General features: G+C 33.2%; 5 protein-coding genes and 1 non-coding gene across 14 annotated transcripts in view; 3 read left to right on the forward strand and 3 right to left on the reverse strand.

Moving 5' to 3' along the window:
* The first annotated feature begins 13741 nt into the window (after nucleotides 1-13741).
* Nucleotides 13742-15217, forward strand: LOC112709129 (uncharacterized). Of its 2 annotated transcripts, none has more exons than XM_025761035.3 (2): nucleotides 13742-13968; nucleotides 14543-15217. In XM_025761035.3, exons 1-2 carry the CDS (start codon nucleotides 13964-13966, stop codon nucleotides 15021-15023), a joined length of 486 nt encoding a protein of 161 aa, XP_025616820.1. In that variant the 5' UTR covers nucleotides 13742-13963; the 3' UTR covers nucleotides 15024-15217. The 2 variants fall into 2 exon arrangements, with proteins under 2 accessions (XP_025616820.1, XP_025616813.1); XM_025761028.3 differs by lacking the exon at nucleotides 13742-13968 and adding an exon at nucleotides 14007-14266.
* A 9175-nt stretch (nucleotides 15218-24392) lies between these two features.
* Nucleotides 24393-30491, forward strand: LOC112709143 (serine protease SPPA, chloroplastic). Of its 2 annotated transcripts, none has more exons than XR_011865417.1 (13): nucleotides 24393-24797; nucleotides 24881-25064; nucleotides 25216-25353; nucleotides 25441-25608; nucleotides 25694-25797; nucleotides 26110-26177; nucleotides 27001-27167; nucleotides 28177-28246; nucleotides 28598-28752; nucleotides 29419-29524; nucleotides 29626-29713; nucleotides 29786-29943; nucleotides 30038-30491. XR_011865417.1 is itself a non-coding variant. In XM_025761041.3 (13 exons), exons 1-13 carry the CDS (start codon nucleotides 24468-24470, stop codon nucleotides 30221-30223), a joined length of 1908 nt encoding a protein of 635 aa, XP_025616826.1. In that variant the 5' UTR covers nucleotides 24393-24467; the 3' UTR covers nucleotides 30224-30491. The 2 variants fall into 2 exon arrangements, 1 of the variants encoding a protein (XP_025616826.1); XM_025761041.3 differs by having other exon boundaries at nucleotides 29800-29943.
* LOC112771612 (uncharacterized) lies at nucleotides 30361-31684 on the reverse strand. The gene is made up of 2 exons (XR_011865423.1): nucleotides 30819-31684; nucleotides 30361-30732 (listed from the first exon to the last, which is right to left on the reverse strand). It is a non-coding gene; the product is annotated as an uncharacterized protein (transcript).
* Nucleotides 31685-33419: 1735 nt separating this feature from the next.
* Nucleotides 33420-35226, reverse strand: LOC112709154 (uncharacterized). Its single transcript, XM_025761051.3, has one exon. It carries the CDS (start codon nucleotides 34991-34993, stop codon nucleotides 33689-33691), a length of 1305 nt encoding a protein of 434 aa, XP_025616836.1. The 5' UTR covers nucleotides 34994-35226; the 3' UTR covers nucleotides 33420-33688.
* A 3582-nt stretch (nucleotides 35227-38808) lies between these two features.
* Nucleotides 38809-40471, forward strand: LOC112771693 (uncharacterized). The gene is made up of 2 exons (XM_025816531.1): nucleotides 38809-38924; nucleotides 38980-40471. Exons 1-2 carry the CDS (start codon nucleotides 38809-38811, stop codon nucleotides 40469-40471), a joined length of 1608 nt encoding a protein of 535 aa, XP_025672316.1.
* A 28783-nt stretch (nucleotides 40472-69254) lies between these two features.
* LOC112709172 (probable UDP-3-O-acylglucosamine N-acyltransferase 1, mitochondrial) overlaps nucleotides 69255-72089 on the reverse strand; it is a 3466-nt gene continuing 631 nt past the window's right edge. For 2 of the 7 annotated variants that reach the window (XM_025761081.3, XM_072202610.1), the window contains exons 2-11: nucleotides 71838-72019; nucleotides 71559-71751; nucleotides 71210-71286; nucleotides 70936-70985; nucleotides 70735-70799; nucleotides 70545-70596; nucleotides 70399-70453; nucleotides 70181-70281; nucleotides 69675-69746; nucleotides 69255-69557 (exon numbers count right to left, since the gene is read on the reverse strand). In XM_025761081.3, coding sequence (XP_025616866.1) covers nucleotides 69504-69557; nucleotides 69675-69746; nucleotides 70181-70281; nucleotides 70399-70453; nucleotides 70545-70596; nucleotides 70735-70799; nucleotides 70936-70985; nucleotides 71210-71286; nucleotides 71559-71751; nucleotides 71838-71913 — 795 coding nt within the window. In that variant the 5' untranslated portion in view covers nucleotides 71914-72019 and the 3' untranslated portion in view covers nucleotides 69255-69503. Of the gene's footprint in view, nucleotides 69558-69674; nucleotides 69747-70180; nucleotides 70282-70398; nucleotides 70470-70544; nucleotides 70597-70734; nucleotides 70800-70935; nucleotides 70986-71209; nucleotides 71287-71558; nucleotides 71752-71837; nucleotides 72020-72089 lie in introns of all 7 variants that reach the window. The other 5 variants (XM_025761087.3, XM_072202618.1, XM_025761092.3 and 2 more) reach the window with 3 other exon arrangements.

Here is a 72089-nt window from a genome sequence, read left to right on the forward strand (position 1 = left end):
TGAGTAATAAAGAGTTTTTGCTACACAAGTTACTTCATGTCCCTGACATCACCAAAAACTTACTCAGTGTAATAGATTCTACTACAATAACAATGTTTAGTTTGAAGTCCACTCTAATGGCTGTTGTGTAAAATCTCAGGGAACTAGAGAGGTTGTCATACATGAAAAAGTTGAAAGAGGAATGTACAAATTCCTGAACTTCACTCGATCAAATAAGACAACTGACTTTATCTCAGCTGTGTCCACCACTAATCCCTTTCTTCTATAACATAATCGATTGGGCCATGCCTCTAATAATGTCGTCTCTTCTGTTTTGAAATCATGTAATATTGCTGCTCATTCAAATAATAAAAACCTGTGTGATTCTTGTTGAATTGTCAAATCTCATGCTCTTCCTTATCCTCCTTCAACTACTATCTATACTGCTCCTTTACAACTAGTTTATTCAGATATTTGGGGTCCTGCACCCATTTCTAACTTGAATGAAAATTTTTACTTTGTCAATTTTGTTGATGCTTACAGCAAATTTACTTAGCTATACCTTATTAAAAATCGCTCTCAACTCAAAATCTGTTTTCAAGTATTTCCAACAAATAGTTGAGCTGCAATTTAAACTCTAAAATCAAAATGTTTCAATCTGACAATGCGACTGAATATGTGAGCCTAGCTAAAGATTTACAGGTACAAGGGATCATGCACAGGTTCTCCTGTCTGCACGAACATCAGCAGAATGGCAGTGCAGAGAGGAAACACATGCATGTTGTGGAGAAAGCCTTAGCTATCCTAGCTGGAGCTGGCATGCCAATGCAGTATTGGGGGGAGGCCTTTGTCATGGCAATACACCTAATAAACAGGTTGCCTACTCCAGTCTTGAAAGATCAGTCACCCTTTGAGAAACTATTTGGAAAGAAGTGTGACTACTCCAAGTTGAAAACCTTTGGCTGTTTATGCTTTCCGCATTTGCGACCCTACAACAGACACAAACTTGAGTTTAGATCAGCAGCCTGTGTCTTTTTAGGCTACAGTGCAGTTCACAAGGGCTACAAGTGCCTTACTCCACAAGGCAAAATAATTGTTTCCAGTAATGTAGTCTTTGATGAGTCTCAATTTTCCTTCAAAACTGGAACTTTCATATCCTCCCCTAACCCAGAAAAAGCTCCATCTCATATTCATTTGTCTCCAACCATTCCACTAATCAAGAGATGTCCAACCCAGCTCCCACAACCTTCCTTGTCAAATACCTCAAACCATCTCAATCAGTCACAAACACCAGCAGCTATACAGCCTCGATTATCCTCACACTCTTCACCTACACAAGCAGCCTCACCAACATCCTCTATCTCTAATACCTTTAGTCATTCTGCTTCAACCTTCTCTGCACCCTCAGCTCCCTCGGACACACCAATTTCAGTCCCTATTTCTGACCTAGAGATTGTCTTTGACATTCAACCAGATCTCCAAACCCTACCTCTAAACACTCACCCAATGATCACAAGGAGTAAGAATGGGGTGTTAAAACCCAAAGCTCTCCTAGATGCTACTGAACCTAGGACAGTGTGTAACGACCCAATTTTCAGTACGCCTAGGACACACCGGAAACTGAGTGCTACTAATTTGTCATCCTATTTATTATCTATTATTTATTATATGAGCCTGAGTCATTGTTAAAAACGTAGTTAGTTTGCGAGGTATTTTTTTTGAAAATGTTTGAATTAATAAACATAATCATTTATAATCAATTCACAAATAATAACAGATAAAACAGTTATATTCAACCACACATAAATACATCACAAGTAGTAGACAACATTCGGTGATTTAGCCTTTATTAGAGTATAGACTGTTAGTTAGAACACCCCTAGATATAGCTAGATAATAACTATATACATATATATACATACAACATCCCAGGCCCTAACCTGTTCAAGAAGTCCCTAAACTGGCACCCAGGCTAGTTTAGACTCTATACTCACCTAGTCCCTCTAAACTACTAAAGCGAGGGAAAGTACGTTCTAAGTCTTCAAAACTCAAGTCAAGTCGAATGTCATCAAAAGGTGGAAGGTCGTCTATCACTCCTCTGCACAATTAGTCATTGCCATATGGCGTCACTCTAGTACCTCATCAAGTAGCCACATAACAAGAGTCTCGTACACAAGATTTAGGTTAAAGTTCACCTTCAAACGGGATGCAGATGTTGGCTGGTCTCACCGTATATACATATGAACAGAGAACGGGATTCTCCCTTGACTCAGAAGACCACCTAGAGCGGAATCCTCTTTACGAACGGTCATCAGCAAACTACGGAAGGGTACTCATGCTTCCATCTGGAGGGGGAAGGGAGAGAGAAGGAGTAAGAACTGGGGAGTTCTTAGTAGGATCGGGGTTATTAGTTAAGTTCATTAATTCTGTGTTATTTGGTAGATGAATAACAGAATATAGAGAAGCAGTAAACAGAAGACAGATAAATAGAAAAGATAAAGAAAACAGATAGCAAAACACAAATAGAAGAATACAAGAAAATAATACAAACACATACACAGAGAATAGAATACAAACAAAGAAAGCATATATTCATGCAACAATCATAATAGAGAAAATGCACAACCAAGTATGATGTATGTCTGTCCTAGCAGGTAATGGGCTCATCTGTCGATTTCTACCCGCTCCCGACGTAACCCGAAGTAGCTGAAACGGGTATGGCTTTCTAGTTGGCTATACCCCTGTGTACAGGAAATAACCCCTCTGCCACCACAGGATCTACTGCACGTAGGAAATAACACATCTGCCACTGCAGGGATGTATGCCGACACACCTTCTGTATACAAGAAATAACCCTTCTGCCACTACAGAAATGGAACAGGTGGTCACGGTACTTTTGTAGCAGAAAATAACCCCTCTGCCTTACAGAAATAAAATATGGATCTGTACAGCAGGAAAGCGTTCTCAGTGGTCGCACCACCATCTATCTGACTGCCTCAATGCAGCAGATGATCATAGAAGTATATCTGGAGTTGCCGTAATGCAACAAATGAATAAACACATCTCTTGGGTTGCCTTAAGCAACAAATAAACAAATATCTCTTAGTCTCTTTACTCTACTCTGGTTACTCTTTTCTCTGCTTAACGTATGTATTTAAAGTTTATGTAAATTTCGGTATGAATAGTTAGCATGTCCCAAGTATAGGTTCATTAAGTCTATACTGAAACAGTTTAACTTTTCATATAATACCTAACCTTAGGCGCAACTCAATAACTAACTATGTTGCCCTAATTCGTTCACTAATCTCTATCTGTTTTTCTGTCATTAAAACTTTACAGAATTTTCTTTGGTTTTTATCTTTTCTTTAACTTCTTAACTTTCCTTTATCTTTGTCTCACTATCATGTTATTACCACTCCCTATGTGTTTTATGAAGGTAATTATGAGATTCTGCACTTAAAGTTGTCTTTCTAAAGCTTTTACAGAAAATTGCATTTTCTGTATTATTTTATTATTTTTATTAAAATATTATTTTTAATTAAATATTATTATTTAATATTTTATTATTATTTATTATTTTATCATTAAATTTTCAAAAATTACCTTACTTTTACCTTTTCACTTTCAAAATTAACTTTTTACCCCGGTAATTTTTAATATTTCTACTTTAACCACCCTAACTTTCAGAAATTACTAAATAACCCCTTAAACACAAAAAATTTTACTTCCTTGCCCTTTTAAGGATCTAAAGCCTGTTCTTCATCACACTCAAAGTGTTCTTCGTATTCTTCGTAAATTCTTCAGATTCTTTCTCTGTTTTTACCCGTTTTTCAGTCTTTTCAGCAACCGATTTTTACCAAAATTCATAATAAATTAGCAGCCACTAAAACCCCATCTTTTCTACATAATTTTAACACAAATTGAACCCCAATTTAAGGGTTAGGGTTTCATTTTCCAGCAGCCACAAGAACACAAGTTCATAGCTTGAATTTCATCAAATTTCATCAAAATTTCACCAAATTTTCAACATGAATCACTCATATAAACAATCAATTTCAAGCACAGCCAAACCATATCATAATTACATAACTCAAACACAATCAATCAAGATTAAATTCGTCAAACCCTACCTTGATTTGCTGCTCCAAATCCGGGTACTCTTTGAAGTGTTCTTGAAGCACTTTTTCCTCTTAAATCACATCAAGAACAACTTTAAATCCACAAACCCTCAACTGACCAAATCTCTCTCAACATGTTAGGAAGGGATATCTCACCTTAGACTTGCTAGAAATTAACATTTCTTGGCCCTCAAGTCAAGTTAAGCAAGATTCCTACGGAAGAACATCAAGAAAACACATGTTTAAGCATGTTTCCTTGAAAACCGAATTGAAAGGGGAAAGGAACAGCCATCGCACCTTATTTCCATCATTGATAAGTTACATGGTTATGTAGAGGAAGAAGAGAGGATCATTTGGTGAAATCGGAATTTTGATTTGAGTTTCAGTTCAGAAGAAATCAAGTTTTGAAGATTAAGTGTTCATGAAAGTTTCTCTCTTTTCTCTCTTGTTATTTTCGGCCAAAGGGAGTAAATGACCAGCCTTGGAGTGGCTTGGGGGTGTAGGGTGAGTTTTTATTGGTTGGCTCGGAGATAGATTAAAATAATATTAAAATATCTCAGGTGTATAACTACTAAAACTAGATGTATCGGAACAGTTGTAAAAACATCTCTAAAAAATCTTTTCTGAGCTACTAGCATAAATGACACTAGTAACATATTTATCATGAGAATATAACATGTATGATGAAGCCTTAGCATTGCTAAAGTCATCAGAGAGTGCTAGTGCTAAGCTGCACCAGTAAACTGTGAACCTGGTTAAACCGATTTTCTGTTTTTAACTAAAACTGACCAGGTAACCTTATAATATCATTCAAGAAGATTATAATACTCATATAATGATGATATTATCCTATTATCTCTCTTCTCTCATTAATCGAGTCCGCTTCGTCAAACAGAGACTATTTACAAAAACTAGAATCAAAACTACTAACTGATACGGTTCAAAAACTATGTTCTTCATGACTGCATTATCGAGCTTGCCTCAGAATAGATTCTATCTTAAAGATGACATAATGAAAATAAGGATTGAGATACTTGATGATATAGCAAAAGTTCTCCCCTTATTGATCTTCCGGAGAAATCCGTATTTTCTAAAAAGATCTCACGTACTCGAAAATCGGGGTTGTTACACAGTGAGAGATGCCTTGTCTCGCCCATCCTGGAAGGCTGTTATGGATGTAGAGTATGATGCTCTAATGAAAAACCACACATGGAATTTAATCATTTTACCTGAAGGCAGAGAAGCTGTTGGGAGTAAATGGGTGTTTCGAGCCAAGTACAATGCAGATGGCTCCCTGCAAAAATACAAAGCTCGATTGGTAGCTCAGGGCTTTTCTCAAGGGCCTAGCTTTGACTTCATCGAGACCTACAGCCTTGTCGTAAATCCTACCTCAATCAGAATTGTGCTCACACTAGCTCTATCCAAAAGCTGGAAAATTAGGCAACTTGATATAAATAATGCCTTTCTGCATGGTGACTTGGCCGAGGATGTCTACATGAAACAACCAAAGGGATATGAAGTTGGTGATGGTAGCTTAGTGTGCAAGCTCACAAAGGCTCTCTATGGCTTAAAGCAGGCACCAAGGGCCTGGTATCATAAGCTGTCCATAGCCTTGTAACACTTGGGGTTTAATGCCACAAAATCTGATGTCTCTGTCTTCATCAGTTTTAGGCATAACTCAGTGGTAATCATGTTGGTATATGTAGATGATAGACTCATCACAGGGGACTCTGATGAAGTAGTTTCTCAAGTAATTCAGTAGTTGAACAATCGGTTTGCACTAAAAGACATGGGTGAACTGCATTATTTTCTTGGTGTTCAAGTCACTAAAACTGCTGGGGGTGGTCTAATACTCTCACAGGAGAAGTATGTCAGAGACCTACTCAAGAAGGTGGATATGGAAAATTGCAAACCATGTCAGACTCATTTGCCTTCTTCAGTAAAGTTCTCTGCATGTGGTGGTTCAGTGTTCAAAAACCCAAAGCTATACAGGTCAGTGGTGGGTAGCTTGCAGTACCTAACAATCACTCGACCAGAATTAGCCTGTAGTGTTGGCAAGGTGTCTCAGTTCATGCAAACACCTTTAGATGAGCATTGAAAACTAGTAAAAAAGATGCTTAGATATGTAAGTGGTACAGCAAGTTTTGGGTTACACTTGCATGAAACTACCATTCACAACATTAGAGCCTACAGTGACTCTGATTGGGGAGGAGATTTGGATGATAGAGAATCCACTGGAGGCTTTTGTGTTTTTCTTGGAGAAAATCTAATTTCTTGGAGCTCAAAGAAGTAAGGTACTGTTGCCAGATCCAGCACTGAAGCTGAATATAGAGCTATGGCTGATCTTGTGGCTGAATTAATCTGGATCAAGAGTCTCATGATTGAGCTTCGTGCCAAACTCTCAACACCCCCTTTAATGTTCTATGATAATCTAAGTGCTGTATTGCTTGCTGCTAACCCAATTCTGCACTCAAAGTCTAAGCACTTTGAAACTGATTTGCACTTTGTTTGAGACTATGTGTCTAAACAGGTGGTTCAAGTTAGTCATGTCCCTGGTACAGTACAACTAGCTAATGTGTTTACAAAGCCCTTGCCAGGTGCTGCATTTCTAGAATTTAGGTCTAAGCTAATGGTGGAAGATTTGAAGAAGCTTAATGTTGCTGGACTCAATCAAGAAGAGTCAAGGGAGAAAGCAGTCAGGGATCATCCTGTAAACTCAAAAAGGAATAATGAAGCAACAGCAGAGAAACCAATCAGCAGTGGTCATGATGGAGTTGTTCAGTTAACAAGTCTGAAGCAACAACAGAAAGGCCAATCAGCAGGGGTGATGATAGAGTTAAGTTAGCCAAGTGAAGATTAGCTAGTGCTGTTAGTAAACACAATTAGTTAGGCATTACTGTTAGAGTTAGTTTTTGTAATTGCAGCATGTGTTAGAAGTTAGTTATGACAGCTGGATTTACCCTTTGTATATATAGCTAAGTCCCAAACCAAAACGTCAAGCTTGATGATTCACTGTTCACAAAATCCAAATCAATACAGATTCATTTTTCTCTCCTTCTCTCTGCTTTCTTTGTTTCTGCACTCTCAATCTTCCCTCTCTCTTTCTTCTTCTTCTTGATTGAGTTTGGTATCTCTACAGATTGATTCAAACAGAACATTTGAGAATATGCTAAACAAAATCGAGAAAGAGTACCTGGAAAATGGGGGAGGAAGGGGTAACTATAGAGAAAGAGGATTGAAAGGCTCCAAATGATTCGACTACGCAGACGATCTTAACGAGCTTCCATTGGATTTCGACGGTGTTGGAGGATGACTCCTTGATGTCGCCGTTATGCTGCTTCGCCGTCCATTCTCCGCCGGACTTGTGCAGCACGAAAGTGAAAACTCCCATTGCTCTCTGCTATTTTCTTTTGCGAGAAAACAGAAGAAACCTTCTCAGTCACAGTGTTACGCACTGCTTTTGTTTTTTCTGTTTTTGCTTTTGATGAAGAAGAAGAAATGTTGTGATGAAGAAGAAGAAAAAGAAGGAGAGAAGGGTATTTTGGTCCAAAGGATGATTTTAAAACTTAGTTGAACCTTAGACGATTTTGTATGCAAAAAAAGGTTGGGGACGAAAAAAATTTTCGGCCTATACCTTAGGGACCAAAATCGTACTTAAGCCTATATAAAATGTCCCTGTCTTTTAATAATCTTATGATAAAAAATAGTTTAGATTAAATTATAAAAAAATTATCTCTCAATATTATGATCACTATCTTAATGATAAATCGCTAAATTTAATTAAGGACCTTATTATATTAACCCTTTAGTTGAATAATATATATAATAACAATAATAAATTATTTGACACATGATAGATTAAATTATGATCATATTATCACTACAAAAAAATAGGCTTTTGTCACGCTTTTAAAACGTGCCAAAAAATGAGAAAAAACATGGCCACAGCTTGTAGTTACGCTTTTTTAGCCACACTTTTTTAGCTATGACCACACTTTTACAAGAGTCACATCTGCGAGCGTGCCCCTTGCTCTATTGGCACGCTTTTATTGAGCTATGGCCACACTTATTTTGTTGCCATGTTGTTAATTATTGCCACGCTTTAAAAGCATGTGGCTGCATGTATAACCATATAATCACGTTTTCTAAGTGTGCTCTCTCCTCTCTAGTAGACATACAGTCACGCTTGTCAATAGTTGAAGATATGATTATGTTTTTGAAGCGTGCCAATTGTTTGATTATGACCACGTTTATTAAGCATGGCTATCGATGACTACTATACAATATGGCAACACTTAAAACAATATGGCTATAAATTAGTTTAAAAATTCTATTATTCTTATTTTTCATTAATCTTTCTAATAAAATATTGTAAAATTTATATATAATTTTAAATTATAGTTTAAAAAATAATTCAAACAATAACAAAAAAAATTATGTATATAATTTTAAATCAACCAATTTAATATATATAAAGTTGTCATAACAAAATGATCACAATATAAAATTCTAATAAAGTACCAAAAATAAAAGTCATAATGTAAATTTTTAGTAGAAGTAATTCGTCTAGTATGTAAAAGCGAGAATAATGTTAACGTTTAATGAGTAAAAAAGGTAAAAATGTATTTTGATAGTATAGAATTTTAGATGTTATTATATTTTTTGTTTTGTTATGTTTGATTTATTTATAATTCACATTTTGTTTTACAGATAGCTCTATATTTCGTAGTTATCTAATTGATTATGAAAAACAATAATATATATATTATGCATATGCATAGATATGCTATGTCATTGTCCTCAGTGATAAGATACACTGAATCAATAACGAGATTAGCTAGAGAAAATTAGTTTAATATTTATATATACATGTATTATTGAGATGAAGTGATCATGATTATTTGTCCTTACCATTATTCATTGAGATCTTCTACACAATTGTCCCACTTCTATATATACACACACGTACACTGGTGGACTGAGTAACGTTTTTTGTCTTATAACATACAATTGGGAGTCGAAAACAGCTAACTCTGAATAAGTACTACTATATGTTAAATTATGAAAAAGAAATTCAGGAATATAAAGTTATGCAGCTAAATCTTATTTGCTTTGAAAACTTTAATTCGTTGAAAAGAACGAAATCTTGAATAGTATATTATATAGTTTATCACGTGAAAATTTCATAAAACAACAACTCATTGTGCTGTTAACTAGATACATGCACGTTACTCATCAAAAGTGTTGTGTTAGCTTAAGGATATAACTCTATCCAAATTGAAACCATACAAAATAATAATAATGTGTGTTGACTTTGAGAATTTAATTCTTCTTGTTTCATTTTCATATAGTTGTATAAAAGAATCAAGATATAATTCGTAAGGAAGGGATCCGTCTCTTTAATTTAAGTGTACTATTTCAAACCGTGTTATGCTTTTTCTTTTTTCATCTCAATGCATGGGGTTGCATACAACTGCCAAGTGTACATTCAGAATTTATCTAAACCATTCACTGGCGGCAGAATTTTTTTTCTCAAAAATAAAAATTATTTTCTTAAAAAAATAAATAACTTTGTTTACTAATTTTTTTTGTTTGAATTTACAAGCAGTTTGCCTCAGACTTGGATGACCTGTACGATATACCCAGTTTGAACAAATTAAATAACTTAATTAAATTTTTTTTCAAAAAAATTTAAAACATAAAAATTTATATTAAAAATAATTTATAAATAAATTATTTTATATTTAAATTTTATTATAAAAAAATTTATTTTAAAATTATTTTAATAGATAGGAATGATAAAATAATTTTTAAAATAAAAAAATCAAATTTTTTTATTTTTTCAAAAACTCTTAAATAATTTTTAAAGAAGTTAAAAATATATTTAAAAAACAGTACTAAATAATATTAATGTGATTTTTTATAAATAAAAAAATAATAATAAAATAATTTTTAAAATTTTTCAAACGAAGTCTTACAATAATCCTATTTAACCTTTTTGTTTGCCTTTTTTTCTGTAACGCTTTCTAATTCTTTCTTTTTTCTTCTTGCTAAAAGTTTTTTAATTCTTTTTCGAAAAAATTTTCTACTGGGGTCACCTTCCCTCAGCAAATTAATATTGAAGTAGTGTTTAAAATGGTTTTTGAATTTTCAAACACAAATTAAATAAAAATATTTAATAATAAAAAAATTAACTAAAAATAGTTAAAACTTATTTTATTTAATACTCATCATTAATTGTTATTTTTCTAACATTATCGCAAATTAAAATAATTTTTTACTTTTATAATTAGCCAAATAAATTCTTAAAATTTACTTTAAAAAAATTTTGTTTGTTTCTAATTCAAATTTTTGTTAGTGTCATATTAATTTAGACGGTTAAGTAGTAACATAAATCCTACTAGTAAAGTGATAATGATGAACGAAGAGAGAAGAAATCAAGAGAATTCAAATAATAACAATAAATTGTGAGAAACTACATCAAAGTCTCACTCAGCACCAGTACTAGAATCAATTAGAACTTTTTTGTTTTTAATATTGTATTACTAAAAGTGAAATCTTTTATCATGAATCAAAATGATCAAATATTTTTATATTTCTCATTAAAATTATTCATATATAAAAATTTTAGCCATAATCAATGATGGAAGTTTTGCCTATAACAAAACATGTGAACTTTTTTCTTTTATAATAGAGGTCCATTTCCATTTTTGGACTAAATCTGTTATAATTATTAGAATATTATAATTAGAAAACAAAATTAAAAAATATCAAAAAAATTAAAAAAAATTAATATAATTTATTAAGATATTATTTTATAACGAGTATATTCTTAGTCTATATATTACAAAAAAATTTGTAATTACAGATAAAAAATATAAATAATAAAAATAATATTTTTTAAAATAATTTTTCGATTCTTTTTTTAAACTCTTTGTATCGGTAGCAGTGATTCCTTAAGTATAGTTTGAATCATCTCGTTTTGTTAAGTGTTGTTGAATGACTAAGATTAGCTTGTTATGAAATACCATGTTAATATTTGGTTTCAGTTTCTGTGTACACAGCTTTAATTTCCAATTATTGAACCTGATCCAACTCATGCAACAGTTCTATATGTGTTATGTGAAGGAACGAAATTTAATTAGAATTTTATATTACTTGTGTTATTTTTTTTATTTGTTTAATTTTTTTACTAACGATAATACGTGATTAGTTTGTTACGGTGACTTGTAATGTCTACTACATATGTATATATTTTCATTACAGAATATTCATAAAATAATATTATAATAATTTTAGAACACTAAAAACTTAAATAAAATATTTAAAATATTAGAAACAACTTTCATATTTGATTCAAATGTTAAAAAGACAAAAATAATATTTTATCTAATTATATATTATATATATTACACTAGGGTAAACGTACTAAAGCAATTGTGAAACAGGTACATTGCATAATGCAAAAGAAGTCGTTTCATATGTCAAAAATGTCATTTCATCACAAGTTAAGACAGTATTAAAACTCATCTTAATCACTATTTACTTCACCACCAGCTATCATGCATATGTTTCTTATCTTTTTTTTTTCCTTTTCCACGTACACACAAGTCATAAACAATCACTTATTTTATTATTATTATTATTATATGGTTTTGTCGGAGGAGGACAAAAGAGTTGGGTATATGTGTTTCTCATAAAAGGAACTACTAGAATTTTCCTGTTCAAACAATAATAATGTCAAGACCAATAATAATAATAATAATAATAATAATAATAATAATAATAATAATAATAATAATGTAATTATTGTCACGCGACTTTGTTATTATTGAGACATTCTATGTATAGAATAAAAAATCTTCATTTTACATCGCTTATAGAAGTAATTTTTATCCCAACAAAGCATGAGTGAAATGCACGTATCCAGGCAGGGGTAATAATAATACACTTATATGAATAGTTGGAGAAGAAAAATAGAAATGGTAAAGTGATGGTTGACTTGGTTAAAACGGATTCTGTAATATTTTTTTGCAAAATGAAAAATCTAAAGAAGTAATAAAATCCCATTTTGTAATTTCTGGTTTCAAAATAAAGAATTAAAAGAAAATAATTAAAACCGTATCCCTGTTATTTCTGTAAAATAATAAAACGTTTATTCTTTTTTTTTAAAAGATCCCCATATTTTAAAAACATTATAAAAATGACAATATTTTTAAAAATCATACATTTTGGTTTCATATCAAAACTTTTATTTTTTTAGGTGGAAATTTAGTACAATCAACTTCACGTAAAATTAATAATTGAAAGTCATTAGATAAAAATTTAGTCAAATCATTCAAATTATTTAACGACTCTCAATTATCAACTTCACGCAAAGTTGACTACACCTGAGTTTTCATTTTTTTTTAATCATTTGTTGTTATATTTTCTCTTTTCTATTAAATATTTATGTTAAAAATCGATATGAAAAGAATCACTCTTTTCCAACTGTGAATATAAGAATTAGTCATTGTTATTTGCTTCTCTGATATTTTTTAGGGTACAACAATACAGCCGTGAGTTTCTATGAAGATTATTTTTTTTACATTATTTATTATAAAATTATTGTGGATTTTCCTCGTCATTTTATCTTTTTATTACAAACACAATCTTTTCCACGTTTTTTCATTTCTTTTACCCCAAAGTTACCAATCATTATGCGAGTTACTATTTATTGTCCTCAAGCAAACAATCAAAATAATTGTACGAATATCATGTGTATAAGCCAATTTTTTTTTTTTTTGCAAGAAGCAAAAAATAGTCCAACATCAAAAGGGGGCATGCATGTGTTACTCTCACACAATAATATATAAGAGCTAAGATTTTATATTTTTGCACATCCCTATAAATAATAAATCCAATTTAAATCAATTTCCATATAAATCAACTTTATTAGCTAGATATATAATTATTTATATTTTTATTTAATAGTTTAAATTTTTAAAATAAATAATTATTTTATGGTACAACATTAAAAATTTTGTAAGAATTTTTTTATTATCTCAAAAAAATGCATAAAGCAAATAAAAATATTATTTTAATGTTAGTAATTTTCTTAAATAATTATTTATATTTTTTATTTAATAGTTTAAATTTTCAAAATAAATAATTATTTTATGGTATTATCTCAAAAAAATACATAAAGCAAATAAAAATTTTATGTTTCAAACTCTAAAAAACTCTTTTATATATATATATATATATATATATATATATATATATATATATATATATATCTTGTAATAGTGGTTGCAATAGCTATATATAAAATTTGGTATGTCCACATTTAAAAAGTACGGTTAAAATTAAAGTTATTTTTAAAAAAATAATATTTTTTATTTTTAAATTTAAAAGTAATTTATTAAAAATATTATTTTAATGCTAGTAATTTTTTTAAATATTATCAAAATTGTATAATCACGGAAACTATTATAATAATAATAACATACAACCACCATAATATAAATTTATATAATAACTTAAAATTTTAAAATAAATAATTTTGAAAAATAATAGATTGTCGGTTTTCAAAATTTGGATCCTCATTAAGGTAAAGGAGATGATATATAATAACTCAAGTTATTACTTCACTCAACAACCCCCAAAAGGTAGAAGAAGGGCATATCTAAGAACCAAAGGAATTCTCAGAGAGACTTGAATTGTGATAGCAAGATATATAGATAGCTAGTGATGATGTGGTGTGTGTTGGATTTGATTGGCAGTGAAAAAAGCAAGAAATTATGAATGAAGAGAAAAAGGAAGCAAGTTATGAGAGAGTAGGACAAAATAAAAGAAATAATTAAAAGGGTATTTGTGAAAGCTAAATGAGGTAATGAAGAGGTGCTATTGATTACTATTTAAACTATGGGTCTTATATTCTCTCTAATTTTGTAGCCTGTGCCACACTACTCTCATCTGATCTCATCTGCCATTCATATTTAACCATCTATCTGCATCTGTCTTTCTTATTAAATGACACATGCAGAGGAGAAATTAATTATACATATTTAATTATTTGATGTGATGAAACTCATCTCATCTCATCATCTTAATAATATGCTCTTTTTTGAAAGCTTAATTTCACTTTCATTGACAGCTTCTATAGCTGTCTTCTGCTCCTTTGAGAGGTAAGTCAGAGAGAATAATTAATGTGTATTTACATTTTCAGGTGGTGTGGTGTGTTGACACTTATCCTTCTCTTTTTATTATTATTATTCATCTTCATTTATTTGTCACTTAAGAATGTTATTATAATTCAGGGATAAAGTGGTATTTTCCTGTTTTAAGAGATACATACATACATAATAAGTTCCTTTCTTCCTTTTTTACCTTGTTTCTTTCACCCTTCTTCTTCTTCTCCTTCTTAGCTTCTTCATTCTCTTGTTCTTTTCTCTTCCTCACAGAACAAAAATAATGGATCCATCAGAAGAATGTCACAGCAGTGAATCAGGATGGACTATGTATATTGGGTCCCCCATACATGATGATGATGATGATCATGGTGATGGAGACAACAGTTATATTAGCAGGTACAGTAATAACAATGAAGGTTATCATCAACAAGATAATGAAAGTGATGATGATGATGATGATGATGATTCTATGGCTTCTGATGCTTCCTCTGGGCCAAGCCACCTTCATGGGGTTGATAGTAATAATAATGGCAAAGATTTCCAGCATCAAGAAGATGAAGAAGAATATGATGATGATGGTGGTATCAACAAGCAGTGTTTCTTAGAGAAGAAGAATAATAATGCTAGAAAGAAAAAAGAAGAGAAGAAGAAGAAGAAGAAGAAAGAGATGGTAATGAAGGATAATAATAGCAAAGGTAATAATAATAATAATAAGATGAGAAAAAGTTTGTGGATGGGAAAAGGGAAATAGATGAAGACATATCTATCTATCTATCTAGCTAGTTGCTTATTATGTTTGTTGCTTATTATTAGGTTTCTTTTTCTTTCAATTCTACTAATTAATAGTTTCAAGTACTGTGTACTGATCATGACTTGTGTATGTATGTTTTCCAGAGTACTTGTTTTGCAATGCTCAAATTTCGTAACAACAAAATACTTTCATCACCATATATTCAAATTAATTATTACTTAGCTAGTTATTAGCACACACCATGCAAGAACCATTATTTATGGGATGTTTTTCTATTTTTAGAAATTTTATATCAAAAAACATTTTAATGTAAAATTCTAAAAACTCTGAATCATTCACATTTATCTCATCTTAAGCATTTGTTGGATCTTTCTTATAGGGTTTTATTATATTGTTCCACTCCTCTCTCTCTCTCATTTTTTTTTCTAATAAGATTGTGCTGCACTGCATGAGTGTAGATCATAATTTTCCTTTTCTTTGACTTATTTGTTTGTAAATGGTTTAAACTTTTCGAATATTTATTTAAAAAAAATAAGAGAAAAAAAAATCAGTTTTCAATTGCATGGAATAGTACCAATGAATAGTGGTGAGGGAAAGGGACAAAAATGCATCTATTCGTCTTCCACAGATTATGAATAATAATAATAATCTGCAGTAATTAATTAAGGATGCTCAATATTGACAATATACAAACTAGTTTGGCTCATATTGATATATTTTTCTTCAATTTGGAGAATTTTGAACTTTGCTACCTACTATGTAAAGCCAACAACTGAAAATGATTTATATTATATATTGGTGGACAATCAAATCTTTATTAGTGTAATTAGTTATATATAGTAAGTTAATTAAACACAAGCAAAAGTAGTTTTGTTAAGTTATTTAATCTTGTATATGCACTTGTAATAAAACCTCATCACATACTCCATGTCCATGGAGTATATATATCTCACTTTATATGATATTAGACATGTGAAAATTTAGATAAGTTTACAGGAAACTTATTTTGTTAATTTGTTTAGCCAATTTATGAAAACAAATATCATATAATAAAATAACCATTGATTATATAAAAACAATATGAAAAAAATTGAGTATATATATTTTTTCCCCTTAAAATGCATTCATTATATATACTTTATAAAATAAACATTTGGTTAACTCTAAGAGTTGAATCTATGACGATTTTAATATAATCACTTAATATGTCTTGGCTTATTATATTAGTACTTATTAATGTAATAATAAATTCTAATATGAATGGATAATTAAAATCCATTCTAACTTTTTTTATATAAGTAAAAGATGAAAACTCTTAACATCTCAGTTTTGTAATAAAGTTCTAAACAAAACTATTTCTCTTTTTTCTTTACTATATAATTTTAGTTATAGTATTAGTAAAATGTTAAATAGTCATGAATTGAAATTAAAAAAAAAAAAAAACAATTCATTTCATGTATAAATAGGTGTGTTCAGTTTAGAGAAGCTAACAAATTTGATTCAAGCATTTTCTTTACTCTATCTAGTAAGCCAATGCAAGACAGCAGTGAAGTTAATTAAGTATAAATAATGAAATTACAAAATAATTAATGAAAAATAAAATGAGTGCAGAGTCAAAATGTTTCATGTGTCTCTCCAAAGGGCACACACATGGTGTCCTTTTTAAAATAATAAAATATATATACATATGCTTGTAGTAAAATGTATATATTAAAGATTTAAGCTTTGAAGAGTACTACAATGGTGGTACAGGAGTTGAAGAAATAATAATAATAATAGTATGCTATTTGAAAAGATCTATGGTGGTATGATATGTTGTGTTATAAATGAACAAATAAAATAAAATTATGAAGGACATTGATTCATCATCACATGTATGTGCATGAACTTCTACCTAACTGCTGCTATAGCTTCAACCATTTAATATCAATTAACTCTCAACTCTCATCAATGGACATACCCTCAACAATACATGCTTCCAACTACTACATCTAGCCCCAAGCTAAGTCACTTTCCATGTGCAACCTACAATCCAGGAACAACCATGTTTTTGTGTGTTTTTTTTTTTTATTTTTTGGTACAACGGGATAAAAATATAAACAAATTAAATTATAAGAAAAAGCTAAACAATCAAAATTGGAACCCCGCCAAAGTTTGGCCATCCTTGTTCCTTGAGCTCAACTACTTAAATTTAAAACACTCAACTATTTTTGACATAGTATTATAGTATGAATATATTTGTAATGCTGTTCCACTCTATCAAAGGCCAGCAACAAACAAACTCGCCTGCAAGTGAAGAAACAGAGCCAGTAAATAATTATTAAGAGTAAATCCCTATTTTTGACCATTAAAGATTTGGACGATGATAAAATTAATTATGAAACACTTAAATTAATCTTATACTCATTAAAGATAAATTATTCTGTTGGACAAAAATAACTATTAGTTAAATTTTTGTTGTTTTCATAAAAAAACCGTTAAATTTTAAAGTTATTTTTCTATCATCATTTTTAACTTATTCAAACTCTAACTTTTTCTAATAACATTAAAAACAATTTTATCTCTATACCCATATCCATCAACACAAAGTTACTCTTGTTCTCTTCTCTCTTACTGTCAAGATCCCAAAGAATAAGCAAATTTAAAATTTTTATATGTTCAAAAAATTTTAAAAACAAAGGAGTGTGTTCAACAGTAAATGGCATGGTAACTACCCGATTAAGCACCCTTTGAAGCCAACAACTGCAGAGCATTTGATGCGAATTTTTACAAATTACAAACTATCGACAAGTGTATTGAGTCGTTTTAAGTAATAAATTTACGGTGAGTGAGTGTTGATTCCATGAAAATTAACGGATTAAACAAATAATGGTTGACTGAATATTCTATTTAGACAAGTAAAATTGAGAATTTTAAATATCAAATAACATAGAAGACAAAGAATTGAAGAATGTAAATAGTAAATGTGTGAAAAAATAATACCAGAAGAGAGTCAAGGCTTTGGAGATGTTTAGAATTTCGGATTAACAATTATTGTCATCTACCTTCATGCAAAGATTTAGTTCATAGCAAATCCTAAGTGATTGAATTCCAGTTCTTTGGCATGCAATTCAATTTCTTTTAACCTAATCAATCGTCAATTTCTTGATCAATTAATTATGTCAAAAGGTTAAGTCCAAATTCTAATTTATAAGTCACACAATTCTTAATAACCCAAAAATAATCCAATTATATATTATGTATCACATTAAATTCAGATTATTGAAGAATTATGAGAAAAAAGTTTCAAGTTTTAATTCCAATTATGTAACTTTTTCAAGATTCAATGGGATTCAATTTAGATTAAGATTATTTTCCAATATACCCTAATTTGTAGGATGAAGACCGAAACCAATTCTTGAACATAAGTAAATGCATTAATCAAAGAGTAGAAAAAAAATAGTATTAACCCATCAAAATAAACAGAGCTCATAACTTTAACAATGAAAATTTAATTGCTCATAGTACAGAGAAAATCTTAAAGTGTAAAAGTGTGTAAAACTCTCAAGTGCAGAAGAAATTGAGAAGAAGAGAAGAAGAGAGAGGAAGAGCCAATCTCACCCTTTTTATAGTAAAACCTAATTATTCAAAAAGAATCCAAAATTAAAATCAAATCCGCTGACTTAATTGCAATCTTGGATCGCGTTGCAGTGTAACTGGCGCTAAACGCCTGAAAGGCGGCATTTAGCGGCAAGCCTCTAGAAGTGAATCACGTCCTAGGCATTTCATGCTGCTTCATCATGTCAGATGCCGACTGGGTGTTGTGCGTACGCATACTAGATGTATACGCATAAGTTTTCTTTTGGCGCTGGTTGTGTGTACGCACATGGGATGCGTACGCATGACTTCCTTCCTGGTGTTGGACGCAGTTTAGCGCTGGACGCCAATGTCTCGACATTTAGTGACGTGATACCCGAGAGTAAGTATGGACTATTATATACTGTTAGAAATTTCTGGAAGTTAGCTTTCTAATGCCGCTAGAATCGCATCATTTGGACCTATGTAACTCAATTTATGCTCGTTGGAGTGTGAAGAGGTCAAGGTTGATAGCATTCACGAATTCTCTTGCACTTGCCTTCAATTCTTGGTTCCTCCTTGTGCTTTTGCTTCTCTTTTCCTATCATTTTTTTTACAAGAATCATAAAATTAAGAAAATCAAAGTACTAATAAAATAGCCTTGAAAATCATATCATTACCAAGAAAAAGTCATAACTTTTCTATAAGAAATGCCAATTAAAAGTGCTTAAAATGCTCATGCATCACAACACCAAACTTAAGCTCTTACTTGTTCTCAAGCAAGCAAAGAATCATGACTTAGTCATCAAACTTTTCAACCTTAAAATACACGGGTGAATGATTTCAATCCAAATAAATTTGGTTAGCCGTTTCACTTATGTACAATTCAACATAATTGATGGTTATAATCTTTCAAGGTCTCTGTCCGGATTAGATTATAGAACCTTTCCTTGAATCATCACCTTGAAGCAAGCTTATTTACTTTTTTTCACATTTTATTCTTATTGAGTACTTTGCACCTTGAACTTAGTCGTGACTCTAAATGTTTTGTCTCAAACTTTGTTCAACACAGGAACACCACAAGCAATTGATTACGGAGCCCTTTGAAGTTACATTATCTTTTTAACATTCTCAATTATTGGTGCTCATAGCCTTTGACTTCCTCTTCTTTTGGAGGGGAGTACTTTGCACCTTGAGTCTATTCGTGACTCTAAATGCTTTGTTTTTAAGCTTTTGCTTGATACATAAGTACCACAAGCACTTGACTCGAATCCTTAGTTAGTGGTACTCAAAGTCTTTGGCTTCTCTTTCAACCCTTTTTTATTATTTATTCATTACATGTTGCTCTTTCAAAACTTTGTCAAGTGTAAAGATCACATAATAGTCCTCTAGACTAAGGCCTTAAGTAATTTGGCTCGGCTTATATTGAACATTCTTAGTTAGTTTGACTTTCTTCACAATTCTCTTTTCATCGAAAGTGAGTTTCTCAGAGAATGTGAATTCTAACTTCATAGTTTGGTGAATTGAATGGATACTTTGCTCTATATTCTCTCTGGTTTTATTATTGCATTGGGGGCAAAGTTTTTTGTTCTTCTATTGTGTACGATTGAATTTGTGCTATAAAGTTCCTGTTCTTATTATGTAATTTGTATTAATAGAATTCAAAACGGTGCTGGGACATTTGAATTGCTATTGTAATTATTTATCCTAAAGTTATTAATCAAAATTCTATGAAATTTTTACAAACCAACCACAATAGAGTGATCAGTAATCACCTAAAGATATAGAATTCTTGGACCACACAGACAGTTTTCTGAACCCTCCTAATGATGATGATAAGGATGATGATAGAGGTGACTAAGATGTTTCTAACCATATATATTATGATAGAAAATTTTTATTTGCCTTATTGATATCTTCGTACTTTTGTAAATGCAGCCGCCATTTAAGTAGTTAGAAACTTATCCATGTTTTGTTTTTGTTAGTTATTACAATGCTGTCTGGTTTAGTGAAGTAAAAGGGGTGGATAGAGGAGTAAGACAAAGGCATTAATTGGACGTTTGGCTGCATAGCAAAATTAAGGAAATGGGTATGCGTGACCTAATGCTACAAGAAACTTATCCAATTAAACTATTCAATTTCTTATTAACAAAAGTAATGTTATATACATGCCAACATATCACTATGCACACATAACAATACATGAGCTAAAAAATCAGCCCAGAACACACACATACTAACATTTGAATCAAGCCTAGGAGATTGTAGAGTTAGAAACAACCAAAGATTTTCTTTGGAGCTGTTCCAGTTGATCTATACTTTGCAGCTGTCTCCTCTGTCTTGAATGGATAAACACTTTTTTTTACTCGGTTCAATAGGAAGAGGTCAATATTTTATTGGTGTTCAACTCGACGATAGCCAACATGTGGAGTCTCTTCGCAACTGCATTGCAGAAAATACTGCAAAAGAAGGAGAACAACTGAATTGGACTCTATTCAAGTGCTTCATTAATTTACCATATACTGAGTCTTAAATCATTAAACTCTATTAACATCGTTAAATATTCAACTTGTGCCAACTTGTGCCAAATATTGAAGTCTTCAAAATCTAAGAATTGTGACTTCCATTAAAATTTATGTAACCTTGGTTTTATAGATCCTGGACAGTGGAGAACATGCTTAAAGCACTTTAGGCCAGTTAAACCTTTGTAATCAGGAGATACTGGCAGGTTTTAATTTGTTCTTCCCTATTTCTCTTTCGTATTTCCAACATATATGAGAACCTTATAGGTGAATTTTCCTCTAACGATAACGAACACTTCAAGAAAACTCGATATTTTGAAAACTTAATTTGAACTTCTATATATTCTTTTAAGGAAAAGGCTGCCAAGTATAATAACAATTTGCTACTACATGCACATGGCTCCTACTTTCCTCTAATTGACATTAAGTTCTCAATATTCATAGATTTTATGCTGCTAAGGTTGTGGTTGCATTGGAGTATCTTCATTGTCAAGGTAGGTTATTAGGCATTTGTATGGCCTAACAATTTTAATTATTAACCCATGAAATACAACTTGGGAAGTATAAGACTGACAAAGTGTTTCTATAAATCCAAGATGAAGTTAACAAGCTGCAATAACTGATCAAAAGATGCTGCTTTATTATCACAACGTTTTGTACTCAGAAAGAAGTATTGTCTGCAAAATTTTCTGATGTCAATTGTCTTCCCTCCATCAATTGCTCCTTGCCAAAATGGTTGTGCTGCTGCTTGTTTTTCAAATCAAGTTGTTGTAAATGGAGCTGCTGCTGTTCTTGTTCCAGATCAAAGTGCTGTAAATGGAGGAGGAGGAGCTATTTCAGTAGCTTTTGTCCTGAATCAAAATGCTGCCAAGGTAGCTGTGGCTTCAAAAACTGCTACGTTCTCCCAAAAATCCTGCACTTGTTCTTGCTCCAGTTATCCCAAGGTACGCCTTTGTTGCTGTTGTACAAAGTCCTTTTGGAGAAGTGTTTTTTGATGTTTCTGTTGTTAGTATTTCAAACTATATTATATTACTTGCTCAATTTGCAGTTATGATATAGTTAAGAATATAAATAATTATGATTGCTAAAATAGTAAAAGGAGAATTTAGTTATATATACTAATAGTGTTCTGAAATGCTAAAGTGCTTTTTTTGAGTTATTGAAATTGTTGTTTGTTCTAGAATCTAAATATGTCGTTTTGCTACTCTGGTTCTCACCTTCATGTTCTTCAATCATCACCTCAACCGTCGAGGCACAATTTGGGTGATAATGCCTCCAGCTTGCCCTCATCATTTTTGCTTAATTTTGATTTGATGACGTTGTTGATGATATTAGTAGTGATGTTGCCCTCACTTTGAAGGTGGTTAAAGTGGTGATGGAAGAAGGTTATGAAGATTTAGATTTTGAAAAGGGGTGGTGTCGTGGCAGTAGTTCTTATTGTTGATAATGTAGATGGATTGAGGGTTTCAAAACTTGAAGATGGTAGTAGGAGTAATTTGAAAATCAGTCTTGTTATACATTCCATTTTTTTTGGCAATCAAGTTGGTTCAAGTCCAACAAAAATCAATTTTATTAATAAGAGTGTGAATATACGATTCAACTATCCCCACTAACATAAATGTTCGTATCTGGTGTTCTTTTTCCTTCTTTTCCTCCTCTTTCTCCTTCTTCTCCTTTCTCTTTGTCTTCCTCCTCTTTTTTGTTCGCATTTTTTTTCGAGTGTTTTTTTCTTATCGTCGTTCTTTTATTGCTGCTGTTGTTGTATTTTTTCTTTTCTTTATTCTTTTTCTAGTGATTTTACAGCATTATGTGTTTCTTCTTCTTTGCATTTTATTCTTATTAATAGGATAAAACAAGAATAATCATTAAAAGGTAAAACAAGAAGGAGAAGATGAATAAGAAAAAAAAAAAGAAGATTATGATAATGATAAAGAAGGAGGAGGAGGAGTTTGTTTATGTGTCATTATTATTACGTAATTTCGGTGCATTCTGGATTTAAAATAAGGTGCACTTAGTCTGTACTTGTTTTGAACTGAGTTTGTTTGTGTGTCGTTATCATTAAGTAATTTCGGTGCATTCTGAATTTAAACTGTTAAATGTATAAGAAGAAGACGATGATGACAATAACAATAACGATAACGATGACGATGATAATGACGACGACGTCGACGATAATGATGACGACGACGACGATGACGATGACAATAATGACGACGATGACGATGATGCAGGAGGAGGAGGAAAAGGAAGGAGAAGATTAAAGAAATTCAAATGAGAGGAAGACGAGGTGGAGGAGATAGAGGTGGTGAAGTGGTGATGACGACAACGGTAATGAAAGAAAAAAATGAAGAAAAAGGAGGAGGAGAAAAAGAAGTAGCAATATTAGGAGTGGAAAGAGGAGGAGGAGGAAGAAGAAGAAGCACCTGATCTGAAAAACGATTATAACAACTTGGTTAAATTTAGTTAAATATTTTACTTGGTTGTAGAATTTTATTTGTTTAGAATTTTGTGTTTTTAAAACGACCGTTAATATAAATTTAACGATTAGATAATTTTGTTAAAAAACACTCATCTTTTATGGATATAAAATTAATTTTATTAGTGTCTAAATTTTTTATGGTTAAAAATAATAATTTACTCGATACTTAAATATTTATTATGTAAAAAATTAATATTATACATATATTAAAGTATAAATATATATTATAAATAAATTAAATAATATATATTTATACACAAATATTTTTGCGTGCAGATAATATTTTAAAAAATTTATTAATGATTTAAATAATAATTAACTAATAGTTTATATTTTTATTATTTTAATTCACTTATTTTATTTTTAGTTTAATTAAGAATTAATTAATAATTAAAATAATAAGAGGACAAACTATTAAAAAGAGAAAAAGGCTTTAAAGAAAAAATATTGACTAATTATTGAATTAAAAAGAATATTTAGTAATTATTCTTCTTTAATTTTATATAAATTTCGATTTTAGCTTTCTTAAAAAAAGTGTAGGTTAAAAAATAGAAAGAAAAAAGAGAAAATCGTATTTTTTTAAAAAATATTAGAAATTATTAAAATTTATTTTTTATTATTATTTAATTATTAATTTAATTATTTTAGTATAATTTTTTAATTTAATAATTGAATAACATATTTTATTTTATATTTTTAAATATAATTGATAATAAAAAAATAAATTTTAATGACGTTCTAATATTTTTTTTGTTGAAAGGAATATCTTTCTAAATTGATTAAAAAGAGAAAATAGTGGCATGGAGGAGGAAGCGACAAGTGGAGAGGAAAGTGGTTATAAGCGTGGCATGCAATGATGCAAAGGAAACTCAACGAAGACGCAGAGAAATGTGGAAGTGGAAGAATGTCCTTCAACACAGTTACACGTTCACGCGCTCACACACGCGCTCTTACTCCGCCATTCAGCGCTTCAGCTCAACTTCAACTGCAACTACTCCGATTGAATTCCGGTGGCGCTTCCTCCTCACTCGTTCTTCGTTTTCCTATTCAAGTCAACCACGGCCAGAAAACGGCGCCGTATCAGCTGCTAAGGATGATGATAAGTTCGAGCCAGTTACTGGATGGAACAAGCAACTCGTCAAGCTTAAGATTCTACTCGCCTTTCCCTGGGAGCGTGTCCAATACGGCTCCCTCTACTCCGTCAAGCTGCGCGGCCGGGTTCTCTCTCTAACGGCTCTAACCGTTTTCTCGTTTTTTGAGAAATAGTTTTTTTAGGCGCGTTTTTTTTTTATATTTTTCAGATAACGGAACAGCTGCAGAGTAGGTACTCTCGAGCACTGTCTCTGCCTCAGATTTGTGAAAATTTCTTCAAAGCAGCTTATGATCCTCGGATCGCCGGCATCTACCTCCGTATTGATCCTCTGAGCTGCGGCTGGGCTAAACTCGATGAAATTCGACGTCACATATTTGATTTCAGAAAATCAGGTAAACAAACGACAGTGCCAAGTAGATTTGCGTTACAATTATGGATCTCTGATGCGATGCAACTCAAGTTTATATTATATTGTGATTTTTTGAGTGTATATATATATATTGAGTGGTGTCGGTCTTTGCTACTTATGGTTATGGTTGGTAGGAAAATTTGTTGTGGCGTTTGTCCCTTCATGTCGAGAAAAGGAGTATTACCTTGCGTCTGCATGTGAAGAGATATATGCTCCTCCAAGTGCCTATGTTTCTTTGTATGGATTGGCCATTCAAGCACCTTTCTTCAGAGGTAAGTATCATATTGCTACATGCTTTTGAATTTTAAGTTTTTTTTATCAATATACTTAACCTAAAACTGATATATATATTTTTTCAGGTATTTTAGATAACCTAGGAATTGAGCCTCATTTGGAAAGGATTGGCAAATACAAATCAGGAGATAACCTTACTCATAGATCAATGACTGAAGAGAGTTCTGAGGTGCTGAACCAATTGCTTGACAATATCTATACAAATTGGCTGGATAAAGTGTCTTCTGCTAAAGGTGAATTTGCATTTGCATTTGATGTCATGTGTAGTTCGACCTTGGATCGATAAATCAACTTACGAGCTTTACATATTTCATACAGGGAAGAAAAGAGAAGATATTGAGAACTTCATAAATGAAGGTGTGTATGATGTGGACAGACTGAAGGAAAAGGGCTACATATCAGACGTAATCTATGAGGATGAGGTACTTAACTGCACTCTAGTGTAATATGTCAAATTACACCTTTCAGTACTGTCGTAAGTCGTGATTAATGAGAGAGTAAGATAGCATCTCTGATGGTTAGTTGTCTATAGAAATCTGAACGAAAGTAGTCAGAGCTTTGTGCTGCTCCTGTAGAATGTAGAGTATGTTGCTTTTATTTGCTTCTTCAATCAACTAATTTGTGGTTCCCACACTATTCATGTATGCTCGTTAACTTATATAGGTTGACAAATTGTTTTGAGAGATACAATCAAGGGGAGGTTAAAAGAATAAGAAACATTACATGTTTTGCAGATTATGGCCAAGTTAAGGAAGAGACTAGGAGTGAAAATTAATAAAAATCTACCTATGGTTGATTACAGGTAAAATATGTTTTCTAGTGCCTGAAAGAATGTACTCTAGTTTATATTGAATGTTTTTAATTCCTCATGGTATTAGAAATATCTCAACACCCATAACCTCATTAGAAATATGATACCATTTATATACATATATACCTCTATAGCTGTATCTAATGGATTTTCCCTCTCTAAAGTACGGAGATTTGAAGAATAAGAAGGATCACTAACTTCAAATATGTGTGGGTCAGAGTAAATAATCCAAGGGTGATTATACTCTCGTTTTCTTACTTTACAAATCTTCACGCCGCAAAAGAGCTAAATCCCTACCCAGTAGTTTTTCTTTTGTCAATGGTGTTCCTTTTATCTTCACTCCTTGCCCCCTGATTGGGGATTAACCCTGTGGCTGCATATCTCCCTGCCCTCTGGTTACATAAAATTACTTGAGATAACAGAATTACTTACTACTACATCAGTTTTTTTTTTTTGTTCACGACTGGGATATCCACCGTTGAACACAGTGACTAATCCCTTGTTGGCTTGTAACTATTTTAACATTTTAACCTGGCTGTTAGACAAGCTTACGATCTTCTGAGGTCTGAGATTTTATGTAATGTTGACATTTTTTGTTTTAGTAGAATTCATATTTTCCCCAAGACAAGTGGAAAATTAGTTCTCATGTATTGAGAGTTGAGACACATTTATTTGTGTACAATACAGTTCTTATTAACTTGTCTCACTTACTATGGCTTCCTGTTTCCTATCAGACTTCTATTATGAATAATCAGACTGGCAAGCGACTCATTAACTGTATGAAATTGTAATTTGTTTCTTCAATTTAATGCAGAAAATACTCTTTAGTCAGGAAATGGACTCTTGGAGTATCTGGTGGTAAAGATTTGATAGCCATAATCAGAGCCACAGGGCTCATCCGCGGTGGTGATAGTTCATCAGGTGTTCGTTCCTCAGGTGTCATTGCAGAGAAGATCATTGAGAAGATTCGCAAAGTCAGAGGTATACTTGATTTTTTTTTATAAATTTACCTTTAAATTCCAAGCAGGACCGTCTCGAAATTAATATAATTCTTGTAATGCTATTAAGCTATTTACCTCAATTATGATAGTTTTCATGATTGTAGTATCATGGTTATCTCTGTTTGAGTAGAGTCTGTTATGTTAGTCGCAGTTTTCACTATAATGGCTTTTCGACGAGCTATTTGCCTGAGATTTGGCTGACTCGAAGACTATGAGGTATAAATTCAAAAAAAGTAAGGAAGTTACAAGAACGGGCCAAGGGATTACAAATAAAATTAATCGATGTGTAATTTTGACAGAGAGAGATCTGTCCACTAGAGGAAATCTAAGAGAACAAATAAACTCATGGCTTGTAGAGTTGTTCATGCTAGTGTTCCAAGATGTAAGCAGTGGGGAGCTGGGGGCATAATTCTGTTAAGTGTTTAAATAAACTGAAATCAAACTCATACATACTTTTAGACTATGAATCACGGACAATTCGCTGAGTTGTCGTGTCCGTGTGTGGGACAAATTTTGGACACAACATTCACCGACACTCGTCCGACACGCGTGTTTGCTATGTCTAACCGTATCTTAATAAAAAATAAAAAATTTTTCTCCGGACACACTTAGACACACGTGTCAGCATGTCCAGTTTTATTCTTAACATATATTTTTGAAATAAATTTAGATATAATATATATTATTATTTATTAAAACAAAAAAAAATTTAAATACTTGATATAATTAAAATAAGACATTAAAAATAATTAAAAAATTAATTTATATTTTAATATCAATAAAATGTCAAAATATCATTACAATTTATCTAAAAAATATTTATCAGTGTCCGTGCATCATAGCTTTTAGAACATTGGTTTTCATTATTCATCCATAATGCTGTTTGCCAAACCTTGAAATTTGACACTGTTACTATGCTTTATTTCATTTCACTTGTTGAATCGACACCATAGTTTGCACCAGTCATACTAACTTGCTTTTCTTCTCAGAATCAAAACAATTTAAGGCTGTGATTATCCGAATTGATAGTCCGGGAGGTGATGCTCTTGCTTCTGATATGTAAGTGCTGGTGAATTCCCATCCCAAAAAGGAACTGTGAATATGAAATTCAAGAAATGACTGGTCAGATACATCTAGGATGGGTCTGTAACATGGCATTAATGCTTTAGGGGAGCGTGTTTTACATTGATTTGTCCTTTATGTTAGCAGCAGCTGCTTCTTTATTGTGCATTAACATAGCTTCAATATAATGACAACAATAGTAACCATGTCTTGACGCTATATGGATCAAGTGAAGCCGTTGTTTTAGTTAAATTTGACATAAATCTGTTATATTTGTAGTGAATTTGATGCTGAGTTTTGGCGAGTTCTCTTTGTTCAGTTAATATATTTTAGTGTCATGATCTGCAGGATGTGGAGAGAAATCAGGCTTCTGGCAGCCTCAAAACCAGTCATTGCTTCAATGTCTGATATTGCAGCAAGTGGAGGGTACTACACGGCAATGGGAGCAAGGGCAATTGTTGCTGAAAGTCTTACCTTAACTGGTTCAATTGGAGTGGTTACAGGTGAGCTTGAGTGTCAGTTTGAGGATGGAGAAGGGATAATGTAGATTTATTACAAATCAACATACCTGTGCTGGTGTATGTAATTCAAATCAGCCGATCTCATCTATATCTGCATTAAATCCTTGATATTTGCTCACTTTTAAACATTTGTCCAGACACCAAGCTAAATTCGTCTATTATTTTGAGGTAGACTCATTAGGTATCACTAAATATTCCTTGCTGATTATAGTCATTGGGTATCTAGTTTTCCTTTTGTTGAAATTTCTCCCAACCAACCTTAGTAAGAGATATGCATGACTTCACAGAGAACTGATTTCTGTTAACTCTCCATTTTGAGGAAACTCTGATCAATAATTTTGTATACACAGTCTATATAGGATGAATTTGCATTCAAAGGATAACACATTTCCAATTACGAATATGCCCCAAGTACAGGTGCAAGATTGCCTCGTAATGCATTGACATGAGATGAAATAGATGTTATACATCATTACCATTTCATCATCAGTTTTACGTCAAAGGAAACTGAAGATGAGAAAAATGAAGTCATTTCAACTGTGGCATAAATGAGGGATTAAAATACAATTTAAAGTTATGAACTTGAGCTCTATATATTCTTGGATATTGTAATCTGTTATATTGATGGGATAAAATTTCTTTTTGTAGCAAAATTTAACCTGGGGAAATTGTATGAGATGATTGGCTTCAACAAAGAAATCATATCAAGGGGAAGATACGCTGAACTCCTTGCTGCTGAGCAGCGTTCTTTTCGGTAATAGTTTTTGTTCATATTAAGATCTTACTGTCTCTATCCTCTAGTATATACAAATATGATTATTTCTTTCTCTTTACCGTCCATTTTCTGGAGTACAGGCCACATGAAGCAGAGTTATTTGCAAAGTCTGCACAACGCATTTATAAACAGTTTCGTGACAAGGCAGCTCTTTCGCGATCAATGACAGTATGTTCTTGATAAGTTAATTTCATTCCTTTCTGTTCATCCTCATTGTTTATCTAAGTTACAAGCTTACAGCTACTATCCACTAGGTAGAAAAGATGGAAGAGGTTGCGCAGGGGAGGATTTGGATGGGCAAGGATGCAGCTTCACATGGTTTAGTTGATGCTGTCGGTGGCCTTTCTCAAGCCATTTCCATAGCTAAATCAATGGCCAATATACCTAACGACAGACAGGTTGGTTTGTGAATACCTTTATTTTAGCAGTTAGAATGTTGTGTTCTTAGAATTTCATGTTCCTCATGGTTGTTATGCATGAGCCATATGGCAGGTTACTGTTGTGGAGCTCTCAAGACCCACCCCTTCTCTACCCGAGATTTTGAGAAGTCTAGGTGGTTCTATCGTTGAGGTAGACACAACGTTAAAGGAATTGTCACAGGACTCGACATTTTCTAATGGAGTTCAAGCGCGGATGGATGGAATCATTGAATCATGTTTCAGAAATTCGGACATCTAAACCTCAACTGCATTTTGCCATTCATGAAAAATTGCCTGAATTCCTTGTAGCCACGATAATTCTTACCAATGGTTTTCCTTCTTTTTTTTTTTTTCAAATAAAGTTTTCATTCAGTTTGCCGTTTACACTGGAAATGTAAGCATATAGGGGTCAATAAACATGAGAGATTCTTAGGTTCATCCCAGGTGATAGAATTTCACTCTCTATCACTGAATATGTTACCTTCTAAGATTCGCATTCCATAGAAATGAACCGAAGCTATTTTATATGTTGACTAGTGCACTTTTTCTCTCTTTTTTCGGTTTGGGAGAGGTCAAGTTAGTATAAAACAGAGAGAACTGCAATATTCACTCTAAGCAAAGTCTTGCCCCTAGTACAGTACAGTATCTAATTAAAAAACAAATTACAGGACATTAGTTTTGAGCTCGGACTCTCGGAGCTACTAACAAAGTATCCCTATTATTTAAGTTCATAATTTTCTTCCAAGCTAGATTTCTTGAATTGCATCACTGAAATTGACCACAAAAGTTCAATGAATTACCAAAGATATTAATATAAATAACAAAATAGGTGTTCTTGTAGACTAAATGTGTACCTCTCTACCTCACAACCTTTGGATCAGAAATGTTATGCTCCAGAGCTAGCAATTGTTTGAGTCGAAGGCTTGGAGAGGAAGCCGCCAGGGATGTGTTGAGGTTGGTCAGTAGCATGTCCAACAGGAACTAACAAGTCAGAGAGGGCTACTTTAAGAGAAGAAACCTTCTCTTTAAGTTGAGCATTCTGTTGGTTACATTCCAAGAAGTAAATGATTTTTTGGGACAGCTGATGGTTCAAAGTCTGAAGATGCTCAACATGGTACTGAAGGACTTCGATCTGTTGCTTCTTTCGCATCCGTGACCTGCGAGCCAACTCCCTGTTGGAGAACATCCTCTTTTTCTTTCGGTCATCAAGGACAGCCTTTGCTTCGTCGGAATTGTTGTTTCTGTTGGATGGTGTGTTTGTTGGGGAGGACTTATGAACAGGGATATGAATTGGATTGTTGCTATTATTAACAGGAAGCTGAAGTTGGGAGTAGCACAAAGGAAGATGATCTAAACCATGAGAAGGATCCAAATGTTTCAAAGCATGGTGGTCTTCTCCAAATTCCATGTTTGAGAAGCTTGAGGTCAACATAGGTTTCTGGTTTTGGGAAGGATAGTGCAGATAGTGTGGTAAGGTAACATAAGGTATTCCAGAATGGACTTGCTCGGCATCATCGCCTTCCATATCACCAATTTTCATGAGGATGAAGAAACAGTCATAGACACAGATAGAGAGATAGAGAAAGCAGAAGGAAATAGGCTTAGATGTTATATAGATGAGATACTTAATGCAAGAGCAAAAGTAGATAAAAGTTTTATTGGCATTGAATGTCTGCTGATGCATTTTTGGATATGTCTAGTGCCGTATATCATCTTGGTTCTACATACTTGGAAAGTTAAGAAAGCAAATATGATCAAGATTCATAACAAAATAATGGTTAGATAATCAATGTTCTACAAATGGTTTGGTAATAATTGACATTGAGATACAAGAAAACTTAAAATTGAGATGGTTTACTAGCTGGGAGGGCACTAAAAGAAACTCTGACAAAGTATGCCTAAAAACAAGGTAGAAAGTAACAATTTCAGTAACACTACAAAACCAAAGCCATATATGAGTGCATAGCCGCATACCTAATTCAGAAAAAATGCTGGCTCTGTGACAATGTTTCTGCAATTCTCTTTCAATATTTAATCATGATTATGGAATTCTACCCAAAGATAAATGAGAATGTGCTATAAATACACTTCGAGTTAACTTGTATTCAACCCAAAACCAAACTGAAGCAAAAAATTTACTTAACCCCAGAGATTTAATTGAACCACTGATATTTAAGGATATAATACAAAAATGAAAATGCTATCCAGAGTAATTTCAGGTTCTATATTAAGCAACATGACAGATATTAAGGGGAAAGGAAGGCAAGTAATTTGCATTCCTGGCAATGTCTTCTAAGGATTCTTCGTCATAAAGTACCATTTTTGCATGGTGGGCTATGACAGTGAGATAATAACTTGCATGCATTAAATTTAATATGCCAAAGGTTATACATTTAATTTGCCTTGCCTTTTCAATAGGTGCTTTCTTCAACATAGTACTGATGTTAACAATGATTCTAATAACGGGTATGATAAGGAATCTCATCCAAAGTAAATTCACTAGCACTTCACTTGAAAATAATGAACTGAATCAATTTTTAGGGTAGGTAGCAGTAACTCTAATCATTTAGTCTTGTTCTCTTGTGTGATACAGAATCTACAGAACAAGGAAGCATTGTAGGGTTGTAAATGAAGGCAAGGCTTAAATATGTCCTAGGGTTACACAAGTTAATAGAGTCAAAGACAACATTATCTGCGATACACATGAAAAAGCTGCAAAATGCGCCACATTTGAAAAAGAATAGTTTGTGAAACAAAGGAAAAGCATAACTGAATCTCCAAGGCTTTCAACTAACTAACTAAATCGTGCACAACTGCAACCATACACACCATTCTAACATTGCAGTGTAGGCACTCTACTAAGAAAGTGATATATCTCTATGTTTTATGTTCTTTAAAGTGTTTCTACCTCTGAAAATTGTGAGGACTAAGAGACCTTTCTTACCATTCATTACCTTCTCCAAGACTCACTTACCACTGCTGTCAACCCTTGTTATCTTTTTTCCAGAATATTAGATTTCAAGCAACTCCAACAAGAATGTAAACTTAGCATTAAGGACGCCACATAACTGATATCTGCTTGTCAAAATTTACTACCATGGCAACAGTCCTAAAAAACACACCAATCAGAAAAAGGACTTGCAATACATATAAAGCAACTCAAAAGAACAAAACAGAAAAGAAACAGAGAGCTTAAAACATTCCAAAGAAAAAGTTGGTCAATGCCAGAATCGACATAAATAAGTGAAATTCCTGAATCATGATCACAGAAAAGCTTCCCCCATTCTCTTCCAAGATTGGTAGAGAACTCTCACAGTTACAACTTGCAACCAATTAGAGCTTTTCAGTCACTCAACTTATATATCAAAGAGGATGATCTTGCTCGCACTTCACATTGTTCTAACATGCATATGAAGAAGAATTCCACAGAACAGAAATCAACAAGCATCTAAAAATTCAGCGAAAAAATAAATAAATAAATAAATAATCGTTACAATCATTTACATTTTGGAAAGTTGATTAATTTCTATAATGTATCCATGGTACAATTAGAAGGGTAGTGAGTAAACATTCTTATAATCAAAACCTCAAACCTCCATTGTGAAAATCAGAACAAAATTACCAGCACATGTCCAAAAATATAAAAAAAAATAATATATACCCTTAACCTAAAATTCTCATCAAACTCTGGAGGCGAATCTGATCCATTTTCATCAAGCAATGATCAAATCCTCTGGCCAGATCTGTGCAGCCTCCTACGTTCATAATCAGCATCATCAGTGGGGAACTCATGGCGGCAGACGGGGCAAGTGTTCCTAATCCCCAACCATGGCAGAATGCAGTCACCATGATAACGATGGGAACAAGGCAACACCTTTACACTCTCCCCAACACAAAACTCATCCTTGCAAACAGCACAGAGCGCATTGTTCCCTTCCACGTCATCCTTTGTTACCACCACTGACGGCAGGCTCCGGACGACGGAAGCCGAAGCCGGAGGCCTACCGTTCAATGGATTATCATTATCGGCGAATTGGCCAAACATCATTTCATACTCTGCAGTGTAAATATAATCATCGTGATCACCAAAATAGGGTTCGGAATCGTGATCCAAATCCGGGCTCGTGATTGTGTCCAAATTGTTTGCATTCAGAAGCACTTCCCATTCCAAATTCTCCATTCCTCCAACCCTAAAAACGTTAACCTCTTCTTCTTCGGCTTCTTCGATTCCGGTGATCGGCGAAACGGACACCGAGCCGGATCTATCGTCTTCGACGGTGAGCATGCTTAGAACTTCCCTCTCGTCGACCCTTCCATCAACCTCCTCCCACTCGAAATCGTCGTTGTTCTCTCTGTTATCTTCCAACTGCAGCGAGTCCCAGCACAGAGGAATACTCGAAACGTCGTCGTTTTCGTCGTGCAAAGTGTACTCTTCGTCGGAATGCACGCAGATTCGGAGAACGCCGTTGTCTTCTTCCTCGTCGGAGTCCGATCCGAACCCTAGGAGGCTCACGCAGTTCTCGAACGCCGCCGCGTCGCCGGATTCGGACCCCGAAACCCTCCTCCCGAAGAAGAAATCGTCATCGTCGACGACAACGACACCACCGGCGGAAGAATCCCCTCCAGCGGCATTGGCGCGGTGGTGGGAGTCCCTGTCAGAAGGGAACCCTAAATCAAGGGTAAAAGCGTCCATTTCAATCCCAAAATCGCTGCTCCCGAAAACGGCGTCGTTTAAAGGGTGTCCCATGACCTGTGACTGCTCAACACGCTGCTGGAATAAATCCATAACGAAATTGACCTGATTCTCTCGGTCGAGAATGGAGGACGAACCAGATTGGGGAAAGTGGTGGTGGCGATGGTGGTGGTGGTGGTGGTGGTGGTTGTTATGCGGTTGTTGGGGGAATTCGGGATCGGAGGCGTAGAAATCGAAATCGTGAGGAGACCAGTAGGGTGGTAGGGTTAGCGTTTGGTGAGGGTCGTCGTCGTGTTCAGGGTGGTGATGGTGGAGAAGGTACGTTACATCTGCCATTGATGGATCGAAAAACTTGAAGAGTGCTAAAAAGTTTTTTTTTTTTTTTTGTGTGTGTGAAGGAAAAACTGTGGGTTGTGTTTGTATTGTGGTGAAGGTGAAGGTGAAGTGACGGAAGTGCCCCTTTATTCTTTTTTTATTTTTTATCTTTGATCTTTGGTGTATGAGGGGAAGAACACCTTTTATTGCTCTCTTTACGCACACGTTCCAAAAATAGTATTCCTATTTTTTCCTTAAAATATGCTTTCGTTTATTAAAGTTTGACTCAGATCTAACAGCAAAAGTTTGTTCCATTCTAACATTCATAATCATATCATGATTATACCAATTTTGTTTGCCATATGATATATGTAACGATTTTTTTAAATATTTTCCAAGAGGTGGGAGAATTTTCTTGCCCATACTAGGATATTAAGATTTATTCCCTGCCAAAATTTTAATTATTTTACTTAAAAAAAGTTTAATTTTAATACATTTGTAAAGATATTTGTTTAGTTATCTAATTAAATTTTACATTTAAATGACATTTTAAATACTAGATTTAAAAGTTAGTTATTGTTGCTAATATGGTAATATAAGAATTGTTTTTTTTTTAAATACAAATTTTACATATTGTTAAGAATGTGGATAAGAATTTTTTTTAGTAAAAATAATCCGAATTATAAGCAAACTTTAAGTTTCCTATTTTCATCATAACAATTTGATTGATATGGTCTAACGGTCGTCATGGGTTTCTACTCATATACTGCATAGAAATAAATTCATACAATCATACCCAAGAAAAATGGAGAGAGCTTACAATTCGGGCAATTTACCAATTTAAAATAATTGGTTGAATCCTTTATCAGATTATAACATTTGAAAATTGCATACCATTTTGTCTTGTTTAATTTAATATAGAAACCGTGGGAGGCAACCACGTTTTCAAAATCAACATAAACCGTGGCTGGTAGCCAGGTTTTATGAGAAAAGCAATTTGATTGTAAACCGTGGTAGGCAGCCACGATTTACGTGAAGAAAGAGATAAGCATAAACCGTGGTAGGCAGCCACGGTTTATGAAGGATGTAATTCGTGCATAAAATCCACGGTTTATAAATAATTAGAATTTTAAATTATAAATTTTGTATTAATTTGTAATTTAAAATTTAAATAGACATAATTTAAATTAATAATTTATAAAATTATATGTATTCGTATTATTGTACTCATATGATTTATTTTACTATTGTATTCATATGATTAATTATTCTATTTAAAAAAAATAACAGTTGCTAATTTTTAACTAACAAATAAATACACTTATATTATTTTTAAATTAAAATTTTTTAAATAAATGTACTCTTATTATTTTAAATTTTTAACTTAAATAAATATATTCGTATTATTTTAAATAAAATTTAAAATTAATATAAACAGGTTTATTTAAAATTTAAAATTTTAATATTTTAAATAAACATATTCTTATTAAAATTTTTTAAATTTAAATAAACGTAATCATATTATTTTAAATAAGTATATTCTTTTAATTTGAAAATAATATGAATGTATTTAATTATCATCTAATTTCATCTTTTATTTTTATTTATCCTCAACATTTTAAATTATCATATGATAATACCATTGAGTGGTATAATTTAATTTTTGAATTATATTTAATAACTTCAGTGACAATTGTTAAATATGCCTATTGATCTTTGATTGAGTTTTTGAGATATTAGTACATATATATGTAAAGTTCACAATGTAATTATGTTGGATGTCTTATATCATATATTTTGACTTTGGAATACTTCAAATTACAATATAATCATTGAGTTATAAATACAATGGCGGAATGATGTGCAATAATATTAATAGTAGTTGATTATAATAAGCCATGATAATTTTAATAGTTTTTTTTATCTTAATGCAAAATTATAGTGTCCAGATTAAGTATATAAATAATTAACATATTAGTTTCAATAAATATCCTTATAAAGTACGTTACTTTACACAATTACAATAACTAACTATAAGTTTACACATATCATTGATTTATATAGTATCATATTTGTAAATTTATAGTATCATATTTGTAAACTTATAGTTAGTTATAGTTAGTTACAAATATTCATATGAATACAATAGTAAAAATAAATCATATGAGTACAATAATACAAATACATACAATTTTATAAATTATTAATTTAAATTATGTCTATTTAAATTTTAAATTACAAACTAATACAAATTTTATAATTTAAAATTCTAATTATTTATATAAAATTAAATTAATTAAAAAAATAAAAATATACTAATACAATTCAAATCGTATTAAAACGTAAATAAATTTGTTGACTCTATAAACCACAAAGCTCCTCGAATTCTCTATCAGCCACCCTACTTCACATAGTCGCTCATGTATAAACCGTGGCTGCCTCTAGGGTTTTATGTACGAAACCATTTCTTCATAAACCGTGGCTGCCTACCACGGTTTATGCTTATCTCTTTCTTCACGTAAACCGTGGCTGCCTACCACGGTTTACACTCAAATTGCTTTCCTCATAAAACCTGGCTACCAGCCACGGTTTATGTTGATTTTGAAAACGTGGTTGCCTCCCACGGTTTCTATATTAAATTAAACAAGACAAAATGGTATGCAATTTCCAAATGTTGTAATCTGGTAAAGGATTCAACCAATTATTTTAAATTGGTAAATTGCCCTTACAATTCAGAAAACGCACCCCTAATTATTAGGGCAATTCATTTATTTAAATAAAATGGCAGAATCCTTTACTTAAATGTACAAAACGGATTGTTGTTATGTGCATGTGCAAAAATCCTACTCTATGTAATCCGTGGCAACCCACCACGGTTTCCGAAACGTGCATAAACCGTGGCAGGTTCCAGCGGTTTAGGGTGAAACATTATTGAGTGTAAACCGTGGGAGGTCCAGCGGTTTACGAAGGCGGCGTGGCATGCATAAACCGTGGTAAGTCACCATGGTTTATGAGGAACATGGATTGGTCATAAAACCTTGTGGGTTACAACGGTTTATGTAGGGTAAATAATGGCCAGAAAACATTGTAGGTTCCCACGGTTTACAATGACGGGAACTCTATATATATGTGGGTGATTCAAGCTCCATAAGAGATCATTCTCACAATGGCTAGTGAGGAAGAGAGTTTTCTTGCCTTAGTGCATTGCTCTGGGAAAATAAAAAAAAAAAAGCAAAAGGTAAGGTGTGAAGTTTACCGACAGAGAACCACTGAGTATTTTTATCTGTTCGTCGATAAGTTTGTCAGATTTGAAGAACAGCATCTTGGAGAAGCTTGGCGTGTTGGGTAGCAAGTGGGTGAAGAAACTATTCTACAAGATTCCCATGGCGGTTGTCTCGACCGGTGTTCAGTATGAAACCTTTGCGGTTAAGGCTGATGAAGATATTAGGGTTTGTTCTACTGTGTAAGGAGTTTTCCGGAGATCAGAATACATGAGTTGTTCGCGAAGTTGGAGGTTGGTGTCGATAGTTCTGGGGCATCCGCTCCAGTTCCTAGCCCAACTGCCGCGGGTGGTGCATCTAGTTCGATGCCTGTGGTCAGACCGTATCTTCCGCCGGTTCAATCACCTTCGTTTGCGGCTGATTTAGACCGAACGGAGGTTGTTGGTTCTGTACCTTTGGAGAATGCAGCAGTCATTGAGCCTCCTCACGTTGTGGGCATAGGTGGTGGCCTGGTACCTTATATCGAAGACTTTGGTGGACCTGATCAAGTAGAGAATGCAATGCGTGACGATGAGTCTGACTAGGAGCCTGTTGATATCGTTGGTGACAGCGACGATGACACAGGTGGCGATCCACATGCGCAGCATCGGCCTGCAAGTTCTGGTTCTCACAGTACCCTCCACACTTCTCCACACTAAACTTGGATGCTCTTGGTCAACAGGAAGACGGTGGTAACACAGTGGGGGGATCTTCTACAGAATTTTAGATTGGGCAATCATTCCTCAGTAAAGATGAAGCTGTGCTGAGTCTCAAGGACTATAGCATCCGGCGAGGTGTTGAGTACAGAGTCATCGAATTAGATCATTTGAAGTATCATGGAACATGCAAGGAATTCGGCAAGGGTTGTAGTTGGTTGATTCGTGTAGCGCTTCGTGCACGAAAGGGCACTTGGGAGGTTAGGAGGTACAACGGGCCACACACATGCCTCGCAACATCTATTTCAAGTGATCACCGTCAGCTGGATTACCACGTTATCTGTGCGAGGATTCTTCCTATGGTTAGGGCAGATGCTGCGGTTACGGTAAAGGTACTTCAACAAGCGACAGAAGCCGATTACGGTTTCAGGCCTAGTTACAGGAAGGTTTGGATGGCTAAGCAGAAGGCAGTGGCACAAATATACGGAGATTGGGAAGAGTCTTACGCGGAGTTGCCACGTTGGATGCTAGGGGTCCAGGCGACAATGCCGGGAACAATCACAGTGCTGAAGACGTCTCTTGTTCGGATTGGTGGTGGGGTTGATGAGTCCACAGTGTACTTTCACCGGCTTTTCTGGACATTTCCACCCTGTATCGAGGCATTCCGGCATTACAACCCCCTCGTCAGTATTGATGGTACCCACTTGTATGGGAAGTATGGAGGGACGCTGCTGTTGGCGATAGCTCAGGACGGGAACTCGAACATCCTCCCGATAGCATTTGCCCTTGTGGAGGGCGAAAATGCAGAGTCGTGGTCATTCTTCTTGTCCAATCTCCGAGAGCATGTGACTCCTCAGGAGGGTATCCTTGTTATCTCTGACAGGCATAATGGGATCAAGGCAACGCTTGAGGCACCTGAGACTGGGTGGCTGCCTCCTCGGGCTTTCCGGGCCTACTGTATTAGGCATGTGGCTGCGAATTTCGTCCTAACGTTCAAAGGTAAGGACTCAAGGAGGATGTTGGTGAATGCTACCTACGCAAAGACTGAGGCTGAGTTTTACTACTGGTTTGACATCATGCGAACTGAGAATCCAGCAATGTGTGACTGGGCCAACCGGATGGAGTATGACAAATGGACCCAACATGAGGATGCTGGTCGACGGTTCGGGCACATGACCACAAACATCAGTGAATGTGTGAACTCCGTGCTAAAGGGAACTCGCAACCTGCCGGTCACATCGTTGGTTAAGTCAACTTACGGGAGGCTTGCTCAGCTATTTGTGGTACGGGGACAGACAGCAGAGGCACAACTCGGATCTGGGCATGAATTCTGTCAGGCATTGGTCAAGGCTATTGATCGGAACCTAAGAGACTCTAGGTGCTTCACTATTGATCGGCTCCACCACCCACTCCTCCTTCACACCTCCAAAGTTTTCCCAAATCCTCTCAACACAGGAAGACCTTCCTTTTTTTGTGATGATGCAAATGATCCGTCCCAGCCTTCAGCGGATTACTTATATAGCTCCACACACATAAACCGCGGTGGGTTACCGGGTTTTATGTGTAATCCATGTTCCTCATAAACCGTGGTGACTTACCACGGTTTATGCCTGCCACACCTCCTTCGTAAACCGCTGGGACCTCCCACGGTTTACACTCAATAATGTTTCACCCTAAACCGCTGGGACCTGCCACGGTTTATGCACGTTTCGAAAACCGTGGTGGGTTGCCACGGATTACATAGAGTAGGGTTTTTGCACATGCACGTAACAACAATCCATTTTGCACATTTAGGTAAAGGATTCTGCCATTTTATTTAAATAAGTAAATTGCCCTAATTATTATGAGAGGTTATTATTTAGTTACGAAATACGGAATAGTGTATTATATGGAGTGGATTATATTGGAAGAAGATGTATTGCGTTACTCAAATCGTATTATAACATTTTCTTACATGATGATAGATAGGTCGTTAAAATCGGCTAAATTTATTGGGTGAATCTGTTTATCTATTTAAATAGGTGAATTTTATTTTTGAAATTAAGTCCGTTTAAATTTTAAATTAAACAGGTTGAGCTCGATTAATCCAAAAAAAATGATGGATTAAACGAGTTAGTTTGCAGGCTAAATGGGTGGTTCGTTTATTCTTTTTACATTTTTTTTCAAAAAAAAAACAATATTTTTAGTTGATATTTCTCCCGATTCGATCCGAAAATCTAACTCATCAACTAAAAAAATAATATTTTTAAAAGTCTTTGACCAAAAAGTGATATTTTTTGTCAAAATATTTTTAAAAAAATTAAATTAAATGATAAACGGGTTGCCCTGTTTAACCCATCGGACCGACCATAAACAGTCTGGGTTAAAAAATTCTGACCCGCAAATAAAGCGAGTTTAAATGGGCCAGCCCATTTAACACAGGTCAGGCCCAAATGGCTGGGCTAGTCCGTTTGACAGCCCTAATGATAGGTTTAAGTGTTATTTCTGGGTATATATAAAATGAGCACAACAATTATGTATTTATCAGATGTGTCATATTTATATAGACCATTGGATTTTATTAGATGAAAATCAAAGGCTAATATAAAAGAAGAATATTGATGGACTCTGATAAGGGGATGCTACACATCCATGTAACCATGTAACCAAGTTGGCCCAACACAAAAAAAACCCAATACCATTAAATGAAACGTGAAATACACGCGCCTAATACACACAAAATCGCTCTTGCCCAACGCTTCTTCTCCCCCACGCTTCTTCTTCTCCCGCGCTTCTTCTTCTTCTTCGCTTTCTTCTTCGCGTTCCTCTTTCTCCTCCTTTTTCGTTCTCCTTCTTCTTCACGTGTTTTCTCCTTATCGTCATTCTTTTGTTGTTGTTGTTGTTGTTGCTGTATTTTTTTGTCTTTTCCTCCTTCTCTCTGGTGAAGAAGCAGTAGAAGGTGAGAAAGAAGAGTTTTAAATAGTGCAGAATGAACCGAACACAGTACTCATGGTGAACCGAACATAGTACTCATGGTGAATCGAACACAATACAATTGTATAGTACTGAGTAAACGAAACATAATCCATTATATAAAATCAAATTCAAATAGCTTTCTGCAGAATGAACCGAATACATTACTCATAGTAAACCGAACACAATACTCATGGTGAAACAATTGTATAGTACTGAGTGAACGAAACATAATCCATTATATAAAATTAAATTCAAATAACTCTGCCTACAATTTATATATTATCAATTCAATTCAGTACACCTCCGTCCATTTAATTCAATTCAAATTAGCAATTGCATTCCATTCAATTCGATTCAAAATTGAATAATCCAAACTTTGTCAGTTTGATTCGTTTCAGAAGAGTAATCCAAATCGCTCTCTTGATTTGAAGTTGAGTCATTTATTGTTTCGATTCAGAAGTGTAGATCGAAGAAGAAAATGAAGAAGAATATGAAAAAGATAAATGCAACGTAACCAGATCGAAATAAGAAAACAAGAAGATGAACGCGACCATGGGAGAATGACGAAGGCAATGCAGATCAATAAGGAAGAATGCGAGCAGAGAAGAAGAAGAAGGAGGAGGAGGAGGAGGAGGTTTATGTTGCAGTAGAAGATTTACGTTGAGCAAAGCGTTAGGTTGCAGCAAGTTATATGGAGTGCGTGTTGCAGCACGTTATATGTAGCGCGTGTATAACAAACGAGTGAGGGGTAGGGGACGACATGTGGAGGAAATTACTTGGTTAACCATGTAAAAAATATATGAATGTAGAGTTTTTCTACTCTGATAAATACAAAAAATCCTAATACATAAATAAATACTTTAAATGGCAATACTTCAATACACAAGACTTTAAATGGCAACAAAATCTTTTATTCTTAAATAATTAAATATAAAATATATAAATATAAAATATATGAGTATTTTTTATTCATTAAGATTAATTATTATGTAAGAAATTTTTATAATATTAAAAAATTATATTAAAATAATATTTTAAACTGTAATATAAAAATATAAAATAATTAAAATTTTATTTTATATTACTTAATAAATAATTAGATTATTATATTCAAAATTTATTAACTAACTAATTTTGTTAAAAATATTATTATATAATATAATTTTTCATCAAAATATTTTAAAAATATAATTTATTTAAAATATTATATATAATACATAAAAATATTAAAATTTTTATTTTTTTAATTTTTTTAAACAAAATAAATAATATAATTCTAAATACATACCTATTACATTATATATTTATTTATATTAGTAAGACCTAAACTAATTAAACTTAAATAATTAAAAATATAAAATATATAAATATAAAAAATATATTCATTAAAATTAATTATTAACATGAAGACCGTGCATTGTGGGCTGATCCTTTATCCGTTGAACTTTCCTCTCATCTTTTTCATAGTTTTTCTTGTTAGTGAATACAGTCTACATCAAATAACAGATTAAACTTATTACATTAAAACTAAAAAAATATATATATTATTCTTGAATTTAATAAAAATAAATTTTTAATAAATTTTATATAATAAAAAATATTTTAAAAGATATATATATATATATATATATATATATATATATATATATATATATATATATATATATATATATATGTATGGTAGAATTAAAAAATAAAAAATTTAACTAGAAAAAAAATATATAAAAATAATAAAAATTAAAAAATAATTTTATTATAAATATATAATTATAAATATTATATATATGAAATTTTAAATGTTAAATTTAAAAAATTATTTTAAATATTTAATTTATTAGTTATAAAAAAAACAAATAAATAAATACACAAATACGTATATACTTAAGTGGTCACTAGCTACCAAACATGTATTTAAAATCATATTAGTTATTCTATTTAAAAAAAATAAAAAAATAAAAAAATTAATATTGTCATGTATTATATATAATATTTTAAATAAATTATATTTTAAAATATTTTAATAAAAAATTATATTATATAATAATATCTTTAACAAAATTAGTTAGTTAATAATTTTTTAATATAATAATTTAATTATTTTTTAGGTAATATAAAATAAAATTTTAATTATTTTATATTTTTAAATTATAATTTAAAATATTATTTTAATATAATTTTTTAATATTATAAAAAATTTTGTATAATAATTAATTTTAATGAATAAAAAATATTCATATATTTTGTATTTATATATTTTATATTTAATTATTTAAAAATAAAAATTTTTGTTATAATTTAAAGTTTTATGTATTAAAATATTTTTATTTAAAATATTTATTTATGTATTAAAATATTTTGTATTTATTAGAGTCTATTAATATTTTTTCTATATTAACCTTTATTTTTTATTTAATAAAATCTAATAATTTATATAAACATGATATATCTTATAAATATATAATTATTGTACTCATTTTAAACATAGCCGCTATTTCTTGTGGCAATGTTAACCACACAAACATGTTAACTTGTGTTTAATTAAATCCCTATCAATGTTAGCTAATGCTGACAACTATATAACATCCACGTAATTTAAGCAGTGTTAAACTTGTTTTACACATTATAGTACGGATATTTTAACGTTATGTTGAGTGCATTAATAGACAAAACGTCAATGTTTCTATAAATTAAATATGAATAATAATAATAAATACAAAATTAACCATGATAGTGATATCACATATTTTAATTAAATAATAATTTTGGCTCAAGTTTTAATTAATTTTTAATATATTTTCGTCTTCACATATTTATTCCATGCTAACGTCGCGTATAACTGATGTGGTTTTATTTTGTTGCATCCTTCTAACATTTTCACAATGCATAACATAGACCAAAGGACAATAAAATTAAAATAGATTGTGTTCCTGGGTGAATGATCAGCTCTAACGTATGGCTCGTTCTATATAATATTCTAATTCGTCTCGGCCTTTTTTTAGAATAAGTATATTATACATCGGTCTCTTTCAAGAACAGCGACGATGTACACCTACAAAGACACTTTAATACTCAAGTAAGAAAGAATGTGAATTTATTTAAAAAGGATGTGGAATAAATTGTATACCTGTGACTTAGTGAATTATTCACATATATTGAGTTGCTTTGAGATGGTTATTCTAATTTTTTGCTTGTTTCTCGGAGTCTTTTGGTTGATCCTCCGATGACTGGGATTTAGTGGTTCGGTTGGAAATATTTTTGGGGAGATTATTGAGTCTGGCAGTTTCTGATTCCGAGGTTGTTAGGTTGTTTTAGATCAACTTTTAAATAACGGATCATAGCCCCAAACTAGACCTGTTTGTGAAGCCGAGCTATAAATAGGTTGAGCTTTCGATGTATAGCTCGGAATCGGAATAGTGAAAGCCCCCAAACTCGACTTTTTTATTGGGAGATTTGAAAATAGGAAAAGCTTGATACTTTGGTGGTGATTGGTATTTACCTTGTTTGTAGATATTGTATGAAAGGTCTTTGCCCGTCTTCATCCTGTGAAATACTAAAAATATTTGTTAGCATAACACTGGGTTCATCTAGTGTTAGTTGTGATAGGCTAGGCATTTTAGCAAGCTTCTGGTCGTTACTAACTTTGAAAGGACTCGGCTTTGTTATTTTGCTCCCGAGGTATGTGAGAGATTTCGAATTTCAAAAACAATTTATAAAGGTATAAACAACAGCATCATATTTTTCTAGAAGTGCGTCCTGTATCTGAAAGTTACCTGTTACCTATTGTACCACAAGTAGAAAATCGCATTTGACGCTTAGTTGTGTTATATCGAGGGTGTTAGCTAGTCTGAGACTTGCTATAAGTGCTGCTTCATATTCTGTTTGGTTATTGCTTGCATGGAAAGTGAATTGTAGAGATTATTTTATGGTTGTCCACTGGTTATCTTCAAGTAATATTGCTACTTCAGAACCTTGCATGTTTGAAGCTCCATCGACATATAGTGTCCAATTGTCCTCGGTTGGGTCAGGCTCATCCAATGTAAGTTCTGCGATGAAATCTGCCAATGCTTGAGACTTTATAGCTCCATGGGATTGATATTGAATGTCGTATTCTGAGAATTCTATAGACCATTTGATTAGCCTTCCAGTGAGTTTGGGTCTTGTTAGAATTTTCTTGAGAGATTGCTCTGTTTGGACTATGACGGTGTGACTTTGGAAATAGTGTCGCAAGTGTTTGGCCATTGTTACCAGGGCTAGAGCCAATTTCTCCAACTTTGGGTATTTGACTTCTGCGTGTTGTAGCGATTTACTAACGAAGTATATCGGGTGTTGTTGCTTTTCTGTTTCTGTTACCAAGACAGAAATGATAGCATGATTAGTAACAGATAGATAAAGATAGAGGGGTTTACTGAGTTTAGGTTTTTGAAGGACGGGAGGTTTGGATAGTATGCTTTTGAGTTTAGTAAATGCTTTCTCACAATCGTTGGTCCATCTGGATTCCTTTGCTTTCTTAATGTCTTGAAAAAATGGTGCGACTGGTGTGTTATGCGAGGCAGAAAACGTGATAGCGTTGCCAGCTGGCCAATGAGTTGTTGGACCTCTTTGATTGTCCTCGGGCTTCTCATGTTTAGTACAGTATAGCTTGGCACTTTTTAGGGTTAACTTCGATGCCTCGACATGTGAGCATGAAATCGAGGAATTTTTCTCCTTGTACCCCAAAAGCACACTTCTCAGGATTGAGCTTCATGTTATATAGCCAAAGTTGTTGGAAAATTTCTTTCAAGTCATTGATGTGATTTGCGGCTGATTATGTTTTTGCTACCATATCATCAACGTATATTTCTATGTTTTGGCCGATTTGGTTTGAAAAGATTTTGCACATTAGTCTCTGATATGTTACACCTGTGTTTTTAAGTCCAAATGGTATGACCATGTAACAAAAACTTTCAATGTCAGTAATAAAAGTAGTCTTATCTTGGTCAGCTGAATACATTAGTATTTGGTTGTAACCGGGATCAGCATCCATAAAACTTAAACAATGAAAACCAGAAGAGCTATCAACCAATTTGTCAATGCATGGGAGGGGATATGTGTCTTTTAGACATGCCTTATTGAGATCGATATAGTCCACGCACATCCTCCACTTATCATTATGCTTTTTAACCATTATCACATTGGCTAACTAGGTTAGGTATCTAAGTTCTTTGATAAACCCAGCATTAAGGAGCTTCTGGGTTTCTTCTAAGGAAGCTATCTTTTTTTTCTGTGCCGAGATGCCGTTTTTTCTGAGCTATAAGTCGGATCGATGGGTTGATAGTTAATTTATGACAAATGACGTTTGGGTCAATGCCATGCATGTCTGCTGGGATCCAAGTGAAAAGGTTAAGATTTTGTTTCAATAGGTTGGCGAGTTGTTCCTTTCTTCATCTTTTAGTGTGTCCCACAGATACGTATACTTGCCCTCCTCGGCTGTTTATTGGACCTTTGTCAAGTTGTCTGTAGGCATTGGTCATTCTTGATTATTGGTCCGAGGATCTAAATCTGCCAATGGTGGTAGATGCTCAAAGTTATACACTGCTTGGACGTATTGTTGCTCTGGTTGTCTTGAATACTCGACCTTTAGGCTTGCATTGTAACATTGCCTGGCTTCTTTTTGGTTCCTATGGATTGTAATTACTTTGTTGTCCTGCGAAAGGAACTTAGCACAGTAGATATAATAGCATTAAAAGTATTTAAAGAAGGTTTGCCTAAAATTATATTGTAGGGACTTTTACAATAGGCAACTAAATATTGTATGTCCATAGTTTTATAATCAGGATAGTTACCGAGTGTAGTTTATAACCAGATATAACCTCGGATTGGAACCCACTCACCTGAGAAACCTACCAGTTCTCCTGATGACGATTGTAGAGCCTTGTCACTTAGCTTCATCTTCTGGAATGTTGAGTAGAAAAGGACATTTGCGCTACTTTTGGGATCCATGAGAACTTTTTTCACTAGTGGTTCTCCGACCTGTACAGATACAACAACTGGATCATCTAGGTTTTAGTCGTTCGCTTTGTAATCCACATGAAAGAATGAGATTTTCGGCTTGTCTATGTTGATAGTACAGGGCGAGCTTGACCCTGTTACCGACATCATGGTTCTGTAAGATCTTTTCCTGGCCAAGTTGGTGCTTCCACCACCTGCAAAACCACCAAAAATACAGTTTATTATATGGAAGGGTGGATTGACATCTTCGTCTACCTTTTTCCCTTTGTCTCAGGGATTACCAGTTGTTTTGGAGTGCTGACCAAAGTCCTCCGTATTCCGATTTTGTCATTGGGTATCGATATATTTGTCTAATAAGCTTTGGCGAGCTAGCTTTTCAAGGAGATCTTTTGCTATAACACAGTCATCCGTCGTATGCCTGTATTTTTTTATGAAAAGTACAGTATTTGGACTTGTCCACATATCGTTGATCTTGGTATGAGCCTGCTTTGTTTGGAGGCTTGATGAGCTTGGAATGCAGTATGTCTCTGATAATGCCTTCTCTCTTTGTATTAGGGGGAGTGTAACTATCGGATTTTGGCGTAAGTTTGAATGGCCTTTGGTCTGTTCTACTATTTGCATGTTTGTTCCGCTTTTTGTCCTTTCTATTTGGAACGGGTCTCTCTGCCTTCTGGATTTGTCGGAGTTCTTCTATTTCGATCTGACTTGTTGCTTTCTCTTAGAATTCAACTAGGGTTTTTGCCTTTGTGATGACTATGATCTCCTGAAATTTTCCAGGGCAGAGCCCACTCTTCAGAGCATGTAGGTGGACTTCCAAGTTAAAATTGGGTATCTCCGTCATTGCTTCAGCGAATCTCGTCATATAGTCTTTGAGGCTCTCATGTTGTCCTTGTTTTATAGTGCTGAGGTAGTTAGAGTTGTGCACATATATTTTGGATGCAACAAAGTTTTTCACTAAAAGGTCAGCAAACTCGTCAAAGCTGGAGACAAACCCTTCGGATAAATTGGAGAACCAAATCAGAGCAGCTCCGTCTAAGAAGGTAGGAAAAGTTTGGCATAGGATCGAATTAGACGCTTTGTTCATAAACATCATTGTATAGAACTTGGTAACAAGTATATTTGGGTCTTATATTCCCTCGCAAGGCTTCAAAGTCATTGGTAGAGTGAAATTCTTAGGCATTCGAAAGCTCATGATTTCCTTTTAGAAAGAGTTGGTTCTTTTCACTACTGTTTTTGAAGGAGTTAGTATGATATGCTTGGCCTTCGACGTATGCTCGTCGTGGTCATCTTTGTTCTCGATATTTTTTTGCTCTCCTCCCTTGCTCTGGCTGTTTTGCCTCTGGCGTAACAATTTGGCCATCTTTTGATTTTTCGCTATAGGGATTCGTTGATATCCAGAAGCTCGGCCGGAGTTGGATTTCAGGGAGCGTGGCTGTGTTCGTCTGCCATAGACTGCAACACGCAAAAAAGAGGAAAAACTAAAGCAAATAGTAAGAGATTGTGGGGTTAAATGAATTTTGGGCCCCACGGTGGGCGCCAACTATTCCTGTGTGAATGATCAACTCCAAGGTATGGCTCGTTCTATACAATAGTCAAACCCGCCTCTCCCTGGAACAAGTGTATTATACGTTGGCCTCTTCCAAGAATAGCGGCGGTGTGCACCTGCAAAGGCAGTCCAACGCTCAAGTAAGAAAGAGTGTGAGTTTATTCAGAAATGATATAGAATGAATTGCATACCTATGACTTAGTGAGTTATTCACATATATTAAGTTGCTTTTAGACGGTTATTCATATCCTTTGCTTGTTTCTTGGAGTCTTTTGGCTGATCCTCCTGTGATTGGGCTTTAGTGGTCGGTTGGAGATATTTTTGAGGAGATTATTGAGTCTGGCGGTTTCTAATTCCAAAGTTGTTAGGTAGTTTTAGACCAACTTTTAAGTAACAGATCAGATTGCAAATTAATTTGATTTAAAAAAATTAAAAGATATATTTAATCATTTACTCCTTTCCTAATTTTCATGATTAGTCTAGGCAGATAAATAGTACAAAACAAAGAAATCAATAGCATTAGATTTAGTGGTGACAGTTTTTTGGAGGATTGTCTACTATAAAAAAAAAGATTATGTGCTTGTTTTGGCGCCATTAAATTGATAAAAAAAATATTTTTTTAATGAAAAAAGATCTTTTTTATTTTTTAATGTGTTTGACAAATTTCTAATAGTAAAAGTAAAAGCACTAGAAAAAAAACATCTTTTTTGAAAAGGTACAAATTACATCTTTTTTTAAAAGATCATTTTTTTTAAAAAAGATGTTTTTTACATAATAAATGAACAAAAATGTACTTTTATCTTACTTTACCCAAATATAATTGATAGATAAAAAGATCTTTTTACATGAGATATCCAAATATCAAATCACTTTTATTTTTGTAAAAAATCTTTTAAAAAAATAACATTTAAAAAATATCTTTTTTTACAATGTCATATATGATTATGTATAACTTAAATTTTAATGAGATATTGTCGATTTAGTTATTTCCGTCTACAAAAAAGAAAATGATCCATAAAAAGACATATGTCTAATATAAATAAAAAAATAACACGTGATAGATAAAATGATCAATGAATTGTATATAAAGCTAGATAATGGATGAAAAATTTAATTTTACAAGAATAATTGGTTACAATGTAATAGTTTAAAAGTTATATTTTTAAAACTTTTCTCAATTTTAAATTGAAAAGGATCCGTCTTAAGAGATTATAAATTTTAGAATAGGATATAGGGGATTTAGAATTTTCAACAGAGATATAGAAACTTTGTCTATACATAGGAGTTGGAACTATTAAATCAACTCTATAAAATTTTACAATAAGCTAAATTGACAAGAAGAATAGAAGATAAAATTGTGTGAAAGTTTGATAAAAAAAAATATGCATTTTTTATTAAAGTTTTTTGTATAGATTTTGCTAGCATAAACGTTATTGGAGGATATATCAAATTATTATTTCACTAAAGATATCTGGAGGGGAGTTGGTTTAAGTTGATTACTTGTTTGTTTTAAGTAGTAAGATTAACACTAGGGATAGATTAAGTAGATATAACGTTACTAATCAGAGTGACAATATATGTCTATTATACAAAAATAATGTTAAAAATATTCAACATTTATTTGTTGTTTGTGATGATGAGTTTACTTGGTAGATGTAATGCGTTTACAATAAAGTGTAACACACTTACTTTTAGCACCTCATGATCGTATTAAAAGTTCAGGCATTACTTACCTCTAATTCATTAATTTTATATTATAATTATTTAATATTGAGCCTTTACGATTGTAAACTGAATTTAAAATTACGAGATCGAAAAGCCTTTACTTTAAACCACTTAATGACACAATTATATCCATATAATAATAAATACATAAACTTATTCAAAACTCACAATATAAATCCTACCTCTCTAAAATCTTAAAATGACAATTAACGAGTGGCAAAATCTCAAATAAACCATCAACATTAAGTACAATATATATATATATATATATATATATATATATATATATATATATATATATATATATATATATATTGTAGATCAGTTGCGACTTTGCGCCAACGCTTCCTGAACCTGTCACTGAAAAGAAATCCTGTGGAGGTGAGAACATTGTCCTCGCAGGTTCAGTAGGGATGTGAATACCATCAAAACAAAGAAATACTTGCAAATAGATTAATTTTTATTATAAAAATAGATTATCCTTGAAGTACCCTTTTGAAAAAGCTTTTCGGAAAAAATCTTACTTTAAAAGATCGTAAAGAGACTCTTTTAATTTGCAAACCCAGCAGGTGAATAGTTTAAAGGATAAAAGAACCAAAGACATGACTGAGGGCTTTCTACCCTAAAACTTACCCCACTCAAATCCGAGATCGAGTATAACTACAACATACACACTCAAGATTTTATCCAACATTCCACTCAGCCTATCTCTTTTCATTTACATAGTCTATCAGCTCATAACTCAGCAATTCAGTATTAAAACTCAATTTTCAATAAACATCCCATCATCAACATCAAGACCACCCCTCAGTGTCACCACTGTCAGCATGAGGGACCTCTCAGTTGTCAAACACAGACAAGACAAAGCAAAGCATACACAATTAGAGAGTACAGATAGATGCAATTATTCAATTAGGCAAACCTACAAATAAGATTCACACCGACATAATACATGCAAATGCAAATGATGCATGCATACCCTATGGCTGATGATATCATCTGTCGGTTATATAGCCAACCCAACACGTCCTGGTAGCTAACCATGGACTGAAACACCCATTGCGGAACAAGTGGGTTTGAGCTATAACCCCTTTGTTACTACTCGCTCAACCTAGAGCAAGTGGAATAACCACTACTGCTAGGGGTGGAAACAGGCCAGGCCAGGCCAGGCTTTGCTCTTAACAGGCCTGGCCTGTTATACAGTTAATTGGCCTGAGCCTGGCCTGCAGCTTGTTACAGACTCTTTATAAAGTACTAGGCCTGGCCTGTTGTTCAACCTAGCCTGGCCTGAAGCCTGTTAAAAGGCTTGATAATTTTTTTTTTACAAAAATAAAAATATTATTTAAAAAATTATTTTTTAATAAAAATATTTATATGTAATATGTCATATATTTAATATTTATAAAAAAATTTAAACTTTTAACCTATTTAAAATATACAAAAATATTTATAATAAAATATAATAAATTTAAAATATCTCATAATTTTATTAATAATAAATAATTATTTATATATTTAATTATATTTTAACAGGCCCAGGCAGGCCTGACAGGCCTATAAGGCTAATTAGTGAGCCTGGGCCTGGCCTATTAACGTATTAAAGCTTTTAAAAGAGCCTGGGCCTGTACCTATTTTATAACAGGCCAGGCCAGGTCAGGCCAAACACAGGCCAAGCTGCAGGCCCTTGGCAGGCCGCCTGGCCTTTTTCCACCCCTAACTACTGCGGCTACTACCCACGCGGGTGTTTAACAACTCAACCTGGAGCAAGTGGAATATCCATTACTGCTGCTACTACCTAGGCGTCACAATCACTGACCTGGAGCAAGTGGGACGAACCACTATCCTTGCTACTGCCCAGGGTCTCAAACATACATTCCTTCAGTTTAAATCAAGAATCATCGTTATCAAATCTCAAACATTAACCTGGAGCAAGCGGAACGAACCACCATCCTTACTACTACCTAGGTATCACAATCAGAATCATATTCAATATCATTTCATAATCATAATCAATCTCATCATCGATCTCATTCTTAATCTCGTATTCAATCTCATTCTCAATCTCAAATGCAATAGTATTTAAACTCGCTCATTATCATCCTTCATCATCATATTTAATTACCATTCATCATCACAATCACTTTCAATCTCAAGCATAACCTTCAAACTCACACTCCTATTCCCAAAACCCTTGAATTTATAATTAATTTACTTCCTCGTATCCCTAGCTAGTTAACCAAATCTCTTATTGTTATTATAAAGACCAATATAAGTTCAAATCATAAATCAATCAAATCATGAAAATCCAATCCTTTTGTAATACTTTAAAACATTTAAAACTTGTCTCTTTTGACAATTAATTCAAATCGAACTCAGTTTTTGAAATCATAACAAAATCAACTCCAAATTCTTAGGAAAATTTTGACAGCACCTTCCCTAAAAACCAGAGTTTGCCACCCATCACGGGTCCTCTCTTTTTAACCTCAACTCAATAAAAACCAACCTTTCAATTTAACGTTGTCAAATCCGGCATTTAATGACCAATCATTATCGTTTTAAATCAAAGAAAACCAAAATCCAAAAATCCAATCCATTTCACCAAAAGAAAAATCCATAAATCAACTAATTCGATAATAATACAACATATCAATGTCAACAGAAAATCATTCACATCACAGGCATTAATTCATTTATATTAATCTACTAAACTTATCAGGTATTCAAAATCCAAAATATTTTCTTATTAAAATAAACCCTACCTTAAAAGTCGAATTCCTTTTTATTCTTAACTCGCGGTAGCAACCTCATTGAATTCTAGGCAATATCAACATCGACAATCAAGGTTCGCAGCAACAACGAATTATCTGACATAAATCGAAATTAATGCAGAGTCGATATTAAGCGGAATTAAAATAGAATTAGTGATAGAATATTGTAGTAAACAAGAACGGAACCAAATAGTCTCACCGCGAGAAACGAAGTAGGATGACACCACATCAGCTTTTATTTTAATCATACAATTTCCAAAACTTAACCTTGGGATATTAACATCACAAAATTCTCAATAACTTGTAGCAGAATAATAAAGGTAAGGATTTCAAGGCTAGAATAACTCATTGTGGCTAAAGAGAAATGAGACAATGGAGCAGCTGTAGCTCCGGCAACTACCTCAAGTGACGGCAGTGGCCCGAATCTCTGATGACAGCAACTGTAATGGCCAGGCAGTGACAACAAGGTTCTAGGAATTCAAAAAAATGAAAACTAGAAGCAAGTACGCCCTTACCGGCAGTGGATCCTGGCAACAAAAACTTGGCAATGCAACCCACAGTGACGGTGACAGCTAGGCAATGACAGAGCTCCCTGTCCTCTCTCTCGAGCGTTCTGTTTCTTATAGTGATGGTGGCCCAGCGGTAGTGGTGGTAGGACGCGGCAGCACAGAACGACGATAGTGACGCAAACGGCTCCACCTCCTCTCACGTGCGTCAATCTCCCGTCAGTCTCTCTCTCACTCTTCGTGAACTTTCTCTCTCTTCGGCTTCATGGCGACGACGGCAAGTTTAGTGGAGGCAGTGGCAGCAGGACGTGATGGCAGTGACGGCTTTTTCTTCCCTGCATGTGCGCTCTCCTCCGTTCCATGGCTATGGTTCACGGCTTCTTCTCCTTTAAGGGCAACACGACAGCGCGACGACAGTGATGCCCGCCGGCACCGTCCCTCCTCTTCCCCTCTTCTCTTCCTGTTTCTCTCTTCCCCCTTCTTCCTCCCTTATTTCTGTGTGTGTGCGTGTATAGTTTGGAAAGGGAGTGTGAAGGCTGATAGGGTAAAAGGGGTTAGGGTTTGATTTAGGACAAATTTGAAATTAGATCATTTTGGTTAAATTGGGGTTTGGCAAACTCTAAATCAAATTAGGTTATATTGTATTTAAAATCTAATTTAATCCTCAAAATTACTTTGAAAATATAATTTAATTATCAATTTGCTAAATTGGCTTTTAATCAAGTATTCTAATTTAAAATAGGAGATAATATAATTAATTTTCTTTGTTTATAAAAATTTAAATATTAAATTTTAAAATCTCAATTATTTAAATAAAATCATATAAAATTATTATTATTTTACAACTACTAAAATTTATAATTTAAATATAGAAAATACTCAATAATTGTAAAATCAGATAAAAACCTTAATTTATTTTAAACTCAATTTATCAAAATTTGGTTTAATTATCTTTAATAAAATAAGTTCCGAGATTAAAATCTTTAATGAATAAATAAATTGAATTTAGCTCATAATAATATTTTATAAAAATTCTGGGTCTTACATAAAGCAACACTCTAAGAGTTAGACATCAATATATATGAAAAAAGAAGAGCATAAAAAGTGATTGATTGACTTCATTTAATTTTTGTCATTTAGAATATTTGGTTGAGAAGAAATGAGAGGATCCAATTGACGAACTGTTATGCAGATTTTTAGCAAATCTGGGTTGGTTTGATATCTATGGTATGGGAGCGAAATTTACTCCTCTTCTGATACCAGTTTCAAAAATTGCACCAAAGACTCCATTTGAACAAGTAAAAGAAAGAAAAAACTTTGGAAAGTAAATTGAAATTGAATTACTTGAATTTAAAATTAAAGAAGAAACAAGTAAATGACTTCAAATTTAAAGAAAGCAATAAAATGCCCCCAACGCAGTCGAAAGACTTTAAATTCAAAAGACAATAAAAGAATTAAAAAAAAAAAGAGAAAAAGAATTTGCAAAGAAAAGGTAAATTGCAGAAAAGAAAATTAAGAATAATTTAAATGAAAAGTAAAGACATAGAAGGAATCTTACAAAAAATAAACTTGTAGCAGACTAAGAAAGTCGTTGGGATGTGAGTGTACGAAAGCACTTTCTGAAGACGAATTAGAACCCCTTGACGCTACCGAACTTTCTTAATTTATAAAACAAGCTGACCAATCCTATATTGCCAAGTGTCACCCCTCTACTATTAACTTACAAGAATCATTATATTTTTTTACAATTTCTAACACTAACGTCGATTCTTATCATTTGAACCATTTTAGGTCGAGAAAGCTCCTCAGGAATCACCTGCAGTTTCAATTCCAACATCACTAGAAACCAAATCTCCTGATAACAAAGAGAAAGAAGCTTTTTTGTTTTCTTTGTCTAATGGACATGTTTTATCACATTACTTCCAAGCTAACAAAGAGGTTGAGCAATCTGACAAAAAAAATAATCAACCTATCGAACGGGCTGACTCCAAAAAAGAAAACTGTCAATCTATCAAAGAAGCTGACTCCAAAGAAGAAAAACAAGAAAAAAAACCTTCAAGAATTCAATCTGCAGAAAAAGATTCTTCTCCTCACAAAATTGATGTCGACCTCACTCTTTTGTCTTCTCCTTCTAAGAGAATAGTTCCATCGACAAACACAAGGAAGTAAACGAACTTGTCTCATTTGGGAATTTTGAGCCTAATGCAACATCAAATCCAGTTAACCAAGCAAATCCAATTAACGAAGCCAACCCTGATGCTGATAGCAATCAAAGACATAAATAGACTGTATCAGATCAAGCTCTTAGCCCATAGGAAGGTGATCTGAAGGAACTCCTTTCTGCTGTTTCCAATTAATCCCACAAAATGAGAATGACTCCTCAATCTTCATCCATCGACAAGTCATCAGAATTTCAATTCCCAAAAGAATTGACTTCTCAAACTCTCAAAAGTTTAAAAAGGCTTATTCATCTTCAAAGTTTACTGTCAGTGAATGGTTAAATCAATATGATCTAAACAACTTGCTTTCTGACATTCTAAGCTCAACCCTCGAATATTAAGTACCCATTTGCTTTTTCGAACAAGTAAAGAAATTCGAGAAAATCATTAGCAGCTTGCTCATCTCTCATAGCAAACTTACTGGCTATAAAAAGGGCATGACAGAAATTGAGACAAAATCTACGCAACTCAAAGTTTTATATGCATCATCACGGAAAACTTATCAAAAGTATGAAATGAATGTTGCTCATGCAGCTAATACTCTTGATTAACTAGTTCATCGAAGAGAAGAACTTGAAAAAGAACTTGTTCAAGTTTGTGCAGATAAAGCTCTACTGCAAGGTCCCCTCCTCAAAGCTGATAAGAGGAAAAAAGATCTTAATGGAGAACTATACGAAATAAAAAGCATTTAAGCTGAACTCAAAAGAAAATACGAGAAGTTACAACTTGAAGTGCATGAAGAAATTCTCATTTTCGACTCAATTGATGAAGAAAGAATACGTCTCAGATTTGACCTAGAAGAACTTTTGGAGCCTGGAGCCTTATCTACGAAGAAAATCACGTCAAAATCTTTCTTTTTTTTTCTTTTATATATATATATATATATATATATATATTTGTCCTTTTGCTTTCGACATCTTGAATTTTATTTCACATGTTATCTTTTAGACATCGATACTGTTTTAGATATTTTTCATTAATCAACTTTACCTCGATACTAGTATCTATATGTTTGATATTATAAGCATTTCCTAAATACAACTTAATTACTTTATAAGGTCATTCCCAATTAGGGGACCATTTTCTATAAACTCTTGACTTCTTATCTAATGGTAAAATACCTTTTAAGGCCAATTTACCAATATAAAAAAAATATTTTCCTTTATCCGTCGATTATAAACACGAGCTATGCTCTTTTCTTGACGGATGAGATTATCGAGCGCTAAGATATGCTCACTATCTAAATCATTCAATTCATTGAACATTGCATTCCAGTAATTTTCGATTGGCAAATCAGTTTGCCTCATCATTTGCATGGTGTTAAGATTTCCAAAGGTAACATCGCATCATAGCCATAAATCAACTTATAAGGAAATATATTTGTCGATCTTCTTAGTGAATTTCGATAAGCTCATAATACTTGGCTTAATGTCTCATGGCAAGTGTGAGGCTTTTTACCGATCTATTTTTTTATTAAATTAATCAAAATTTTATTTGCAGTATCAACTTGACCATTGATATATTTGTCGACGCTAAAAAATTTTTAATACGTTGACCAGTAAACATGGTACCTTGATCAGTACTTAAAGTTTGAGAAATTCCAAAACAATGAATTATATGTTCGTCAATAAAATCAATGATTTCATTTTGACCAACTTCTACTAAAGGAACAGTTTCTACCCATAAAATAATCAACTGCTACCAAGATGAACTTATGATTTTTCAATGATGGGGGATGGATTCATTCCAATCAAGTCCAAAGTCCAGCCTCTAAATGGTCAAGGTTTTATGATCGAATATAATTCAGAAGCAAGTATTTGTCGTATTACACCATGTTTTTGGCATTCTTGACATGCTTTTGCATACTTAATAACCTTCAGTCATTGTCACCAAAATACTTGATCACGTCGAAGTATCTATTTGATTCTTTCTCTTGCTTGATGTGCTCCACAAATACCTTCATGAAATTCACCGAGAGCAATTACTTGTTCAGATTTGCTTAAATATCTCATAAGACTTCTTTCGACACCTTTTTTATACAACTCATCACCTATTATTACAAAACTCATTGCTCTTAATAGTATTTTTTATCGACCTGAACATTAGAATTCTCTAAGCACTCAGCAATTGGTTTCCTCCAATCATTATCATCCCACTCATCAATTGCCAAAATTTCTCATTCTTCGATGGGTACTAAGATCTATTGTACCTCTAGCAATTTTTCTAAAGTTCCAAGAGAAATCTTATATCTTGAAGTAACATGAGCTAACTTGTTTGCTACCTCATTTCGAACTCTTGGAATATGAATTAATGATATTTTTCAAAATGACACCAACAACTCCCATGTTGTCGACAAATACTTTTGCATTATCTCACTTGTACACTTAAATTCTTTCGGTAACTGCTTTAAAACTAATTGAGAATCTCCTAAAATTTGAACATTTAGTGCTCCCTTATTAGTCAATATTTCTAACCCCAATATTAAAGCCTCGTAAAGGGAAAGACACAATTTTTTGATAGGAGAATATCTCTTCTCGATATCAGACAAAACTCTGCTCAAATAATAAATGGCTCTCTTATTCACAGCTTTGTCGTCCTATGTTAACATACACCTAATAGTGTTTTGTCGAAGCTGCAACATACAATTTTAATGATTCCAAAGGACGAACAGTGGCCATGATAGGTGCATCAGATAGATAATCCTTGATGGAGTCAAATGCTGCTTGATGTTCCTTAGTCCACACATATTGTAAACCATCTTTAATTTGACTAAAGGAGAAAAAAATTCAAGTTTGACCAGATAGATTCGAAATAAATCGTCGTAAGAAATTGATATTTTCTAAGAAAGATTGAACTTCTTTTTTCGATGTCGGAGGCGATAACTCCAAAATTGCTTTATCCTTATTTTGATCAATGGCAATTCCTTTCTTTTAAACCACAAATCCTAAAAAACTTCCTGCAGAGACTCCAAATGCACACTTTAAAGAACTCATTTTTAATCCCTTCTGATGCATTGTATCAAAGGCTTTATGTAAATAATTGAGATATTGATTAATTGAACTTGATTTGACCATCACATCATTAATGTAAACTTCCATAAATTTCCCGATGTACATGGAAAATAGCATTCACAGCATGTTGATAGGTCACCCCGGCATTTTTCAAACCAAATGGCATTATAATCCATTCATAAGTGCCCAAAGCACCATGACATCGAAAAACTGTTTTCGACACATCTTCAACAATAAAGATTTGATTATAACCAGAATAATCATCCATGAAACTTAAAATTTTATTACTAGCTGTGGAATCGATTAACATATCTACCACAGGCATGAAATACTCATCCTTAGGAGTGGCATTGTTTAAATCTCAAAAATCAATGCACACACGCAATTTCCTTTTTTTTTCTTACATGAACAATATTTGAAACTCAATCAACATATCGGGCTATCTGAATAAATTTTGCTTTGAAATCATCTTTAATTTAAAATAAAAATCATTAATTTCAATGTTTGAGGCTCAAGTTATGATCCGCCAAAGTTTATTAAAAATAATATTTTACAAAACCATGCAACATTCTCTAGTTTCCAAAACTTCCAAAACCCAATCAATCCAAACCTACTCAATTTTATAAAAATACTACCACACACTACAATTACCATTTCATTGCACTTTAAATATTTTCATACCTAGTTTACTCAATCTTTCCACCTCTTTTCACCATAATTCAACAAAACCCACAACTTCCAAATCAAAATATCAATATTAATAAATGTGCACAATTCAACCATTCATAAACCTCATTCATCATATATCATCTTCAATCTTCATAAGTTACATCATTCAATACCAATATCAATATCAATACTCAACATTATTCATTAATAATAACATCATCGATCATCAACACATCAACAATTATCCATTATCAACATCATAATTCATCTAATCATAACAATCATTATAGTCATCAATATTCATACTCTACCATATACAACTCTTTCAACCTTCTTCAAAATCATCATCAACCATAACATTTACATGCAATTAATCATACAACCACATCATTCAATCTTATCTTAAAGGCCACTAATCTAAGTGTCACGAAACATTACATATTATATAAAGGAAATCAAAACCATACCTTGGCGGCTGATTCCAAATATGCACAAAGTTACCAAATTGAGTCCTCAAACAATCTCAACAATGCCTAGCCACCAAAGATCAACTCCAAGTGCACCAATTCCTCAATTCAACTCCAAGCAACAAGAATTCCAAGCTAAACCATATAAATTACCACAATCAAAATCTAGGGTTCGCAAATGTGACAAACCACAAGGGTATAGAGCTTTCTTACCTTACCCATTATAAATTGGGACAAAATCCAACAATAACCCGCTACTAGATCACACCTATACAACCAAAATCACAAATTTTTTTCAAAATCAAAATCCAAAATCGTGGAATTACATAGGGCAGAAAACTGGAGTGCGAGCTTTGAGTTCTTACCAACTTTGTTTAGTTAGAAATGAAGACCTTGACTAGAGTTTCGCGTGGCTACAAACGGCTTGTCAATCAAAGCACCGTAGCTCAAGTTATGGCTTGAGGAAGATGGAGGTGAATAGTGCCAAGCCCTCTTCTCCCTTCTCTTCTCAAAACAGCGTGTCTTCCTTTCTTTGTTGGTGAATTGAACTGATTTAGCTCATTAGTGTGTTTATATATGTTGGGCCTTGGGCCCAACTTGATTCCGGTCCAACCCGTTAGCGTTTAGCCGCTTTTGGCCCATTTGTCCTAACTTTGGACCAAACCTTTAGAATTAGCATCCAGTTTTCAACTTTAAATATTTTTCTAAGTTTTTGCTACAATTTTTATTACTCTCACGCAATACCGGATAGACTTAAGTCAGTACTGTTGGCTAATTTATCGAATGCGTTTTTACGCATATTTCAGCAAAAAAATAATTTTTCCTGCTAAAAAAATTTACTGAATTCGAATTTCACTTTTATAATTTTTAAATAATATTTCTATATTTTTGAACCAATTCTAAGAAATTAAATTATTATTTTATTTTATAATTAAGTAGTTAATTAATTTGTGGTTCTTATAAAAGTCACCCAAGATGGTATCAAATTCAAAAGAAGTGAAACCAACCATATTCACTCCAAAAATTGAGGCTTAGCAAAATTCGTAGCCGTATCAAAGGGATCAACATCAACCTTCGTATCTTTTCTTCCTTCATTGAATTTTAGCCTTCCTTCCATGATCGCTTCTTGAATCAAATCCATAAAACGGACACAATTATTAGTCGAATGGCTAGTTGCTTGATAAAACTTACAAAAAGGTTTTCCTTTCAAATCTTTAATTAAGGGTAAAATTTTTTCCTCAGGTAAAACCAGTTGTTTGTCTTTAAACAACACATCAAAAATTTGTTCCGACTTTAAGATATTAAAACTATACTTCTTACCACCCTTATGCTTTATTTCATTAACTTTATCAATATTTGAAACTTCCTTCAAAGAAGAACACACATAAGGTGGCCTTTTTCTCAATTCAGCCAAATTGACTTCGAAATATTCATGATCAGAATCTTTATTTGAAATCTCCATATCAGCATAAGAAACTTTTTCTTTTCAAGCAAGAAATTTATAATTCTTAGACTTCTTTTCATTTTTTAAATTCTTCTTTTTCCTTTTTAAGCAACTCAACTTGTCGAACCCTCTCAGCCAAATGAGCCAGGTCGGGAATATGAACATTCAACAATTTTTGACACATATAAAAAATCAAATCCATGGTCGCAATCTTGACTACCTCGCTCTTGGACAATGACACGTAGAAAATATTACGTGTGAATCATCAATCGAATCATTTATGTCACGCTTGATACCAACCAAGTCAGTTATGATGACACTCAATTCTCCCCTATAAAACTGGACATGAAAAGCATTTTTTAATTGTGCACATGTTAAAATCGAATTAAGCCTTAAGTTCGAAAACGAAGGAACAACATTTTTTGTTAAAGAAGAAGAAAAGAAATTTATTTTCAAATTTTAATCATTCGCCAAATTCTCTAATTTGACCATGTATCGAGAAATATGCTCAATAGTTGATTCTCTCACTTTCCCAGCAAACTTAGTAACAATCTTAGGATTTTTTATACCTCTTGGCACTTCAGTCGTTAGGAATTCAGTAAGGAAAGCCGACACAAAATAAGGTCGATTAATAAATTTCACATTAATTCCTACACGATTGAGCACATTTTTGACAATTATAGTCCTTTGATAATGATCTTCACACTGATTTGTGTGTGCCCTGTTCAACACTTCATCAGCATTCTGATTGCGTCGAACTATATGAGGCACAACCTCATCTTCATTGGGATTAACATGTATTTCCCTTGATCAAGACCTAAATTTTTGGAATTCATCCCGAAATTTTGATTATGGGGTTGAACCTTATTATAATCAACAATTTGAGTAATTCGTTCGACTTGTCTAGCCAAACGCTCTTACTTAGTTTTATCATTGGCCATTATTGGATTTAGAATGGTAGTCATTTGTTGAGTTAACAAATTGACTAAATCGTAATAGCTTTCATGAATATATTGTCAAAAAGCAGCCATAGACTCCGAATTATTTGAAGTTAAACCAGCATGATACTCTCGATTCATTAAAGGAATGAGAAAAACTAGCTGATCATTAATTGCATCTGTCACATTCTCAAATTGGACAGGAGGTGCAAAATTTTTCATAGGTGGAGTGTAACTGGGAGGAAGACCAAAAGCAGACCAACCTGCAGTTACTGGCGGTTGCACCGGAGCTGGAGAAATTCTAAGACATAGACTATGCCCACTTTCTTCAGCGGTTGCATCATTAATTGCATCATTTTTCCCAGAAATAGAATTTTAAATGACCCCTCTTGCATTTAATATCAAATTTGCAGAAGTTTAAGCTATAACAATAGGAACGTTATTATTCGAAGATTCTAAATTACTGTCATATTAAAAAATTCTTCTACTTCGTAGTTGCATGCACTAAAATGAGACCACTATAATAAAATTTGACACAATTTTATAAAAATTTTCTCATCGGGTAGTTAAATTATTATGCAAATTTTTTGCAAATTGGGATTTGTTCGATACCTATGGTCTGGGAGCAAAACCTACTTCTCTTCTCTGGATACTAGTTTCCAAAATTGCACGAAAAACTCCATCATTTGAACAAGTAAAAGAAAAAAATTTGGAAAGTAAATTGTAATTGAATTACTTGAATTTGAAATTACAGAAAAAACAAGTAAATGACTTCAAATTTAAAGAAAGCAATAATGCCTCCAACACAATCGAAAGGCTTTAAATTCAAAAGATAATACAAGAATTTAAAGAAAAGAGAAAAAGAATTTGCAAAGGAAAGGTAAATTGAAGAAAATAAAATTACGAAGAAATTAAATGAAAAGTAAAGATATGGAAGAAATCTTACAAAAAATGAATTCATAGCAAACTTAAAAATTCGCTGGGATGTGAGTGTACATGAGTACTTTCTAAAAACGAATTTCAACCCTTTGATGCCACCGAACCTTCTTAATTTATAGAACAAGCTGACCAATTCTATATTACCAAGTGTCATCCCTTGAGAAGTTAAAAAATAATCATTCCCACCAAATGCAAATCCAAAAAACTGTCCTTTGCACAACTCACTATTGATATTCAACTTGTTGACCTCTATTCTCGACAAATCTAGACAAAATCAAAACCTTCTATGTCGGTTCCTATCTTTTGAAGCGACGTTTCTGTTGATTTAGTCAGTCGAAATTCTTCGACCAACACTAACAAAATATTATATGTGAAAAAAATTATTAATAGATCTTTTAGAAGTTATAAAAAATGTAGTATTATTTTTTTTAGTTGTTACTAACAATATAAAAAATAACAAAGAAATAAATATAACTATTCTATTTTTTCTTTATTTCTCTTTATTATCTTTTATGTTCTACTTTGTTGTTACTCTTTTGTTCAACGGAAAAAATAGTACAAAACACTATATGCTTTGTTGATAAGTATTCTAAGAAGGTGCAATCTGTGGTGGCCACAAATTTGCTGTGGCTATGATGCCTATGCTAGTTGCTACAATTATTTCTTTACACGTAAACAAAAAGAATTTTTTTTTCTTTGACTTATATATTATTAATCACGAACACTAAGCAAGGAAGGTAAACATACGGTGGTTGATAAGTTTTTAAATGATGCACATTTATGTTAGAAAAATTAAAAAGAAATAGAAATCTTATACAACTCTTTTTCATTCTCTCACTGTTACACTCTCAACTGTTCAACTATGGCTACCTGCAACACTTGTTTTTTTTTTTGGACAAGGCCTTGACCGAACCCGACCCATACTAGAAACTAATTATAACCTGAACACCTGACCCGGTATCCAAACGAAAACCCCTTCAATACTATAACACATTTTGATCTCTAGCTCCCTCTCAACGGATCTTCACGCGGGAGCAGACCATTGGTGGTGCATCTGTGGTAACTTGACTCCCTCCCGCCGAACGTGCTTCAACATAGGCGCTTTATGGATTTCCATTCCTGTGTGTGCTATGTCGCTGCTGTTACTATTGAAGTCCTCCGTTCTCTGTTGCGGTCCTTGTCCTTGCCGATTGATGTCTCCGTAGAGTTGCCCATCTGGTTGATGAAGATGAGACTTTCAACGGTAGATCCGGTGCTGCTTTTGCTATGTAATAACCATGGTATCCCCACAGTAAAATAACAAAATTTGGCATGCTTAATCTTGTCAAGACAACTTAATCACACTAAAGAATACTCCACTTATCACCATTTGATTGGAGAGTCAATTTATAGTCACCGTTAGCCACCATAGCCACGGCCACCAGAGACGCAGCCTTCTAAGAATACTACATAGAAATATATTATAATAGAAAAAGTATTTTGTCTAAAATAAGACATTATTAAAATTTTCAATAATATTAAACATGTTAAAAATTATTTTCTCTGTTTAAAGATACTTGTTAACACACACATATATATTGTTGACAAACTGTTCGGTGGCCATTTGAATCATATGGCAAGGTTCTTTAATTCCGGTCTTCAAACAAAAACATGGAAGATCCCGCTGTTCTTTCAACCCTTTTGACTCTACGTGTATGGGAAACCTGGCCAACATAGATTAAAATAACATATAGTGTTAATGTGAAAATATATGTAAATGCATGAGACAAACCTATATAGACGATGATCTTGTAACTTCATTAGTATACTATATATATATCAACATAATACAATAAAGCAAATTTGATCCATGTGATGATTACCGTGTTGGTCGCATAACATGTCCAAGTTCAAAAATCTATGAAATAGAAAGCATTATATTGAAAGGGAAACGAGAGAGTCCAGAGAGTGTTTTCACTTTTTCCCATCCCTAGAATTATCTACGATTAATTTAACCTCCAATTGAGCACCTTTCTCTGGACAGAGACACCTAAAAGAGGGAGGCACGCCTCACCTAAAATTATACATTATGTTAATCCTTAAAATGAATACTTAACGCAAACGATTCAATTCAGTTAGTTATTAATTATATATACATGTAAACATTAATAAAAGAAAAAACAATTTTGTTAGATAGACAATGACTTTTACAGAAATCACAAGTAGAGAAAGAAAATTATTGAATTATCGTATGTGTAACTGTATTGTTCCCTAATAAGTAGCGTTTGTTTTGAGGTATTGAGACAAAAACTGGAAGACTGAGATTCAGTATCATGTTTGTTGGTTTAGAGACTGGTACTAAAATTTCTGTCTCTGTCTCTAAAATTTTAGTACCTCCAAAAAATAGGAACAAAGGGGACTAAAATTTTTAGAGGTAGAGACTGAAACTTTAATAACATTTTATACTTAAAATCCTTCATTTTAATTAATTAATTCTAATTTTACCCTTTGTACAAATTAAATTGAAATTTCATTCTTGTTTTAATTTCTGTCTCCCACTTTGTACCAAATAAAATATTAAAATTTATTTTAATCTCTGTCTCTTAGTTTCTGTTTCTCAATCTCAGTCTTTCCGTCTCTGTCTCTCCACTAAACACTACCTAAATTTATTATCTCTATACTTTTTTAAGAAAAAAAGGCATAGGAAATGGAGTGTGGGAGTTACCGGACACCCAAGATCGACGAAATATTGCATGGATGACGCCCGACAACCGCTGAACATGTCGTATCTTCCGTTTCACGCGATCACACCTTTTTTTCTTATATGTTCCATTTTTATTAAAAAAAAATTGAAAATTCACATATAATTTGACCATTGAAAAATCTTTAGATGATATTTTATCAAACATGTCAAACTTTTTAACTGCATGTGAATGTGAGTGTTTACCTTAAGAAAATACAAGTAGTTAATATTTTTAGAGTAAAAACAATTAATTAATATTAATTTAAATATAAAGATATATATTTTTATATATTTCTTATTTTTATACTATAAAAAAAATCTTGGTATTTCTCATCTTCTCTTCAAACCAACATCATCATCAAGAAGTCAACAAAAGAACATGAACGTCAACGATCTCCCTCTCTTCATTTCATGCACCTTTCAACTTTGTTGTCACTATTAACAAATTAGTAATCCCAAGTTACGAGCACCAAAGGCATAATATAATGTTAAATCATCAAGGGCTAGATTTCTAACAAGCTTTGACCCAGCTAAGAATATTGGACACCGTACCATAAATAAATAAACAAGATTTCATCACACTCCACTTTATTATTATGTTCAAAACGACATACATACCTGATACCCCCTTAATTGTTGTTATTCATTCTGTATGGTCACAATAATGTTGTCGCTAAGGTTCACTACCATTCTCCTGATTACATTCATTTTGCTACCTCTCACATTTTCAACTGCACAGCAAGGTTCATCACTGCCTAATTTTATTATTCTCTTGCTTTATGTTTATTATTTATTCTTGTTCATCACTGTATATGTTGTTGCAATTGTTGTAGTTTCTTCATCAGTAAAGAAGACATTGGTGGTTGCCGCTGGAAGCATGCTTGAAAATGCAAGAAGCACACCGAACGTAGAGGTAAAGTTGCAATGTAATTAATAAGCCCTGATTAATCTAGAACTACACAAATCAAACTATTAAGAATTTTGTGCGTAATAAAAATATAATTCGAGTAATTTTCTACAGCAGATTGGTGTGGCAGCAGTTGGTGAGAGTGATAAAAGTACGAGGTTTATTATCCTCGGAAGGAAGATGATGATGTCTAGAAATTCATCAAGTTCAAGCATCAAGCCCAAAAAGCGTTGCATGCTTGCAAAGTGTAATAACCAGCAGCAAGAAGTAGTAGGAGAAGCAAATAATTCATTGAATACAAAGGAAAATGATGGGTTCATACCTTTGAACGCTGACTATTTTGTTCCAAGGCCTCACCCTCCTAAGAATAATTGATTCGCTGAGAAATGAACCAGTTTTGAAGCCATCATCACACTTAGTATGTACTAGGAAGCAATGCTAACTGTATTGAGGAACATATATTATAAAGGATGTGCATTTTTTGCTTACACATTCTCTCATGTAAATCTATCTAAGCTTGGTTAGGTGGTTTAGTCATTTTTGTCAGTTTCCTAGTTGTTGATTGGGATGCATACAGAATATATGTAAAAGAAAGATTTCAATATTAGTGAGGGATGTATATCACTGATTTTGATTTATCATCACACTACTGTTCAACATGAAAGTTGTGCGCTTCTTGTGATACATTAATATTCAATTAAATTCTTTATTTTCTTTTTAGGTAATAAGTTGATGATATATCCTTCAAAGTGAATAAGGTGATATAGTAGCTAGTAAGAAAGGTTATGGTCCAAGAGGTGGTTCAATAGAGCTATAAAATGGAAGGCTCATCACCTGCAATATCGATATCATGTAACATGTGCAACTTGCTTTCAAATGTTTTAGCCTTATGCCAAGTGGTTTAACCAAATTTAGGAAAGTCATCTTTTACATTTTTTTTTTCGAAAAATTAGAATCTCATAAAGTCTTCATTGAGTATTAAAAAAATATTTTCATATAAAAGATTAAACATTTAAAATTTTATTTTCTTGTATTATTTTCTAAATGGTTGGTAGCTAAGGCAAAATCCTAGAAATAACTATTGATTTCATAAAGTTAATTATCAATGATTGCTCTTCCTATAGGAAAAGGTAAATCATACTAATATTGTATGCATAATTTTAGTTAATATTATATAAAATAGTATTTAATTATAAGAAAACATTCACTATGTTGACCAAAAACCAATACTTAGTAATTAAATTAATGGGGCCTATTCTAGATGGACTTATTCTTGAATGATTTTTTTCTGTAATAAATAAAAAACATTATTTATTAATGAAATCGCCCGAAATAAACAAAAAACATTATTTCCCTTCTGTCAAGTTTCATTGGTTAAACCCGGCAGGTGAATGGGTGATCTACCAAATGGTAGTGATGGGAAGCTTAAACTTCAGACTAAGAAAACAAGTACAAAGTCAGTGTAGGTCCCAAAAATTGCAAGGTGCTGATCTCATCTCCTTCACAGTGTGTGTTTTGGTTTTAGTATAAATTTCTTGAGGGCATAGTCAGTAGGTACTAGGTAGCAACAATGAATTCAGTATTTATGTATTCTTTTTTGCCCTTGAAGTAAGTACTCGTGTTGGTATCCATTGAACTAAACTTTAGCCAATACATATTGGATTCAATATTTGGATATAATCCCTAAAATAATTCTCTAATGGAGAACAATCTATTGAATAATACTGCACTAACGTTGCTTCCTAAGCCATGTACTTACACTTGGCTAACTCCATATAAAAAATCAGTTTGCTGAATATAAGTATTCCTTTTCACCGGTGTCGGGAACTTCTGGCGACTTGTCTCCGCCATTTGTGAACTGGAACCTGCAAAGCATCAAAGGAGGTAGTTCATGTATCCACTCAAAGTAAATAGGCATCACAAATTCTCAACTTTGCCATTGATGCATTAAATGGACTAAAGCCATAAGGCAAGATCCTTACAGCTGGAAAGCCACCATAGTCCCCAGGCTCTTTGATGTCCTTGGTTACACAGCTTGTTGCAGCAAGCCGAACCTACAAAAGCTGTATGCTCAGATATATTTTTCAAACTCGAACAACTTAATTCCTAGTAAATAAAAACAGTCCAAAAGTAACCAAATTTAGAATTGTGTTCCTTGCTCAATATTTAGCCAGCAGACAAGCAATTCGAGGTTGTATTTGACACCATTAGACTGCAAGTGGTTCCCCATGCGAACTGCTAAGTTAAGCGCACCGGTATATTTGAAGTGATTTAAAACCTTAGATAACTACTTTCTCAGCAAAGATCTAAGCATAAATAAGCTTATTGCAGACAACAATACATGATAGGGCGCAATTGTGTGTTTGATCCATGCAGCCAACTCCTCCCATTGGGATAAAGCTTTGTTGTTGTTTGTTGTTGTATCACTTTCCTAAACCATAGGGCCACTTATTCATTCACTAATCACATGAATAAAATAGAAGCATACCTTAGATACAATAGATACATGATCTCGCACTGCTACCCTTCCTCCCATGGTTACATAATCTCCTATGCTGAACACCCCGATCAAATACACAATGTTGTAAACTCGAGATGACCAAAAGATTGAGCAGGAATTTAGTGCTTACATGAATTCAGCACAGTACATCAATGATCAATCGAAAATTCATATGTAACAGCACAACAAACAGGGGGATAACTTACGTTGCTGAACCTGCAATCCCAACTTGCCCACAAAGCATACAATTCCTCCCAATAACTACATTATGGCCAATCTGTAGAACAATCAGAATGAAAGGAAAAAATAGCCCCCTTCTTTTCTCACAATTAAGCAAAGGCTAAATGCTAACCTGAACTAAATTATCTATCTTTGAATTGTCCCCAATAACTGTATCTCTCCAGCTGCGTACACAAAAAGCAAGGTAAATTAGTAATAAACCTGGAATCCATGCAAAGTGATAATCAAACTATAACATATTTTGGCACATGATTAAGCTAAAAAGAAAATGATAAAGCCTAGTAAATGACCAAAGTACTGACCTGCCACGGTCAATGCATGTATTAGCACCAATTTCCACTTGGTTCCCTATTACCACATTCAACTTCTGACAGATTTTAAGAAAGAAATATACATTGTGTTTAGAAAAATATAAGCAAGATGAAAAGTAGATCATATTTGACAAATAGCAACTGGCAACATATATAGTTTAAAATGAAATTAAAACAATACTTTTTACCAACCTGAGGCTTCTTTATCATATTACCATCACCATCCACATAAAATCCAAACCCTGCATGTTAAACAGATCAAGATTATCAAACAAGAAATGATTCATCAAAAGGAATGTTTAAGTGCCAAATTGCTTTATCATGTATCAGCTATTCAATACTATACAAAAAAGCATCCTCTGGTACAAATAGTTAGATGCATCTGAAGTACACATTATAAATGTTCCAAGGCTCAAGCATACTAAACAACATAATAAACAAGTAAGCTTAGAAATCCAGCCCATACCATCTTGACCAATGCAGACTCCACTGTGAATTACACATAAATCACCTATACAGCAATTACTAAGGGCCACATTAAACCTGAAAAAACATGGAAGAACCAAGACCATATTAGTGCAAACTCAGATCATTTAGCATTAGTAGACATAAATTTGATAAAAAGAAAAAACCATATTTGTGATTGTTTATACATAAGCATGCACTTGAGCCTCTGCATACAATAAGCAAGACCAGTGCATTGATCAAATTTGTGTTGTTTACACTGAAATCTACATCTGCTTAATCCAAATTCCCATTGTATAATATCGGAACTTTAAAATTGATAGAGTGGAAAGAAAAGAATGCAATTGTACCCAATTATAGTTGAATGAGCAATAGAAACAGAAGGACCAACAACAGTTCCAGAGCCTATATGCACATTTGCACCGATGACAGATTCAGAATGGACTACAGCGCCAACCTCAACAACTGCTGTGGAGTCTATAGAAGCTGACTCGTGGAATATGCCACCCCCGTTTTGCCATTTCTGGAATCCACAACCACTATCTGATCTTGAAAAAGATACAACAAACTCAAAAGGGAATCAATTAAAAAAACAACTAAGCCTAAAAATTTAAGGGTAGAAAATTCACCTGAAGCGGGAACTAGCGAGAAACGACGAGCAAAGGCAGAACGAGAAGCAAAGACAAGTACCCTCCTTGTAGCCATGGCCAAGTCTTCAGTAATTCAAAAGCAAGGTTGCGATAACCAAACCGGTCCATGAACCAGTCAAATTACTGGTTCATAGTCCAACTGTGGTCGACCGTAATCAAACCTGTTTAATTAAATATAAAATAAAATTATAAAAAATATAATAAAAATTTTTAAATATTTAAATTCAATAA

Source organism: Arachis hypogaea, chromosome 1, assembly GCF_003086295.3.
Source record: "Arachis hypogaea cultivar Tifrunner chromosome 1, arahy.Tifrunner.gnm2.J5K5, whole genome shotgun sequence".
Lineage (NCBI taxonomy): Eukaryota > Viridiplantae > Streptophyta > Magnoliopsida > Fabales > Fabaceae > Arachis > Arachis hypogaea.

Excerpts from the sequence above, each read along its gene's own strand:
- LOC112709143 (XM_025761041.3), top strand. The coding sequence starts at position 24,468 with ATGTGGAAGTGGAAGAATGTCCTTCAACACAGTTACACGTTCACGCGC. Across the intron at positions 26,178-27,000 it reads CTACCTATGGTTGATTACAG|AAAATACTCTTTAGTCAGGA; the intron begins GTAAAATATGTT and ends AATTTAATGCAG. Across the intron at positions 29,944-30,037 it reads ATATACCTAACGACAGACAG|GTTACTGTTGTGGAGCTCTC; the intron begins GTTGGTTTGTGA and ends GCCATATGGCAG.
- LOC112709154 (XM_025761051.3), bottom strand. The coding sequence starts at position 34,993 with ATGGCAGATGTAACGTACCTTCTCCACCATCACCACCCTGAACACGAC.
- LOC112771693 (XM_025816531.1), top strand. The coding sequence starts at position 38,809 with ATGACACAGGTGGCGATCCACATGCGCAGCATCGGCCTGCAAGTTCTG. Across the intron at positions 38,925-38,979 it reads TGGTCAACAGGAAGACGGTG|TAAAGATGAAGCTGTGCTGA; the intron begins GTAACACAGTGG and ends ATCATTCCTCAG.
- LOC112709129 (XM_025761028.3), top strand. The coding sequence starts at position 14,163 with ATGAAACTCATCTCATCTCATCATCTTAATAATATGCTCTTTTTTGAA. Across the intron at positions 14,267-14,542 it reads GTCTTCTGCTCCTTTGAGAG|AACAAAAATAATGGATCCAT; the intron begins GTAAGTCAGAGA and ends TCTTCCTCACAG.